The sequence below is a fragment of the Periplaneta americana genome, chromosome 5, assembly GCF_040183065.1.
Source record: "Periplaneta americana isolate PAMFEO1 chromosome 5, P.americana_PAMFEO1_priV1, whole genome shotgun sequence".
In the NCBI taxonomy this organism is placed as follows: domain Eukaryota; kingdom Metazoa; phylum Arthropoda; class Insecta; order Blattodea; family Blattidae; genus Periplaneta; species Periplaneta americana.
The window spans coordinates 92,892,210-92,951,017 of NC_091121.1; the positions used below are offsets into that span (position 1 = coordinate 92,892,210).

A 58,808-nucleotide genomic window follows, 5' to 3' on the forward strand; every position below is an offset into this window, starting at 1 on the left:
CAAAATTTGAGTTCAATACCCGTAGTGAAATGTACAGCGTGTCTGCCGTGAACCTGCTATATTTAGAAGTTAATTTTTAATTATTTAATGTCAGGGTGTAGGCTATGCTGTGATTCCTGTCGAAAATAATCGAAGACTCAAAAAGTTTATGTAGCAATTTCGTAGTACACGCCAGCACCATAGTAACGCTGCAACAATAGATCATTTATAAAATGGAGATAAGCAGAGACAAAATCGGCTATTCAAGTGCAAAGAAACTTCCCTCGCTAGAACAAAAATGCTCGCCGACATTTAAGATTTACAAGGAGTGATATAGTAAGTTTTTGGCCAAGAAAGGATAGGAGGCGGGAATCTCGGTAGCCATAATGAGGCTATTGAAAATGTGCGGAGATCGTTTGAAAGAAGTCCAAAAAAGTCAATCAGGCAAGCAGCGAGAGAAATTGGAATGAAACGGTCAACGGTACACAAAAATTCTTCACCAACGATTACATTTTCACGCCTACAAGGTACAGATTTTGCAGGAAATCAAAGAAGAACAACTGAATGTCACATAGCGTGGTAGGTCTGTTACTATGGTAACAACAGTTGAGTTGCCAAACTTACCGTTCCCACGTGACGAATGCTTAAAGCTCTCTTGGCGACATTTATTGTGCACACAATGTTAGCATTGGTACGTTTCGTGTTTGATTCTCTGTCGGTTTTTGTATTGATTTTTTACCTTATGCGCCAATTGTCAACGTTTTCTCAGCCATCTAACATCAATTGCTAGCTTCCATCAGCTGACAGCGTGGTAGTCCATATTGGCAACATAGCGCTGTAGTTAACGGTCATGTCCCATCTTTCAAAAAATCTGGTATAGTGTTCTCTACTCACTGTGTACTGTATGACTGTAGCTACTTCGTCTTTTAATTTAGTCTAAGAATAGGCCTACCGTATAAATTTTTGTTAAATGCAACAGAAGTGATCTCGAATGTCCTTTTGCAAACACAGTAACAATTTAATAGCAATAACTATAATATTTAGAAAATCGGTATCTTGTGGACGACACATTAGTCTACTTTATATTTTACACATTCACTAATAAAATGGTTATTTTAAGTTATCTTGCGTCAAAATAATTGTGGTCAATCTCTGTCTGACATGTTTCTTCACAAATCCACAAACCTCCCGTCATTTTAATGTTTAAGACAAAATTTTAACTTCAGTCCATAGTACGCATGCGTTTTACATATCTCAAAAATCACCTTTCTTTATTTTGTTGTGAGTGATATGTTATATATAATTAGTTTATTAAAACAAAGACATAAATGCTACATTTATTATGTACCCAGATCAAACGAAATTCTGTTTCGTAAATTTAAAAGTAATAGAATTTATTTCAATGTAGTATTGCTATAGTCTACACAGCGAGCCTAAAATCACTACCATTGCTTTTCACTGCTTTTCGAATTGTTTTCCTTCTGCGTTGATGCATTCTGCTGAAGACTATCTGAGACACAAACATACTTTTCTGCACAGTCTCTGATATGAATTAGTTTCTTCTAAAATCTCATCAATGCTTGTTTTCAATTACCCAGCTGTTGTTGAAATGGGTACTAACTTTTGGCACAGCTTGTATTTTACCGGAGACTCGACATTATATACCAAAGAACTTAGGCAGGAGTACAAAAAATAATTTCAATTTACCCAACAATTAGAGATATTATAAAAATGAGATGTAACAAAACGATTTCACCGAGCATACAAATAGCTTTCCTCGATATGCGTCTATTCTCTGTAATTCGCCACACACATCACGAGTGCACAAACAAAGAGAAACGCTTGCGACATATTGTCTCTCTAGGAAGAGTTTCTCTGGAAAAGTAACCAGTGGGAGCCCCTGAATTTGGCGTCATCTCCTGAATCAGATGATTATTTTATAGGAAATTATAAATATTATTGTCAACAGAGATTCAGAAGCGGTAGAGAAAGTGGGTGCAATAAACAATGAAGAAGATACAAAAAGAGATCAGAACTAGCATAAAACAAATAAGTGCATAAGAAAGGCGTACGCAACCGAACTCCGCTGCAGAAAGCTGCAGTACCGACCGGCTGAGCGGTCAGCGGCTATATAAGCCGGGAGATCCTCGATCATGCCTAAACAACGCGCAACTTCACATCATGACGGTCCGGTGTGCAGCGGTGGTGCTCATTGTTGTGGCCCTCAGCCTCTCAGAGGTGTACTCGAGGAAGATACGTGAGTCGCATCTTGCTTGCTATAGTTTACTTCCTAGCAACTAACATGGAATTTCTGAGCTTTTAATTGATTCCGCTTCTTTTTAGAAAGGTGCTTAATTTAGGTAATGTTCTAAGTGATATTATGGCTCAAATCCTAGCAAGTTCGGCTACAAATCTAGCATAGATCCGGGTTCAAATCCCGATAGCAAAGTGTAGATTTATCCGCCTTCCATAGGGACTAAACGGGTCCCATGTTTTTATCTCTTTTCCAAAGGAAGTGGAAGCACAGTCTAGTATATACAGTCACGAAGCTTGAGTTGTGAGGGTGCTGGGAACAATAGACTGTGCCGGTACTATTTCACATTGTCTGTAATGAGGCAATATTAGCGATCCTAGTGGTTAGAAACTATCTATGAATGCATATTTACTACGTATTGAGCTTCGTGACTATATATACTAGACTGTGGTGGAAGTATTTTCCCTGTCTTCATTTCATCGTGTTTTCTTTTACGTGATGGAGTCACACCATGCTGACCACATGACCAACCAATACATCAATTGTGAATTCCTGTTGGTTTGCAATTCTCACAAAAGTAGAGGCAGACGATTAAAAATAATCTTCTTCTACTTCTTCTTCTTCTCCTTACTATTACATATTAAGCTTGGTGGTTGTTACGGTCTCACTCCATCGTTTCAGCGGACGGCCCAAAGATCTTGTTCCTAAACGGCGGTAATTTAATGCTTGGCGTGTTATCCTTGTTCTAGGCATCCTGAGTATATGATATTTCCATTTATATCTATAATTTTGAATTTTCTCTCAAATTGGGTCACTATTTAATTCTTTCAAAATATCTAAATTTTTCTTCTTACCTAATCTAGTACAGCTAGCAGTTTTTCTTAAAAACATCATTTCATTGGCAGTGATTCTGTATTAATCACATTTACGTATGGTCCAAGCTTCACTTTCATACATAACAACAGGCCACGCCAATGATTTATAGGCTTTAATTCTAGTATGTTTTTGGACAAGAGAAGGTTTGAAAATGTTATTAATGTTATTCATTGCATAGTTAAAGTAATTCAGTTCTGTAGAAATATCTTTTTCTTGTCCATAGCTCAAATGATAGCTCAAATATTTCAAATATGAGACCTGTTCTACAGGTTTATTATAAAGGCAAATTTTGCTGCGAAGATGATATTTTCCGGTTAATCAAAAATAACCTTTTTCTTAAAAAATAAGAGAGAACTTCCAAAGCTTCATTTTCTTAGTTTTATATATTGTAGATCTAATAAAATAAATAATTTATTATTATTATTACTACTATTGAGGCCTTAAGACCTTCCCTTCCGCTCAATCGGGTCCACAAATAATGGAAATACGTAAGTTATAATAGTAATAATAATATATAGTACTGTAAAAGATTATTATTAAAATTTATCTAAGGTACTAGTTAATCTGAATACTTCAGAAATATGATGTAATTACTTTAAATTTTATTATTTATAACATAAAATTATTTAGACATTTATAATATAAGGTGTTTCAAAAGTAATGCATAACTACAATCAAATTGAATGAGGAAATTTGGGACAAAATGCTCAGACACGTCAAATCATATATTTAGGAAGGATTTTTTTTCTTCGAAGTTCAAAATATTTCAACGATTATTGTTATCAAAGTTATGACGTCATAGAGAATCCTTTCAAATGGCACCTCATAGTTCTTTGTAATATCATCTGAAAAATAAATGTATTATTTTTTATGGAATACAAAATTTTATTTGTTATATATGTTATGGTTATGTTCATTATGGTAAAAATTTTATTGTTCATACATGTTGTCAGTCCTTGTGTTATGAAATCAACATAAAACACATTGTCTGTGATGAGGCGATAGTAGCGATCCTTGTGGTTAACAACTATCTATGGATGCATATTCTCTACATATTGAGCTCTGTGACTGTGATAATAGTGAAATAGTAATTTATGTATCAAGAACGAAATGAATATGTTTATAGCGAGGGCTATAGAATTGCATTCGAAGGCCTCTGGCCCGAGGGTGCAAGTGGCCCGAGGTTTAAACATGAAATTTCGCCAAAGGTTCATACATTATTTTGTGTCGCACTAGTCCGTAACTGAATAAATTAAAACTTTTTTATAAGAGTTTTATGTTCGAAATTCGCTTTGTGTTTGTATGTCTTGTTTAGCGAGTTCTGTTTTGGTATCTGTGTACCATGTATACCAGAAAAAGACAAAAGAATACGTAGAATAAAAACTATTCGTTGAGGGAGGCCATGCATGATGCTATTATTTCTTTGTTGTTAAGTTACCAGTCTCTTACCCCCTCCCCGTTGTTGGTAACTCTATAGCATCTATTAGTGCTTTATGGTTGTGCTTACTGATGGAATTAGTTGTCAGCAATGTGACGCTGAAACTTGTGTTCAGGTTACTGACCAGCGACAGTCGTGATATATTGTATTTTATATAAATATTTTTTTGAAGATTGGCTGATAAATATTAACCCGGCACTCTCACATTCATACAAATTTGCAGACTCTAGACACTCGGGTAATTTTTGTTCTTCAAGAAAAATTCACCGAGAGCCCAGCCCGGGAATCGAAACCGGGACCTCCAGATCTGGAAGCCAGCATGCAAATTAAACCGTTTAGCCATGAATTTAAATTGAATAATAGCGAAAATCGTTTAAATAAATCTTGCAACGCAGCCCACGTCGCATGTTACCGACTGAGTACAGCAGAGGGCGAGGGGAAGGTAAGAAGTGTGGTCGGCGCTTGCTTAGAGTTATTGCAGCAACCGTGATATTGCCAAATGCTTCATAGAAACTTAACAATTTCCTCTAAAACGGTGAATGTTACAGAAAAACTTTATTTAGATTTTTCAAACCTCTCCTCATGATCTATTACCAGTTTTATTTTGGCGCAGAGGTTACCATCCACCCTGTTTTAGGAATTCAATCAATGGCTTTTCCAAAAACCACTGTGAAATTTTTTAATTAAAACAATTTTTATTTCGAAAAGGAAGGAAAAACGAACAAAATTGTATTATATTTTTTTGTTTGAAATGCCTCAAATAATAACACCATTACTTACGCTTCACCATATAGGCCTATATATGACCCATATACCCAATATTTCCATGACTATGATGTGGAAAACATCCAGGTATATTAAATAGAGAATAGAGCGACATAGGCAGCGTGGAAAACCACTTACACTTCTGTTTCCATGGTACATTCTCTGACATAGAATGACAAGTAACTTAACTGTTGAAAATCAAACCCAGCCCGGCAGGTTTTTGTTCAATAATATTAGACCACAGCGGACCACATGGTCGTTTATGTAATTTATAGGTTAACTAACACTCTTTCTTATAATCCTACATTCTTAATCTAAATAATGTGTGGCACTAAAAAAATGTGAATTATTTGCGATTGCAACACGTTAGAAGTGTTATATGTGAACATAATTTAAAGGATTTCGATCAGCAGTACTGACAAATTGGGTTTCGCGCTCAGGAGTGAGAGTTATTGTGTAATTATCTTACTGCAATCTACGTAGACTGCTTTTATTTGAACCCAACACGACCATCAAGATACACAGAAGAAACACTTTCCACTGACAAGTATCTTTTTATGGGATAAAACTGTCGGGTGGCACAGTCTCTCAACTTGTTCGTTATTTATTTCCTACGTTCTTACAAGTTCTTGCTGCTGGGCTGCTTTGCTGCATTTCTACTAACGTCAACTTTCTTTGGGAATTCCAACGATTGGTAACGCCATTTTATGTCCGCATACCACGCGAACATCTAAATTTATCAATTCAGTAAAAAAATAGTATGCACATAGAGTGTATCAAGTTTCATATTTAACAGTAAAGAGAGTTTTCTTTCCTACACCAACATCGATTTAAACAACATAGCTCTCGGCTTGTTCCATATCTTAAAGTTTCAGTGGTCTCGTAAGATCTATAGAATACAATAAATGAAATAAAATAAAATGAAATAAAATATTTGTATGCTAATTACAATAATAATTTCGAGAAGAAATTAGAATTTTTTGAGTTCCTAGAGTTTTATTCCAAATACTGTACAATGCATGTCGTAACCGAAGTCCTAAACCCGGTAAAAAATACACACGAGACACTAGTGTTTTTCTTGATAAGAAGATAGTGAATTGTTTTATTTTAATCCTTAGATATTCATGACATGTTATCACGATTTCATTTTACTTCAAGTTTTATACATACATCAATGTTCCTAATATAGTGGACTCTCCTAAGTTCGACAAAACAGGATTGAAAGTTCAGTCCAATAAAGCTAGTGGGTGTGGCAAGTGAAAGGAATACATATTCTTATTGGTTATCCATCAACGAATACAGTACTGTACTTGCATTTCCTGCCTGCCCCGAGACTTGTGTATACGCTTCTAGTACCACAGTGGGTTTCGACAGTTCCGTCTCACAAACGGCACAATTCTCAAATAGAAAAAGAAAAGTTCATTAATTTAAAATCAGTGATCAATATGGATGTCCTAATCAATAAAATATTATGTTTTCCTTAACAAAAGTATCACTACAAGACACAGAACCAATTCCCATTCAAATGGCAAACCCATTTCTTAGTGCCCCTATAGGGGCGTGTCTAATTCTCCTATGTAAGCAGTTGAACTATAGGATGTCGAACTAGATTTCTGTAGAACTTAAGAGCTTCCATTGTATGTAAATAAAGAATACAGCATAATTTTAGAATGTCCTGATGTGTACTTGACAGTTTAATATCTCAATTTCAAAATTGTTGTTTAGGGCTTACTATCTAAATATCGAACTGTGAATAATGTTGTATTGAGTTAAGTAGCCGAAAGTCCCTGTTAATTAGATCAAAAACACGCTGTATTTCTAGAAGCATGTAGACGAGAAGTAGCAAATCTGGCTTTCAGGTAAAGCTCCCTATGAAACAGACTTGAATAATTTCAAGGGAAAAATTGTTCCGGGGCCGGATATTAGCGCACGAATGCCCTACCGACTGAGCTACCCAGGAACTACACCCGACACCGTCCCATTTTTCCCTTTATACCCACACAACTCAAGCGGGCTGACAAGGTACCAGACACCCAACTTTGAGTGCATACAAACTCTGTGTGACTTGAATTGGGGTTTTCTGTTAACGTACCTAGAGTGATGTATATATTATGCAAATTATTCCAGAGGTAGCAATCTCAATGTTTGAGAATTTAATGTTACAACTATCGATGTCTATGACTTCTTTACCTTGCCTATTCTCACGAAGTTATTATATAAGTTATCCTATGTAAAACAAGACTATATATTTACCAATATTGTATTGCTCACTAATGCATAATAAATTGTATTAACTTACAAAACCTGACAATTCCACATAGTAAAAGTGTTCTATGAAAATTATCATCACCACCACCACTACCACCACCACCACTATTATTATTGCAATCACTATCTTCAGCAGCAGCAGCAGCAGCAGAAGTACAACTCTTTTTTTTTTCAGAATTTAAATCAAGGTGCTAAGAATTGAGACCGTATCTTTTTTTTTTCATCTCAATGAAGATTATGAACCAACTCTAGACTTTCAAATATATCAAAACTCGAATAATTTCGAGAGCAAAATTGTTCCGGGGCCGGGCATCGAACCCGGGACCTTTGGTTAAATATACCAACGCTCTCCCAACTGAGCTACCCGGGAACTCTACCCGACACCGATCCAATTTTTCCCTCTATATCCACAGACATCAAAGTGGGCTGACAACCGTCAAGCAACCAACATTGAGTGCACACTAACTCTGTGTGACTTAAATTGTGGTTTTCTGTTACGTACAGTGACGTGTATTATGCAAATCAAGCTTTCAGGTATAACTCCCTGTAAAGTTAATTTGAATAATTTCGAGAGAAAAATTGTTCCGGGGCCGGGCATCGAACCCGGGACCTTTGATTAAACGTACCAACTCTCTTCCAACTGAGCTACCCGGGAACTCTACCCGACACCGATCCAATTTTTCCCTCTATATCCACAGACATCAAAGTGGGCTGACAACCGTCAAGCAACCAACATTGAGTGCACACTAACTCTGTGTGACTTAAATTGTGGTTTTCTGTTACGTACATTTTTTTTATTTTATTGGGTTATTTTACGACGCTGTATCAACATCTCGGTTATTTAGCGTCTGAATGATATGAAGGTGATAATGCCGGTGAAATGAGTCCGGGGTCCAGCACCGAAAGTTACCCGGGCCACCTGGTTTCGCAGCCAGACGCGCTGACCGTTACTCCACAGGTGTGGACTGTTACGTACAGTGACGTATTATGCAAATCAAGCTTTCAGGTATAACGCCCTGTAAAGTTAATTTGAATAATCAGCATGGCACAAGGTCGCTATACAGAGTGTTTTAAAAAGTCTCACATTTATAATCCAGAAACTAAGACATTGGCTTTATTTAGACATTTTAATGCTTAGGTTTACTATTGTGATTAACTTTGGACAGAATTACGTAACACAGCTGCACGCATATTGTAATCAATTCTAGTATTACCGGTATTTTTCTATTTATGGAACTCCACATTTAAAAGCGACACAAATATTAAAAGTATATTAGTAATTTATTGAGAGACTCGATAATAAATTCCTTCTTTTCTATTCTAAACCTTTAAAACCTTTCTTCAGTGGCTCACTCATTCGTAACAAATGTTCCAACAGGCGAACGATAAAAAGCAAGGGACATTCCAGCAGTTCCTTATCTGTTTACCGGTAGGACTTCCAGCAGTTTCTTTATTGGGGAGAATTCTAAAACTTAGAAAATTCGCAACTGAAACTAAAAATAATTCTATATATAAGTCGCAAAGAGCTTTTCGTCAATACTAACCTCACAAACTTTTTTGTTAGGTTATTTTGTTAACATAAAAACCATCGAGAAGACCTTTGGATTTGATTGGCACTAACTCGCAGCTGTGGTTTAGATCAAGTAAATGCTCATTAGTAATTATTATTTCACCAAAACTCACTATATTTCATATTTATCATTCACGGATAAATTTACTCGTACTATGGCAAAGGGTCGGGCAATGTGGGAAGCAGGTCTTACGTGTGTAAGCAGATGTAACCCTCCTGGATAAACAACGTAATAAAAATATCAGGACAGAACTGAGTATCTTCAATCTCAAAGATTGGATAACCCAAATGAAACAAAATTGGTATAACCATAATCAAAAGATGCACGAAGAATGAATCCCGAAGATCATACTTTAATGGAACCCTAACGGCCGTATTCATAGACTTTTTAGCGCGGGTTTCCGGTGGATGATCAGCGTTTTTCGTATTCATAAACCAGTGTTAGCGATAGGATATGATTTGAATTCTGTACAAGTAACCAGTCGATAGCAGGGGCTAGCTTAGTACGCTCGTAGCGCGTGCTGCAAATTGTCTATGAATAGCACCCATAGGGACGAACTATTGGTCCTCCATTGACAAGATAGCAACGCAAGAAAGTCTAAATACATGATTGACGATTATGATTAAAGAAGTTGGTCACTAACCTTCAGCGCTACTTCCATTTCTGAACTGTTACGTTGTTCTCAAACTATTCTAGTTTTCAATGAAATATAGTGGTTTTATGAAGGAATGGAGTAACAATATCTAACCTTAACTAAGAGTTCAGTCACAAAGAAGCTGAGTGTTGTTTCAACATAGAGTTAATATCCTACTGGATTTATCTTCTAAGATACCAACCCTGTGCAGGTGTCATTTTATTGCGCAGTGCCATGTTAGAAGATTAATAACCCATCTTAGTTGATCTCCTTAAATATAGTAGTTCCTTGAATACAGATTAAGATATCCTTCCTACGAAAGATTTAGCACGTTTCATGCTTTTGGCAGAAGTACATCGCTTCAGTATTCTTTATTCCTTCGGGTCCTTTTAAGATATTCAGATGTTCTGGTCCTACAAATAGTTTCAAAGATATTTTTCTAGCTATGTCTGCAGTTTAATTCTCTGCAATTCCTTTACGTCCAGTGATCCATACGAGTTTAATCCTTTTAGGGTTAACTAGATTAATTACCACTGCCATCAGAGATAACGTAAACTCCTGTTCTTTCACTACGAACTAGGTTCTGATATCACATCTTGTCTGGGATAATTGGTTATTATTGAGTATACACCATCTTGCAACGAAAATGGCATTTTAAATAACAATGTCATGATAGAATATTCGAAAAAAATGTAACGCATAAATAATTACTTTTTCCTGCAAATCATTACGAACAATAAACGAATCAAACATTTTAGCAAAAAAGGTTTACTAAGACGTAGATTGATATTAATAATTTATTCACATGTATTATCAAGTTTCACAAATCTCCCATATACATACAGACTTGAAGATGTGCTATGACAATCCTTTCATGGGTTGAATTTTTAACATAGTATGAACGCAAAAGTTCTCTGCCATTTTGTTCCTTTGCGCTTATATTTTCAAGAAGTGAGAGTAATTTTACCCGGTAACCTTTTAAAGACGTTTAGAAATGCACATTTTATGGGTGTCTTTTCTAGTTCTCAGTTAAATCAAATATATTTCGTAATGTTTCTGTCACGTTTACGGTTCAAGAGTATTTTAACATTTACAGTGACTGCACAAAGTGTTCGTACATCTACAAAACGTAAGTAAAAATAGTTTCTGAGGACAAATGAGACACCTGAAATGTTTACAAATAACAATATTGTGACTGAAAACTCTACATATTTTATTGAGTGTAGCAAAGAGTGAAAAAATCTAATAATTTCTGTAATATATTTAACAAAATTAAATCACTCCTATTTTCATACACACAATAAGTTATCGTACACCTGCTATCACGAAGTCTTTATAAACCTATACTGCATTTCAGTACCTTGTAGGATTGCCCCTTTTCAGCGATTATTGTCTCCAGTCTTTGTGGCATTGATTCTACTAATTTTTCTGTAGTTGTGGAATGAATGAAGTCCCATTCTTTTTGAAGAGCTCACTTAAGACATTCTTTATTTCAGAAATGGTGCTTTCTTATGTTTTTCTGTAGAATAGCCCAAAGATGCTCGATGACGTTAGTGTCAGGTGGCTGAGGGGGTGTGTGATGTTGTTTTGGAGTATTGTAGAGCAGCACAATCGAGTGTTTTCCGCAGTATGTTTGGAGTCATTAGCTTGCTGGAAAATGAAAGTAATTTCAAGACCCAACTTTTCAGGACCAGCATGGAGATTCTGCTTTAAAATGTTCACATACCTTTTGCGGTCCATCACACTATTGATAAAATCCAGTCTACCCACGCCCAAAACACTCATACACCCCCAAACTAGCACTGACCCGCCTCTATGTTTTACTGTAGGCACAAGGTGTTGAGGATCCATCTCTGTATTCTTTTGTCGCCACACCATATTTCTCCCATCCGAACCAAAAACATTAAATTTGCTTTCGTCCGAAATAATTACTTTTTTCCAATACTCCATTCCTTAATCTCGGTATTCTTTGGCGAAATTTAATCATTTATGCGATTTTTCTTACTCACTCAACACTTTTTCCGGGCTATGCGACCATGATAACCATGGCTGTGGTGGCTTAAACTTTCATACCTCGTCTTTCCAGATCTGCGACAACCTTTACTGCAATAATCTTTGGATCTTTTTTTAATTTCCCTAATAATCACGCGCTCATTTTGTTCGGTTAGAACTTTAGGTCGTCCAGTTCTTGGCTTGTTTTCCACAGTCTCTGATGCGGAGAACCTATCATAAATTGACTGGATGGTAGGCCGAGGTCTTCCAACAAGTTCTGATATTTCACGTAACGATTTGCTCTGGTTATGCAGTTTAATAATAACTTTTCTTGTCTCCTCCCTTGTTTCTCTATGGTTGCTCCCCATTTTTACGTTCCAGCTCTTCATTCACTGATGACGCAGCTCTCTCCCTGTCACTGCTGCACACACAGAGGCACACAAAGGAGTACTGGCAACACCACCCCCTCCACCTCTCCTTTTAATATTATTACTTCAGGTGTACGATCACTTTGTGCCGACTTATGTATCATTATTGAGCTTTATTTCATTTTCCAAATATTGTACTACTTTTGTTGTTTTTATAGACAGCATATCTGTGAGCGTCAGAACTCACTATTCATAATTAATGCGTTATTGTATTCTCAAATCCTGCGATTCTCCTTAAAGTGTATTATAATCTGAATTTTCTAAGAGTACGTACACTTTTTGCATTTACTGTAAATAATTAATAAATCACTTTAATGAATGGATATTTGGCGACGCCGTTACCGAAATGTAGGCGCCTTCTTCATCCTAAGCCCTGAGTTTAGCTTTAAGTAGGTCGTAGAGTGTTTTGCAGAGAGGAGGTTTAAGGAGACTGTTTGTTTACATCTTTTCCCCTCACTCTTGCAGGGATGGTGTGCAAGACCTACTGATCTACTGCTATGTTGCAATTTTTTCTAAGAACAAAGTCTATTTTCTACTAAAAAAAGAAATAACGCAAAATGGCAAAGGAAAAATTTGTTCCTTTAATCTTAAGGATTTGCTCTGTGACGTTACTATCATTGAATATCTTTCATCGTGAAGAAGTTATGTATGTCATATAGGCTATGTCGAATAATCTTCTGAATATTTGTAGCTAATACTAATTTTATTGTTCATAAGTAATGAAGAAGAGAAGATACTAAAGGATATGCTACTGGAGCTAAATAACAGCTGTGAGCAGTATGAGATGAAGATAAATGCAAATAAAACGAAGAGCATGGTCATAGGAAGAAAAATTCAGAAGATAAACTTGCGAATTCTAAATAAGGCAGTACAGCAAGTGGACAGCTTCAAATACTTGGTGTGTACCGTAAGCAGTAACATGAGCTGCTGCCAGAAAGTCAAAAGGAGGATAGCAATGGCCAAGGAAGCTTTTAATAGAAAAAGGAGCATCTGCGAACCTCTGGAAAAAGAGCTAAGGAACAGACTAGTGAAATGCTTTGTGTGGATTGTGCCATTGTATGGTGCAGAAATATGGGGCATTACGACGAAATGAAGAGAAGCGAATAGAAGCATTTGAAATGTGGATATGGAGAAGAATGGAACCTGTGAAGTGGACAGACAGAATAAGAAATGAAGCTGTGTTGAAAAGACTGGGCGAAGAAAGAATGATGCTGAAACTGATCAGGAAGAGGAAAATGAATTGGTTTGAGTCACTGGCTGAGAAGAAACTGCCTACTGAAGGATGCTCTAGAAGGAATGGTGAATGGAAGAAGAGTTCGGTGTAGAAGAGGATATCAGATGCTAGACGACATTAAGATATATAGATCATATGAGGAAACAAAGAGGAAGTCGGAAAATAAGAAAGATTGGAGAATGCTGGGTTTGCACTGAAATACTTGCCCTTGGGCAGAACACTAAATGAAATGAAAGTGAAATAAATAATAAAATCTCATCACATGACTAATAAGAAGCAAGGATACCGCTTGAGACAACAGGTAACAACATGAGAGACACTATCTTTGATTTCGATGCATTTATAATCGGAAAACATTATATAAAATACAGTAAATACAATACATTGTATGTTGCATGCTTACGTTACACGCACAGGCACACATATAAGGGGATAATTCTAGCTAATATTAGAAGGCATTAAAGTCTCCTGAGGTGAGATTTCATTCCCGGTAATTGCAGGTCCCATTGCGTTGACTACCTATAGTTCACGCTCCATGACGGGGGATGACGTGTCTAGAATTATAACGACTTCATGGAAACCACTTTCACTCTCGTTGTCCCTGACTGGAACGAGAGGCTTCTTGCTGGGTCTGCATGAAATCGAGAGTTCTTGCGATACGGTGTCTACAAACACAATACGTGCCTAGAGTTATCCGTCCGCCGATAACTGACACAATAAAGATTAATCGCGAAGATTATATCCAGTTTTAGTGTATCTTTTTCCAAGTGAATTATAATTTTTTGTCTTTCCACTTTGCCTTTTTGAAGTAAACGAGAAAAAAGTGGAGGTGAAATGTTTGAAATAATCCATGGATGCGAAAAAACATAATTTCTTCTTTCTTTCATGTTTACTCAGCTCTTACACCTGCATTCAAAGATAAGGATTCGTATTATAGTTGAATCACTCGCTGTAGCACGACTGATAGTTTCAATCTAATGAATTATTAAGAGCATAAATCCTTGGGAACAAAGGATTATCTTCGCTCTGCGGGAACTTGCGTGGCCAGACTCAAGCGCTGACCTTGTGTCACGTAGTTACAATAGTCTAGTAGTTCCGCTTTGTGTATAGAATTTCTGTTGTTCAGACACATGAAAGATTTGGTTAATAGCAATAAAACTTAACGTCTTATAAAATTTAGTGATTATGATGATAATGTTAACAGTATAAACATAAATAATAATAATAATAATAATAATAATAATAATCAGAAGTAGTAGAAGAAGAAAATCTGCTTGTTTGAGTTATTCACTGAAAAAGAATTATTTTAAATTAAATTTTAGGGACAACTATTCTCTTATGTGTATCTCACTGAAAATGTTTTGGCTTCATCAAATCTATATAAGGTATTTAAAAAAAGTATCCAATATTTTAGGAGATGATAGTATCCATCAAAACAAGAAAAAAATGTCTAATAAACATGGATCCTACACGACACATACTTTCTGAGATCTGAACACTTGTTTATAGGAGGTGCTCAATGTGATGTTCATTTATGGCAATGCATTCTTCTACCCTAAAATACAGCAGGCTACCAGATAATCATACCGTAGTTGACACCCCTGGCATGGAATACCGATACGTCGCAAGGAATACTAGAAAGAAAAATTTGGTTGCGGATATGAGCAGGGTTCAGCAGAGATGGTGTTGTGAATTTTCGTAATCAGCATGTGTGGAATGATGAAAATCCCCATGCAGTTGAAGAAACAAGGCATCAGCACCGATTCTCAATCAACGTATGGGCAGACTTTCTTGGCGATAGATTAAGGGTCATACGTGCTACCATAGAGATTAACTGGGGCTCGTTATCAGGACTTTCTTGTTAACGTATTGCCTATCTTGCTGGAGTATGTGCCATGTCAGCAAGGACTACAGATGTGGTTCATGCATGATGGCACACCAGCACATTTTTTCCGCAATGAGCGTAAACACCTGACGCCGACATTTCAGGACCCCTGGGTTGATTGGGTGGGAGGAGGCCCCACACCTGGAACTGCTCCCAACAGTACGTGGTAGCGAAGCATGTAAATTAAAATAATCGAGTCCATTGAAAACCGGTAAGAGTCCTTATGTTCGGTTCATGTTTGCCGAGTCTCTGTAGAATCGAAGCTTCCTTTGCTTTTGCTCAATTTCTCCCTTTCTTTACACACGTTCTATGCCTTTCTCCTTAGTTCCTCCTCTCCCTGCGCCTTTATGCTTTAGCTGCATAAGGATGCCAGACACATATCTTGCAAAGTTACGCAAAGTAACGAGTATTGGTAATTTTTCTTGTTATTAATATCATGAACATTAACAAAAATATATGTATAAATAAACCAAACAAAATATATTAAAAAACGCATAAGTTCAAAGTACCGAGTAGTATGTGCAATGTTAAAACATGACAGAGAAAACCAAGACATTACAAACTTCATCTTATTCCATAAGAAAAACTAATCGCAAGATATAGGCTCAAATCTTTAAACGGTTTAAAATAGTGTCCTGCAATGTTCTAACATGACAGAGGCAACCAAGCCATTACAGACTTTGTCTTACCCTATATGAAAATCTAAACGCAAGGTCTATGCTAAAATATGAAGGGTTAGGAGTGGAGGACAGCGAATATTTTTATTACACGGTAGAAAAAACTCGACAGGCCTTCTTCTGCAGAGCGAACATTGACGAATGTCGAACTTTGCCATACTCGACTAACTTGAATCGAACATAGTGTCTGTAATGCACGTCGCTAATACTTTCATCATCCGTATAATCACACAAATATTGTTACCGAGAAACTTGAGTTATTTGAATATTATGTGAAAAATGTAATTATAGCTACTTTCTATCGGGAATTGGTATAGTGAAAACTGGCATGTATTTTTAAAGCAATATGATGTACCTATATGTACGTGTATTTCTGTGAATTTCGCCAAAATAAAAATATTATTATTATTATTATTATTATTATTATTATTATTAATCATATTTTTATAATAAAAATGATCTGTCCTTATATCTAAATATAACTTCACAAGATTCATTCTAAAATCCTTCCTTACTCAGCCAAAAGCATGAAGGGTTGGTTGGGGAGGATAGGAGAAGCCAGCGAACTTCAAGGCACAGATAATACAAGAGGCAAGTCTGAGCGAGCTGGACAGATCCGCTTCTTCAAAGCAGACTTCGGTTCTTGTCACGCTCGCCAAACTTGAACCGACCATTGAGCTTGAAATGCACGACACTAGTTTCCTCTGTACCTCAAGTAATATCGTTAAAGGTTTTTAATCTGTTGGATGGCCTAAGATTTCGCATAGGGCATAGGGAGGTGTTCCTCGTCTTGTGGTTGCCTTGTGTTTGTTATTTTAAGCAATATTCATTACCAGTAATGTCCATAAGTCCGCTGCTTGTCAAAATCTCACAACGGCCACAATCCGGTATGCTTCATTATCATGTTTATTTTCGAGATCATATCACCGTGATTTCGTTCACACTCCTCGTCTCTTTTGTTCCCGACCTTCACGCATTTCCAGCGTCAAATTAACCTTCTGCAATTGATCTATTTCCTGTAACCGATTTGCAGGTTTCCTGCATTGAACAATATGGGAAATCCATAGCTACATACATGTACATTGTTTTCGTCAGGATAAACACGCTATAAATTATTTCTACAAAGGATGCCCACTTATTCAGCAATCTCCACCCTGGGTTTGTCAACACATAGTGTGTTAACGACCTATTGTACTTCCGTAGGCACTACGTCACCTTGAAGCGATGAGGACATTCCCACGCATTTCGTGAACCAGCAACTCTGAAGACCGCTGTCTGCATAGATTGCAAATTGAAAGAGATGTTGATCAGTGATGAATCATAGACAGATATAAGATTGTAGGATTGTTGGACCACACTGATAGACAGACTGTATCTGAGTACTGCAGTATTTGTAAGTTTCAATAGCATATATGGATGTCAGATATTTTCACTTCCAATATAACAGGCAGAAACACAATGATACAGAAACTCAATAAAAAACAAAGTTCAATTTTTCGATTATAACACAGCTCGAAAGAGTTATTGAACCAAAAGTTTGTCTGTGAACTACCCAGATGAATTCGTTTTACTAATAGCATTTTTTTAGGAGTTTCTGCTTTCCTGCTGTTGTCTTTTCTCGATACAAGGGACCACACTTAGTCAGTTAGTCCACCGCTGTGGAGAAACGGCATGTCTGGCCGCCGTGAAAGAGAAGGACTGGGTTCAAATCTTGGTTAGGACAAATTACTGGTTGAGGTTTTATCCGGAGTTTTCTCTCAGTTCATTAAGAGCTGAGTAATTTTCGGCACTGGATCCTGGACTCATTCCCCTGGCATTATCACCTCCATCTCACTCAGGCGCTAGATAACCAGAGCAGTTGATAAACTGTCGTAAAATAAACCAATAAAACACAAGTCAGTTACGATATTTCTCTGAAAGATGGCAGGTCTATCGCGAAATTGAGAAGATGACAACGAAATTATGTTAGGAAGGATACTACGCTTGAGAAGAAAGTGGGTATTATCGTAGCATCCGTTGAGAGAGACTTGGAAAACCACGAGAAACTCAAGTCAAAATGGCCGGTCCCTCTGACCGAACCCAGAAATCCTGAATACAAGGCGTACGTGTTAAACACTACAGAAAGGTCTGAAAGTCTTGTCACCTCCTCCCCCTTGTTTATATGTTGATGTGCATCCATTTTTAACATGTCATAGCAGATGTGTGACAATGGTTGATACTTTATGTTCCAGCTTGTTTAAAGATCCAGAACATCAGTATGGGCACTATCGTTGTCGCGGGAATAATTAAGCAGCATGTCTCGAAACATCGATACCAGACAATTGAAGATTTGAAGCAAGTTGTTAGGGAGGCATTCAGGGAAATCACACCGCCTTTGCTGCGGAAATTTCACACAGGACATGGCGCCGCATCATTTTGCGCCGCGACAATGATGGTTCCATACTGATGTTCTGGATCACTAAACAAGATGGAACGTGAAGTATCAACCATTGTCACACATCTGCTATGACATATTCAAAATGGATGCACATCAACTTACAAAGAAGGGGGAGGGGGACAAAAGACTTTCGGACCTCACTGTACATCACCGTGTTCAGTATAAATATAATTTCTGAAACAAAATGAGATTAAAATAAACACAGTCTTTACTTTTGTGCATAACCTTTACTCTTTTATGAGAGAAAGTATCGGTAATATAATGCTGAAAAAAATCTAGTTAGAGATGTTCGCAAAAATGCGAGTTTTTTTATCATTCATACTTACTGGAAAAGCGGTTTAGGCTTAATATTAATTAAGTACTAACTTAGTAGTTTTTTGTCCACACTCAGTACTTACAAGTCAAATTATCCGGCAGTGGTAACTATGAAATATAGCAAGTTCAGTTAGATATTAAATGGACTTCACGTGTAAACAAAAGTACGCAACGACACTTAACCTCAAGAATCATTACACGAATCGTTTCGTTTTTTTTTTTTAATTAAGCATAATAAACTGAAAAGTGAGACGGGTATTGCGAGAAAACGTTTAGTTTAAAGAAATAAAGTACGGTAATGTAATGCTGATATTTGTCATCAACATTTATATTAGTTGTGGTGTACCACAACTCATGCATACGGGTTTCACCATAACTTTCTATTACATACACCTACAATTAGCATGCAATCCCGACAGCCTGTTAAACTAATAACACTTCTACTCTCGCTATTAACTTAACTCCAAACAGTCAATTTCTTCTTATTGATCTTAAATGTCCACCATCTGTTCGTTCCACACTTATGTTCCTTTCAGCATTCTAATCTTGCTAACTACATTTATATATAATTTCGTATTTCATAATTATTACGTCTTTGTGCTAATAAAGTTATACAAGGATATTTTTTGCCCATTTTCAGATGACAAATGTCTTTGGGCGAGGAAAACCAAAGTGCTTTTGTTTCTGAATAATAATTATGAATTCATTTTTAGTCTATAGTTACAATGCGGCCCAAAACTTAGAAGAATCTACTTAAATACGTTCGTAAAGCGACTTGGAAATTATCACTCTGAGACGTTTATGATTAGCTTTTAAGGATTTAGAGATCTAAGCACATAATTTTCTCATATTCAGATCATAATGTACTATACCAAAGGCACATTTGTAGGAAACTTTCGAAGTGTATGATATATTTCTAACAAGGAAACATTCTGATGGGAGCAGAGAAAAAAGTTAATTTTTTTTTCACAATGTTATAATGTCAAAAGAAGTGCTTATACAAATTTTGACCACTCGACCGCAATTACGAGGACCGTAAAAATAACTTCGTCTGGGACCGTTAACAGAAAGAAAACACAATTTCTTTGGAAAAAATTATTGAAACAGACAAAGCAATTGTTGAGCTATTTTTTTAACATATTCCTCACCGGAATTGAGACATTTGTCGTATCAAGAGATCGACAGAGAAGTGCAGACGGCTGTCAAATGTTAGTTCCGATCCTAGGCGGCGGACTTCTACGACACAAAGATACAAAAATTGTTCCCATGGTATGACAAATGTCTCTATTCCAGTGGGGGATATGTTGACAAATAGCGCAGCAATTGTTATATCTGTTTCAATAAATCTTTCTATGCAATTCTGCTTTTTTCTGTAAACGGCCTTAGGGAAATTCACTTTCTGGACGGCCTCGTAATTGTGATAGAGTGGCCAAAATTTGTATAAACATTTCTTTTGTCATTATTAACATGGTGGAAGGAAAAAAAATTAACTTTTTTATCTGCCCCCAACAGAATGTTTGCTTTCAAGTCCAATTCGTCGATATTCCAAAAATCATATCATGCATGACATCGATATTTTCTGGAATACCCAGAGAAACACGTCTTTCAACAACACTATGTTCACCATCGATCTCCGTTTGTCTCTTAATTCCGTAACCCAATATTTCATAGTGGCGTACGAAGGACAATGATCTCTCATTGTACCTGCGATTCGCATTTACTTCCTTGTTGGACAACCATTTCAAAAATAAGATTTATTTCACATGCTTATACACAACTTTATCGAAATTGAATTCCTTACCTGATAATTTATTTAAATATTCGCATTAAGGAAACTAAATTTTTTACCACCGATTATGGAGTAACTATTTACCAAACATTATTATACTCTTTTCTAAGGTATAACCGCTTCCATTTTTATTTATGAGTATAACGAAGGTGAACTATATATCTATACCCCTTGATATAAGAATTATTTCTACTTTTCTTTCCGAATTCACTCTTCATTACTGGAGGTCACAAAGCATCAAAGCTCAGTTGTGAAAAGTTTACCATCAAATTTAAATCCACTTATTATAAATTTCTGTGTATTTCAGTACACAATTTATATTGAATCCGATATACGCATATTGTTTAATTGAGAAGCAAACTTTCAAGAGACTTTATCCACAGAATAAAAAAATTTGAATATAACTTTGTTCTCGCATTAGAAGGATCATTGTGCAATCTGGTAATTGAAAGACTAAATAGTAGATGGTGAAACGTGCAGATGTAAGATTGCAGGACTGTTCGATCACACTGATAGTCGGACAGTACTTCTGCAATATTATTTCTAAGTTTCGGTAGAGTAAATGCCAAGGACTTTCAGACCATATTCCAAGTGAAAGTCTTCGTAACTGTGGGGAAATAGAAATATTCAGGAGAAAATACACACATCCACTATGTTCGCTATCTTCAGAACGTGAACAAATCCTTTAACAGTGACGACATAGCTTAAATAAGAATGTCACAAAATCCTGTGAGTGATCCAGCCATGGAAAGTAAGTTAAAAAAGATTAAGCCTTCTTCTTCTATTAAAGTATTAGGCCATATGGCATGTTACGATCTTACAGTCGAATTTTCAATCCAGGCTTCTTCGGACGACCGAGAGATCTTTTCCCGTTTGGACGATAGTGGAGCATGACTTTCGGAATTCTATCTCTACGCTTGAGATGCAGATGATTTGTCCAGTTGTTCCAATAATATTTTACGTGATTAATTACAGGTTCTAGCTGTAATTCTTCCATTACATCTTCATTCCGTTTGTAATTTCATTTCGTATATACTGCTGTATATCGCATAAATTTCATTTCATTAGCTGTTATTCTGCTTTTGTCTTTCTTCCTCACTGTGTATGCCTCACTGCCGTAACAAAGTACAGGTCTCGCCATGGTCTTGTATAGGCGAATTCTAGTATGCCTTTGTACTATGGAAGGTTTTATAATGTTGTTAATTATTCCCATTGTTTTGGTGTACTTTGAAATTTTCTGTGAAATGTCTACTTCATCGAAAAAAGATAATGTGTATCCGAGATATCTAAAATAATTTACTCTTTCTAATATTTTTTAATCTGAACATATTTTGCTAGGCACAGGGTATTTTCCGCAGAAGGCCATAATTTTAGTTTTTTCTTTATTGAGTTCCATATCATAGGCTATTTAATTCTAATTTTGTTAAAATTAGAAACTGAACGATTGAGTTGTATATATCCATGACGTAAAAAAGATTAAATCAAATTATGGATTCCTACCTTCTTGAATTGAATGCTTAAAAAATTAGGGGAAAAATTAGTCAGTCAAATTGCACGTATGGAAAATATTGCACATAAACTTAATAGTGTGCAGGATGAAGCAAGAAAACGTGTACAAAACAAAATTATAACAATATTGAACAAAAACTATTAATACAGTGCTCTGTGTAACATTAATAATGTTATTCCTGATCAGGAATATACACTACCGTACTTGAACTCGATTTACATATATATATATATATATATATATATATATATATATATATTGATGATGCAAAAAGCTTCAGCCGAAGTGGTTCGAAGTTTTTCAGCATTCGAAAATGTATCTGATGATCAGCAATCATTTTTGTTTTAAAATATAAATGTGTGGCTTGTGTACTGCAAAAACTCTAAATTCAAACTGACAAGAATAAAGTGTGTCAAAATGAAATTGTTACTTCCGGTTGTCATAAGTGTCTCTTTTTAATGTCATTCCAAAGGATATCGTATGTAATTTCTCTTATACAGAAGATATGGATGTCTTTGTGAACAACGTACTCAGTTATGTCTAAGGTACAGGTCACTCTGTTTTGTTTACAAACGCGAGTTGAAGTTAAAACCGAACGATAATACCTGGCATATTTGTCACGGCCATATTCACAAGGATACGTACACGTTGGAGCGACGATAAATGTTAAAAGAAGCAGCGATGCTATATCAGAGAGAATTGAAGCATGCATTGTCATTATGGTATGCATACTGGAGTAACGATAAAAGCGAAGATACAAGATAAACGCGACGAAGAAGAAAAATTCAATTTTCTTCGCTCTTGTCGATCATGTGATCTCTGTTTAAAATAATATTCATCTGTATAATGACCGGTGGTTATCAATGTATCCGAGTATTAATAGACTTATGATTATTTCGCCATATTAAATTAATTACTATGGATATTATAAATTGATCAGTTGTGTATTTATTCGTGATACTTTATGTGATCACAAGAACCAATCGCATCAAAATGAATTTATATTAGCTTTGGGATGAGAAACGGGTTCAATTTTGTACATATTTAAGCTATATTAACCTTGAACCTACCAGCTGATATTTTCTATATATCTTCTTTCATTAAGTGGATGTATAGAATCTCTTCTACTGGTAAATCAAGATGTTCGGTTCCCGCGTCCTCGTTGTTCCTATATGAACACTTGATTCTTTGATAATACCAAAGCGTCGCTAGATCGTTTCTTCTATTTATCGTTGCTCAAACGTGTACGTACCCTAAGACAATATTACCTGTAAATACAGCAAAACGGCACTGACACGAGAACCGTTGCACATGACAGGACAATTATCACTTTTGTAATGGTAATGGTGTGTCAATTTCCATGCATTGTCTACATTGCCTTGAGTATAATTCCTATTAATAGTTTGTCATAGTCTTACAATTTTGTGATTTTATTTCTCACTTCGGTTTAAAAAGATACTGAAATGATATCAATTTTTTTTTCTTACAGCAAGCTATGTGAAACTTTGTAAGAAGAATGATCCCGAATTCGACCAGTGCGTCATCAACTCTGTGGAATCCTTGAGGCCGAGGCTTAACAAAGGTAAAGTATCAGGCTTAAGCCACATAGCATTAATATTCATGTGCAGACAGTGACATTCAGAAAATCATAGTCAGGCCACCCGCGCTTTCAGTTGTGGTATTTGGGTGGTCTGGAATTGAGTCATTGGCGCAAGATACACTGAACGAGCAGTGGCATATCGGAATATTGCCTTTGTACTTAGTTTTTTTAGACCTTTTGAATTGAAGAACTTAGAAAATTTAGAGATCTTTCAAATACAGAATGTAAGTGAGCCAATTACATTAATTCACAGAGGTAATAGATCAAGTCAATGCGAACAAGTTATGTCAAATATGTTTTTTGATACGTTTAGTAGTTTTGAGAATATGAAATTCAACGTGTTGCTACCTGCAAAGAGTATCAGTGCTCCTTGAGGTCATTTCTAAGCTGTGGGGGTGAGTGTAATTGCAATCATTCACTCCGCAAATCTAGCAAAGAGGAATGAAAACAAAAACGTCTCATCAGATACGTTTCAATAAAATTACTGTACATATGTGACATTAACACATTACTTAAGGGTTTCAAAAATAACCGATTCAGATATTTCTCTGACTATTACACTTTTACTACGTCATACTACTTTTGACCAATAAAACGGTACGAAAGAACGTCTTTCAACCAATCATGGCTGCTTATCGCACAATTTTATCGCGTCCCTAGCATTTGTTTATTTTTATCACTACCCTAGCATTTGTTTCTTTGTTTGCCAACATTTCAAACTGCACTGGTCTGGACGCAAAAAAAAAAAAACAGAAAATTACAAACCACTCCAGTCGATGCACAGCACAGCAGTTTCAAATATGAGTCGCATTGGCATTCAAGAACAAGAATTAATAAAGATCACTGGTCATAGCTATGCATCTTCCCTGAAACCCTATTTACAAATAAATGAAGAGCACCACTCGGAAATCCTGAATAAGTTGAGGAATACACCACGTACACCAACGAGTTCCACTTCTTTTACCCTCACGTCCAATATAACATCAAATGAACCACCAACCACTAAAACATTCAAATTTGAAAATTGTACTTTCAATAATTGTTCCTTTTAAAATTATTCATGTTTATTTTTTATTTCATCATCGTTAATTAAAACTTTTCTTGTTTATTTCATCATCCCTAATTAAAACTTTTCTAACACTTGTTTATATTATTTAGGTTGTGTTATAACTTCTGCTATATGATATTATGAATAGTCACGTGTCAGAGATTGTTTAATACTAAGATTTATTGAAAATCATTTGCCAAGTGTCGTTGATTACTGGGATCGGGATAATTGAAGTGGAATGAAACTCTTTTAATAAAAATGAAACTGAATCAACAAAGCCTTCTTGACCAGTAACCGTCCACAGAGTTTAATGAAGATTCCATAGCTGGCACAACTGATAACAAGAAAACAGCTAATCATAACACACTACTGCCATCTACTAACGTAATATTTGTAATGTTGAGATGGTACAAATTTGAAGACAGTTTTGTATTTTCGTAAGTCAATATTTTATTGTATTGGAGTACTTCGTTACTTCTAATCTTTATATACTTTCTTCAAATAGTAAATTAAATCCCACTCGAGTTTTGATTTTCTCTAGATAAATCAAAACCTCTAGTGAGATTACTGTTGATAAAAATCTGTGTCTTCGCATCTCAATACTCAACAAAACCTTGAATACATTTTAAATGGAAAATCTGACAAGTTTTAATAAATAATAGATACACTATTACTAGAGAATCACACTTTGTGTTAATGTTGTAGGCATTCCAAAGCTGCAGGTCCCTCCAATTGATCCGTTTGTGTTGCCGGCTTTGGAGGTGAACCGTGACCGAGAAGCCATCAAGGTGCGCGCCCTGCTCCAGAACATTGTGGCTTACGGCGGTAGCGGCTTCATTATCAACAAACTGAAGTGAGTGACAAGCAAAAACGCACACTTACATTTACTAAATAAATTGATCTCGCCTTTACAGAATGCCAGACAGTAAAACTGTCTTCAGACATGTTATTGTTGCTGGATACTTTTTTCTTGGTCCCGGAAGATTTGCATATGACGAGATGCAAGTAAGTAATCTTCGATGAAGTAAATGCTGTTTCAAACAATTGGTTTACTGAGAGATTTTACTCTTTCACGAAAGACAATATACAGTACGAAGAAAAATTGCAGCAATTTCAGAAGAACTAATGCGTTGTAATGCAAATGTTATTAAAAGATGTGAGAGACGTATGACAACACAAGGACATCATTTCAAACTAGGAATGGAGGAAATAATTTAAATACCGATATAATGTTATTGCAATATATTGCAACCCAAACTTCGATAATCGATATATATTGAAGAAAATATATCGATATTCTATATCGAAACGACTATCGATATATCGCTATTCCATAAGCAAATTAATATACCAATGGAATTGCATTTTCAGGTGTACATTAATTACAGTAAACTTACTTATATTTTAATATTTCTTACTAGAATTGAAATTAATATCATAATAGTCAAAAGCATAAATGTAAAATTGTAACGATAAACAATACATTTTCAATACCATATTATGTAATGTCCTAACCTAAATCGAAATTATGGTGGATCTAAGGTGAACGTAAATTATACAATGGGAACGAGTTAAGTGAACTCTACATGGTCAGAATTTGATACTGGAACAAGATTCAATTACTCTAATTTTATCTAGGATTCAATCGAGGATACAAATATAATGCTCTTTTCTACCTAACAACGTAATCATTTTTAAATATATGTAAACAGTATTTCTATTCATTTTTAAATGTAAGTAACCGGTACTTAGAATGTTTCAAGTTTTAACAGACTTCACAATATTGATTTGATATAATCATTCCATAGTAAGTTCCAATTGCAAGTCATTGTTACACTCCAACATTCCACACATCAATGGTGACGATAGGGATAGAATTTTTACGCACTAAAGTATATAATAAGAAAGCAGAATGTCAGTACTAAGTTGTGCATAGAAATTCTAGCCGTAAACAAAATGTCATACCGGTTATAATCCTAGTTTCTCTTTCCATTTTAGAACATAGAAATAAAAGTTTTGATAGCCGTTTTGAGGTCAGACTGTTCCTTTTCAGAGTGGTAGTTGTTCCGGCCTTGGAAAACATTAATACTAAAACAGTAGCAGATAAACCTCCCGTCTCAGTCCCACGTTGGCACACGTTGCATTTTGAATTTGGTACTAGATATTAAACAGTTTGAATTCGAATTCTGGTCGAGCCAATGAGAGCAAGGTATTGATTGGATTGGATTGGATTGGATTGGATATTTCAAGGTTGTACAATTATCCAATTATCCGTCCACCTTCATTAGCGCCATTTCTCAGGGAATTATCGGAGTTGTCTAGTGTGGATTTTGTTGTTCATGATAATAATAATTCCACAAAATAAAAAAAACGATAAATTTATAATAAAACCGATATATTATACGATATACTGAATCAACATTTCGATAACGATATATCGATATGTCGAAAGGAAAATATCGATATTTCTTAAAACCGGTATATCGTTCTCATCTCTATTTCCAACATCTCCAATGACAAAGGTAGGTGGTTATTGTAATTGTAATTCGCATGAATGATTTATGAGCTCCACTCAAGCCTTGGTTTTTCTGAACTGACGCATGCGACGTGCGAGGTGCGATGCCCGCCTCGCACAGATCCGGACTACACGAGAGATAGTGAGTGATTTCTATGGCTGCGAAGTGCGCAGACCTCGCATCTCGCAGTTATAGAAACCACTCACTGTCTCTCGTGTAGTCCGGATTTGTGTGACGCAGACCTCGCGCCTCGCACGTTGGATGCGTCAGTTCAGAAAAACCAAGGCTTTAAGGGGCTATGAATATCCGACTCTGCCGGCAAACAGCGTGCTTCCTTCCAGTCGCCGCGCGCGCCCGCACATTCACGGATTAACGTTTATTTGAAGGCTCTGTACTTGAGAGTGGGAGTTACGTGTGGAACTTTTTGTTATTAGTGTTTCTTGTAGAAATCTCGAGTACAGATAGAACAGCTAGAGAATTCGGAAGTAAAAGTGTGTGGAGTTAGAAAAGTTATCTGAAAACAATTTGGTAAATGCTTACTTAATGCAACGATTACTTGTATTATTTCGAAAATACACGCTTCAGCAGCCTTCATTATGTGATTTATTTGGTTTCTAGAGTATGTCATTTCAATGTGATATCTGTCATTGAGCGATGACTTGCACCTTACGTACTCCCAGCTAACAGGCTTCGTACCTAGGACTGCTAGGAAACTACTATTTTTTCAATGCGATGCTAAAGATATGCTTCATTATCTCCAGGAAGAGATTATAGCTTCAAGCAGCAACTGAAAAACTGGTCACGATTACAAGTACAATGCAAATTATACATGCTACGCAGTTCATCGCCTTCACCTTGCTTCAATACATCAACATGCTACAAGGACAATAATTGTCATTAATTATTAAGGATGACAAATGAATGTCAGATCTATAGTCTACGCATCCGTTTACACAACTCGCTATAATTAATATCATGAATAATAGGAAGGAGATTGTATGTACCCCAAAGTAACAAAAGTCTTGGTAACTAAAGGCTAATTCCGCAATAGGCGCAGGACATAATAGGAATAGAGGTAGGCTAACTTGAGAAACTGACAAAAATCGTGAAAACCTTAGCTTGTGGACAACTCTCACTAAACATTCTTCGAAATGAACTGAAAATCCCCTTTTGATGATGTAGGTCTATTCTTGTTGTGAGATTTTACCTTCTTCGCATGAATTAAAATAGTTAAGCAGAATATCTTCAGAGCCACCGGCGTAACTCGGTCACGCTAAAGCCTTGATTTTTCTGAACCGACGCATGCGAGGTGCGAGGCCCGTCTCGCACAAATTCGGACTACACGAGAGATAGTACGTGGTTTCTATAACTGCGAGATGCGGACTCCACCATAGGCCGAATAGAGGTCAAATATAAGTACCGCGAAATGTATACAATCTCCATCAGATCGAAAAAGTATAGTGGGCGCCATCGATTTAGGCAGATGGATTTTGTTAATCAGAACTTGAGAGCGAGTTACTCATAGCAGCAAGCTCGGTTGTTATCTTCGTCACAAGCAAACTGCATCTGAGATGGGTGAGACATAAGAGTAAACATACATTCCCGATTATCCTAGTGGACTCGGATGGACAATCACCTACAAAAACAATGCACATATAATTACTTTTATGGAACTGTGTGCATGCGTAAGAAAAGGGACCAATTCCCGGCACACAGTTTTCGAGATAATTCCAGTTGCCGCTGCATAATCTTTTCCTCGTTACTATAAAGTAATAAAGACAATCTCTCTCTCTATATATATATATATATATATATATATATATATATATATATATATATATAAACTGTTCTATAATCAACGGACTGACTAATCATCTTAAATCTCTTTAAACCCTGTGTGTAGATTTATGTTAATCCTTAGTCAAAAGATAAGACGGAGTTTTACGAAATACGAACATTAAGGGATGTAAAATGGGAGGTAATACAGACTTAATTTTAAAAGCAAGTAAGTCGCAGGTTATCTTAATATAGTGCTAGAAACTAGATTATAACAGTATACTTCATTTTCCAATCGATTACTTAATACACTAGCAACAGTCTCACACACGTTCCAGTACAATACTCAGAAGCAACTAACTACCGGGATGTTTCGTAGAGCTGGCTTCCCACGCTACGGTCGGCCGACGGCGGAATGATGCGAAGTTTCCTCGTAAAATGAGAGCACTGTAGAACACCAAAGATCGAAGTGTGGCGGACAAAATTCGTCACCGATAATTATAAATAATACCACTATTCCATATAGCTCGACTATTAATAAACTTGGAATTTATATGGATTGTCACCTGGAATGGTATGAGCAAGTGAATCGCACTTATAAAAAATATTTTCGATTATTCACTCATTAAAGCGACTGAAGTACTTTCTCCCTGATAAACTGAGCATGCGCAGTATGTCATAACTGGAACTTGGAAAATTCAGGTGTCCCAAATTTTGTTTCTGGGTCTGTACAAACACTCGCGAGGCCACACTTCGACTACAGCGATGTTCTATTAAGTAGCCTAAATGCAAATCTGAGCACCAAGCTACAACGTGTGCATAATGCGTGCGTCCGTTACAATTGCAATGTTCGTAAGTATGATCACGTTTCTCCGTCTTTCCAAACTCTGTCTTGGTTAAAACTAAGCGATCGACGAGCCCTGCATTCTCTTATTCCAAATTTTACGAACCGCTACCCCAATCTATTTGGCTTCTCGTTTTAAAAATTTATCCGCTTATCATAAGCTAAGTACCAAGTCTCATCACAACAATTTGCTCATTATACCCCGCCACAAGACATCCTATATAGTTTCAGTTGCTAAAAATTGGAATTCTCTTTCGATTGAAGTAAGGGGTTGTTGCCCAATAACTTCATTTAGGTCAAAATTATATAAATTATTTCTTAACATATTAATTACTCATTAATCTTTGTTACTTATAATGAAACTAACATCTGTCCACTCCTAATATTACCATTAATTTTTTTTCAAATAGAATACAAAACCTCTAATGGCAAAATCCCATTACATTAATATTATTTTTGTTTTATGTTTTTGTTATATTTGTGCTGAACTGTAATTGGCCACTGGCTGTTGTACAGCACATTAAATATAAATAAATAAATAAATAAATAAATAAATAAATAAATTATATCAATATATTTTAGATTCATATTTCGCTATCTATAATATAGTTCCAGTAAACTACTACTAAATTAATTTTCATCATTTAAGAAACTAATTAACTCAAAATAATTACAATTCTATATTACTCATAAATTATTACTTTTTCGTAAAGGTTTTATCTGAAATTAAGTAAACACACACTAGTTAAAATTTAACTCAAGGTTACTGCTGTAGAATCTCTAGTGTATTGTAAATATTCATAATTTAAATATGTATGTCACTATTGTCTTGATTAAGGCTGGTTGAGTGGTAGAGAATCTTTTATGGCCTTAACTCTGCCATCAAAAAAAAATAAAACATCCTATTAAACATTCTATAACAATCATCAATATATTATCTTTGTGTCTGACAAAATGTATTGAAAAATACGAGTAGTATAATCAATTGCATTTATAATTTGTAATACGTTATATGTAATGAATCTTTGTTTAACAACATATCGGGACAAACTTTATTTCTGTCCACAAATGGATGCATAATAACCAGGCACTAGCGCAGAATTACAATACTGGATGATTACTAGTTTCTTTCGTACTGTTCATGGACGAACGCTTTTTCCCTCCATTTCAAATATAACGTATGAGAAGTTACATAAGCTATAAATCTATATAGCTGTTATTACATTAGACGAATGGGAATGTTAATAACATGCAGATTCGGTACGGAAAAAATACACGTTAGCCTATAAACTTGGTTGCGTAAGAGGGAATCCCGTGAACATGTTCGCAACGGGTCTCAAGCAGTGCTTAAGACTTCTGGAGATAATTCTGTATTACTATGTTTACATCACGATAATCATAATCACCATCAAATCATCTTCAATAAGCCTTGATATCCTTCTGCTTCACATTACTATCAAGACATCTATTTTTTCATTGAACGTCATATGTCCCACCTTTTGGATTGTGTTTGTGTTTGAACTCTGAGCCAACCTATTTTAGATGTGCTTCAGGTACCGTCAACGGGGATAACATTGGCCCATTAAGGATAACTTTGGCCCAATAGAAATTACATATTTGAATTGTTATTTCTCTCACAAAATACTGACAGGAGCTGCCATCTACACAGTATAGTTGAAGCTGCTAAGATATATCACATTTTGTGGAGATATAACAATTAAAAATATATATATTTGTTGGGCCAAAGTTACCCTTAATGGGCCAATGTTACCCCCGTAGACGGTAATTCATGTTTTCTGTATTTGCCTGAAGTCAAAATTACGAAAGTAGTAGGCTACTTAAGTTTTGTCTTCTATCTTCGTTGCATTGTTGGTCAGTCGGACTTCATGCATCTGCTAAATATGTGAAAACCTAATTATTAATCGTTAATAAATTGCCTCAGATCCCAATATTGACATTGGCCAAATATACAGGATAGAAGAGGCATAAGTGGCATTATTTTAATTCATGATTATTCATGTCATAAGGAAGAAAACTGACCTCACAATTTTTTTCTAATTTCGATCTTTAACTAATTATTACAGTTTACAATATTAGGCGTTTGGCAAAGTTGCTGGATGGGGAGGAGGGGCTTTACAAGTATACAGTACAGCTCAAGCGGATACAGACATACCGGTACAAAATAGATGCTCTGTTATAATGCACGGGCGGACCAAAACTATTGTTTACATAAAACGAACAGCAAATACAAACTTTCAGTCTCATTAATAGAACATTACGGTAAATTTCCATTTTACTTAACAATATTGGCAATGTTGGTCCATTTTTTATTGTACGTCTAAAAAATAAAGAATAAAGGTTTACTGCACAAAATCACACGAACTTTTTTTTTAATGCAACATTTTAATCCCTCACGCTTCCATAAAGCAGTACCAATTTTAAAGAAATTTCTGGTTGTGCGATTTATGAAACGAGGTAAGAGACTCCTAGTTTCCAATAATCGTTGAGAAACCGCTACAAAAGTCTTTCTCCATAAATTAATAACATATGATGTTCCTAAACTGTGAATGAGATTGTAAGTTGTTTATCGAATACCTGTAGTGTAGCCTACTGAACTGTCATCCGCTCGGCAGTAGACCTATGGACAGGGAGCTTGAACTCAGCTGACATGTACGAATGTACGTCTGTGCAGAGTACTGTCTGCTGAACACGTTGCCACGTCTCTCACGCCAGAATATTAACAAATTTAAGCATGCATTATTATTTAATTTCACGAAAACGTAATAGAAGACACAAATATTTATTTAAACTAATATTAACTCTGCTAGAGTTATCTACTGATGTAATTGTTTTCGTAATTTTACTAACGATATAAGCAGTATAACGCAAATAAAATAGGAAAAGAAATATTTTTCTGGGAAAACTATTAAGTTTTGACCCTATGTTGTATGGACATTTTTTGATCCTATGGTCCGTCCCAGACGACTGTAAAAGGACGGCACTTCTACCCCTTACACCCTGTAGAACTGGAGTTACTAAAATTAACATTTTATGTGTCTGTTTAACAATAAATGCATATGACCTAGTTTTGTTATTTATTTGGATATTATTTTGATACGAGAAGAAGTTAATTTCTCTTTATTTCTATTTCTTTTGAAACTGAAAACTTGCTCCTCAGAAAATATATAGACGAATAAACCAAGGAAGAACTGACATTAATTTCGACATATACATCAAGAAAATATAATTAGTGTCTGAGTGTCTTCTATGAAGAAAATGTGCAAAATATTCGTAACAGTCACTAGTAAAATGTCGCATCTCAACTAACGATAACTTTATGTAGCGAATGTCGTCACGAACTATGGCGCTGTAATTAGGCAATAACAAAATATCGGAAAGTTTAAATCAAGAAAGAATATAATTATATGAGCAATATTACATTACAGTTTTGTAAATAATTATCTTTCTTTTTTTTTTCAGGACTGACCTGGACAACCTGGGTATCGAAGTGAGTGTCACGCTGCCACGGATCGAAGCCACGGCGGACTATGACGTGGATGGCCGAATTCTCGTCGCTCCCTTCAAGGGCAAGGGCGTCTTCATGGGCAACTTCAGTAAGTACACAACTCTGCAATACGAAAATATGTCGTGTAATTTAATATGAAATTATGTAAAATAATTATAAAAAGTATATCGTCGTCGTTACTGCAATAACTACAATGTGCAAAATATAAAATTTTTCAGTAAGAAGAAAAAACACATTTATTCATCCTATGGTAGCCGTACATAGGAGACTGTGGGTTCTTACATTTTCGAAAGAAAGAAATATAATTGCATATAGGAGATTTTATTATTTGCTGTATCACTATTTAAGTTATTTAATAGAGCAAAAATCTGAAAATCGACAAATATGTCACATAGGAGTTATTGCAAGAACAACGACGATATGTCTTACAGTTTGAGATGGATTAATTAAAATCCTAATAAAATTATAACCATTAGCAAATTGCGTAATAGTAGTGAAATTAACTATTGCTAATTAATATCACCATATCATCACCACCACCACCACCAACAACAACAATAACAGTCGAAAAGATTGAACACCTTAGAAACCGAATTATTCGATCAGCCCATTCATTCTTGAGTTTTTCCAATTCTCTTCTATTTTTGGGCTAGGATAGCTAAAATTCAATTTCCACAATATGGCTGCTTTCTCAATAGTGTTCAACTCTACCTGGTAATTTATATATAGGCTTATGCAATTATTTTACTCTTTTATAGTATATTTGGCAAATTTTATATTTAAAAGGTATAACTCTGTTTCCTCCTCAAGATTTTATTTTCCGTAACTTGAATTCATCATTTCTGGAATAAGTATTATATGTCTTTCTCGTGTTAAATTTTACCGTAGCTGGTTAACATGTTTCAGCCTGTTTTGGGCCATCTTCAGAACTGGTTGGTGCTGGTCTTGGCACCTTTTGTTTGTGTTTCCTGTGGGAGTGTGTTTGTGTAGTGTAATATGGAGTCAAAGAGTGTGTGTTCTGAAATTGAGTTGTGTGTTGAGAATTTCATTTGGGTGTGTTTTTGTGTGTCTATATATTTCGTATTGTTCTAGTGTGTTTAATTTCTGGCTTTTTCGTTGAATATGTAGAATCAAAAACAAAAAGACACACAAGATTGCACATACAACACTAAATTACAACATCACATACTGAACAAATAATACTTCACAAAAGCATCTCAACACACAAACAACACAAACAAATACAACCACACAGGCGTATACAAATTCAAATGCAACACCTGCAACAATTTCTACATAGGACAGACAGGCAGATCATTTGAAACACGTTACAAAGAAAACATCACAGCCATATCAGAACTACAAAACACTTCCACATATGCAGAACACATCACAAATGATAACTACACCTACAGAAACATAAACAGACAGATTCAACCAAAAAGCCATGCGTAGATCAACGGAATTTTCTAAGTTGTTTCCCTACAGCAACATTTCGATTCTCTTTTGTTTGACATGACTCGGTACGGGCCGGTGACTAGTGGCGAGCGTAATCGGCGCTGCTGTACTTCTCAATTCTCCACTTGTTCCAAAAATCTTTGAGACAAGGCGAGGAAAGACAATTAAAATCTTATGAAGCAATAACCCTGTCAGTTTTGATGTACGGCTCTGAATAACATTAAGACAAGATACGACAAAGAAAGGAGAATACATTCAATACCTGTGGAACGAGAAAAAAGCTCTATTTTTCCTGTTTAATGCTCTGGCTTGTCAAACACAAGCAGCAAGTTTTACAACATGTTTAGATACTTTTGTTGCTGACCATAACTGTTCAGAAATTAGACAATCTTAAGTAGAGAGTCCTATCAGTTATGCGATACAATGAGCAAGTTCATCGATTAAGACAATACAGAATATATGGAATACAATGAACACTCATGTCATATAGTCCCCAAAAGAAGTAAAATACACAATTTCTTGCTTGTAAACAATCCCAGTTCTCTTGAGTTAATGTCCACAAATGTTATCTAAAGATTTCAACTGTAAATATAAATGTTTTTTATTACAGCGGACGTTAAGGTTGACGTAAAGGGGAGCGGAAAGACGATTAAGAAAAACGGTGAAGAATACATTCAAGTGAAGACAATCAAGACCAAGATAAGAGTCGGGGACTCTAGCGTGAAGATCAATGTAAAGGATGACAGAAGCGGAGTGCTGAGTGAGTATTCGAAGTCGGCACTGTAGTTGATACCACTGCTCACAGGTGGCGAGAAACTACCTATCTTCTGACAACGATAAACTGTACAGGGACATCATTTTATTTTTACTTCAATTTTTATTGTACCTGAGTTTTTGAATGTACTTCACTCCCATCCCTTCTACTAATGAAGTTCCAACTCCACACAGAGCCAAGACAGCAGATAGTAAGCAGTACTGAGTTACTGAGTATAGTACGTTCCAGAAATATGTTCGCGTTTTCCAGTGACGAAAGAGCTTTCAATATTGAATCATATTTTCGCACAGGTACTGTCCGTTTGCCTACGTCGCATCCCGATTTCCCCCACCTGCTTCTGCTTGCCCCTCTGTAAAAGCTGGGCTGTCTTAGCTCTTTTCTGAAAACATTAATTTCTCTTAGGAATTGGGCGTTTACGTTATATTATACAGCTGTTTAATTTAACTTAAATAAAAGGGCCTCGTTAAGTAATTAACTGTCACGTGATTTCCTCCCTTTCTACAATCCTTGGACGGACAGTAGATAGCATGTCTGAGTAATTTTATATTTTCGGGTCGGGCAGAAGTGAAGATTGAATTAACAGTACGTAGAGTAGGTATAGAATTATTTCAACATGAGTTACTAGTACGAAGGACAAAACTGGCAATTGGAATTAGATGCAATAGTCTATAGTGCGATAATATGCACAAAAGAACTGAAGCCTGTATCGAAATGAACGGCCATCATTTTCAAAATTGTGTTTAAATATTCATATTATGATTATTTTTCAATTTAACTTCTTTCTCTATATTGTACGCTAATGTGCTGTAGACAGTATAATATACACCGCATAATGAATACGTTCGCATGGATAACTCACTTCGTGAGTAAAAACACTTATTCTTAATACAGTACTGTACTTTCATTAAAGAAAAACCTAATGAAAATTATCAAACTCAAAATCGCAATATTTCCTAGTTTACGTAAATGGATGAACTACTTTTCTTCCTTCCTATACCTAGTAGAGTGATGTGTGTTTTACGCCAGTATCATCGAACTCCAGTCTTGGAGGGGGGGAGCAAGCGGTGTTTCCGGTTCTCTAAAGGTATAGACAGGTTAATATTAAAAATGTTAGTAAAAATAAAATGATGTCCCTGTATAAAATACAAATAGCAGAACATAATTACACGCATACACATGCACATACGTACGCCCACGCATACGCATACTACACACAAATGCACATGTGTGTGTGTTTTTAGTCAGCAGTTATCAGTCCGAAGACTGATTGGAACATCATAATTGACACCAAGAAGAGGCCATTCATGAGACAACTAAGACAGGAGATAATGGAGTAGGCTGGCCAGTTTCCTTCTCCCCTCCATTTCATATATAGCTTACTAATCAGACTTGAGATGTATGCAACAATTGTATATTGTTGGACCCACTATCGTTCTGGACTCCTGAACGCAAATTGCCCCAAATATTGTACCTTACACTTTCTCATAAATACCAAGTAGGCTTCGGTAAACACTTGACTTACTGAATAAAATGCGAAACTTCTTTAAAGAACTACCAGTAATAGGCTATTACTCGTTAAACCCACTTGCGAATAAGGGGAAGAAGAAAGTGGAATGGGAAGTTTCCTTTCCTCGCTATGCTTCTACTTGCAGTTAGCTAGCTAGCTCATTTACCTTCACCATAAGGTTCTTACTATGTGCTACGACGAACGCATTAATTTGGTTTCACGAGATAACAAATGACCTATACCGTATTGAATACCGTGAGAAATGGTAAAGTTTCATATTTAAAGCCATCCCAAAAACTTGGCTCATAAAAAGAGGAGCGTAAAAAGACTAGCGATGGAGGAAGTAGTAACAGCTTTGTACACATCCTTGGAGTTCCTTACACGATCGCAGGTCTATTTGACTCACCGACAGACAGACTAACAAACTAAAAACTAACTCTTATTCAAAGTTGCTTATTCTAAGGAATATAACTCATTATCATACCAATCTTACTACAGATAATGATCAAAAAAATTCTAAAGAAATGGAAATATACGTGGGGCACGGCTTTGTGGCTAGTATACAATGTCAGGATCCTATTTTGTAGTTGGTGTATTTAATTCTAAAGTGTAGTTTCGATTCATAGCCAAGTAGATATGGAAGATATGCCACAACACGGTGCTTAAAAAGAAATACAAGACTGACAGAGATGAAATAATTTATGAACAGGAAACTAGAGAAGTATGCATAGCTTGAATATAAGGAGAAAGAGTGGTAAAAAAACCTAATTGGTTACAGATAACCAGGGAGCGAAACTTGCTGCCCAATTGGAGAGAGGCAAGTGGTGTCAGGTTAACTGTGTTCTGTGGGCCGTGTCCCGTTGAACTACTGTGCCTTATTTGTTCGTTGTTTACTTGCTTTGTATTGCAATCGACAAGTAATTCTTTTAAATTGGTTATTTTACGACGCTTTATCAAATGTGACGAGTAACTGACATCACGGTCTAGAGACCACGAATTCCGTATTAACTTCGAAAAAAGTCGATATAAAAATGTTGTATCTCACATTTTATCGCTAATTAGTTGTAAGATAATCTCAATAATTTCGTATAAATTGGAAAAATATTTTCACGTGAAAAAAATAACCCTATATTACGCATTAGGCGTCAAAGTAATGATAAAAAGTTTCATACATCAATTTATTCAACAAACCTAGACACATTCAACACAGCAAGTGCAAATTCAGGATAATTCAATATGAGAGCTCGTAATGTCTCACTCTCGTATACTTCAACATTGAAAGTGTTGAATGATTGTTTCAAAGCTACTATTTCTTTCAATGTAAGAAATGCTACACTGCAATCAGTACTTTTTATATCCTTGAAGCAACTCTTTCCTTTAATACTTTCTGTGAGTGAATTAACATTATTAACATTTATTTGTACAATATTTGCTGGATTGAATAATTCGTTTAAATTTACAAACAATGAATATGAATCATGTAATTCATATTTTTCAATTCTCTGAATCACTAGTTTACAGACATGCTTAAATAATTTTTATATTTCAGTCTTTAAGTCCAAACTGAAATGGTTAATTCATTTGCCTACAGATTCCACTACATTATTATAAATTACTATATTCATTCTACGCTTCATGCCATTATGCGAAAATCTGTGGTCTCTGCCTATCCCTCGCCACCTACTCACGCGCAAGTAAACAAACCCGTACCTACAATCAGGGAACAGCAAATCTGTTTCATCGGGCAACAAGTTTCGCTCCCTGCAGATAACATTGAAAAACATGTTGTCTATCTTAAATTTAATTGCCACTTTTCGGAGTATCATGCTATGATAACAGTTTATATATTGTTTAAATATACAGGATGTAAGGGGTATAAGTGGCGTTCTTTTCACAGTCGTCGGGGACGGTCGACAGGATCAAAAAATGTCAATACAATATAGGGTCAAGTTTTATAGTTTTCCTAGAAAAAAAATGTTTCTTTTGTTATTTTATTAGCGTTATACTGCTTATATCGTTAGGAAAATTACGAAAATAATTACATCAGTAGGTATATCACATATTCATTTTGTATGAGGTCTCGCCCTCCTCATTGAATATTACACGACTACTATGAAGTAGCCAATATGTATTATTACTATTAAATACGAGAAAAATTCGTACCGGCACCGGGAATCGAGCCCAGGACCTCTCAGCTCTGCGCGCTGAGCGCTCTTTCCAACTGAGCTATGTCCCGGCATAGTTTAAATACATATTTGTTTTCTATTACGTTTTCGAGAAATTAAATAAAATTGCATGCTTAAATTTGTTAATATTCTGATGTGAGAGACGTGGCAACGTGTTCAGCAGGCAGTACTCTGCACAGAAGTACGGATACATGTCAACTGAGTTCAAGCTCCCTGTCCATGTGTGTACTGTAGAGCGGATGAAAGTTCGGTACCAGGTATTCGATAAACAACTTACAATGTCATTCACAGTTTAGGAATATCATATGTTATTAATTTATGGAGAAAGTCGTCGTAATTCAAGTGAGGCAAGAAGATGTACCGTCAACGTTTTCCGCAAAGAAGGTTACCTAATCGGCGAACTTTTGTAGCGGTTTCTCAACAATTATTAGAAACTACGACTCTCTTACCTCGTTTTGAAAATCACACAACAGAAATTTCTTTAAAAATGGTACTGCTTTATGGAAGCGGGAGAGTTTAAAATATTGCATTAAAAAAAGTTCGGGTAATTTTGTGTAGTAAACCATTGTTTCTTTTTTAGACATACAATTAAAAAACGGACCAATGTTCCCAATATTGTTAAATGAAATTGAAATTTACCAAAAAGTTCTATTAATGAGATTGAAAGTTTGTATTTACTGTTCCTTTTATGTAAACAACGGTCCGCCCCTACATTAAAACAGAGAATCTATTTTGCACCGGTATGTCTGTATCCGCTTGAGCTGTACTGTATACTTGTTAACTCCCTCCTCCCCATCCAGCAACGTTAGCAAACGCGTAATATTATAAACTTTAATAATTAGTTAAATATTGCAATTAGAAAAAATTGTAAGAACATTTTTTCTTCCTTATGACATGAACAATCATCAGTTAAAGTAATGGCACTATACCCGTTTAACCCTGCGAGCGCGCGCGCGTGTGTGTGTATGTGTGTGTAAGATAGCCTATATATATTTTTTTTTCTCTTTTGAGACACGTGAGATATTCAGTAAGGATGAAAAATATGCCAACAGAAAAGCAGGTGAAACTGAAGTAGAGTGTAAAAACCTTCCGATGTTGATTTTATACGTCAAGTCTCATAGAATCCGATCAGAATTTTAAAACATGACAGTTTTAGACAAATAGATCTTATAAGCAAAATTGTGAGAGACTGACTGTCTGCACAAAAATAAACTTTTAGTACTATAATATAATAATTATTATTAGTAGCAGCGCCGGTTAACCAGATTTACCTCATTTCTTCTAATGCATCTACTCCATTTTATCATCTTTCTAATAGAGATGAAAGAATCGGAAACAATTTCTAATAACACAACTGTTTCCCATTGCTTTGTTAACACCCGAAGTTGGATCTGTATAGTACAAGCAGAAAATGTTCCATTTCATCCTGTTCAACTCAACTGTCTCGAAACAACTCTATTTTTACACTGTAAATTTATACCGCAGTTCGCAGTTTAGAAGCAAAGTTATGCGAATTTCGAAAAAGTCTCACATATTTTCCCACAATATTATTTTTTTCCTCTTACTTTTCTTGAATATGAGAATGAGATGATGATTTTTATTATTATTGACCATTCAAAGCAGTTTTTAATAATAAAAATAAATAATCTGAAAATAAGATGCATGTTAAAACCTTAAAAATTGATTATAAAGAGGAAACGGGTCTGGACACCAAAACATTGCCTAGAGGCGGCTACAGGTTTAAGGAACGCTGGCTATAGGATGACGTCAGCTGTTTACTTCACTGATGTATCTTCAGGTTCTTATGCGAAATGAAAGACTTCGTGTGAAAGGAACTCTATTCATCCGAAGTTTAATGGGTATGGATTTTCTGCTGTTTACTAGATTCTAGTAGGTTATTTCGACACAGCAAGCCTGTTTTCTGTTTAAAAAGTAAACCTCTCGCAACTAGTTCAATAATGCAGTAGATCTAGAGAAAGTGCTGTGAAGGTGTACCTATTAAAATGCCACCAATAAAATCTGCGACTTTGCTTCTGCTTGTAAAAGACTTTAGAGGCTTTTCAGTCAAAGACGAAAATATATTATGGTGTAAAGTTTGTAAGTTACTTAAAAAGCGTCGTGATTTAAAAAAACATCGAACATCTGAAATTGTTTAATGATTCATTTTCAGCGTAGTCCACTTTTTATTATGATTTGTGTCTGATGCTGATATGTGCGAATACTCCGTTCCAAAGGCTTGAAAATCAGCATTTTAAACACTTCATTGAAAAGTATACGTATAGAAAACAACCGACTGTAACAACCATGCATACACAATTAATACTTATCCTTCTGTTGTGAAAAAAAAATTAATTCTATACCATCAGCTGTTGGCAACAATAAAAAGTTAAACTAAAACTGAAGAAGTGTTCTTGAAAAAAATCCTGCATTTTCGAAACTTTGTGAAGTACAATATGAATTGAATAGTGAATAGACACAAGATAATATACAACAACATTACAATGAATATAAACTTTTTAAAATTCTCACCAATAACATCGTGTGATGTTGAAAGAATATTTTCTCCACCGAAACAGATTTATATTTGACAATTTTCGAATGCACACCGTTGTACATTGCAACGAAATTGGCGACATTTAAAATACACCTTCACTTTTATTTAAAATGCATCACCATTTTCTACAAAGAAGAGAATGAGGTAAATTGCTTTCGTAATTGTGTGCTATACTCCATTTGTTTTATTCACCTGTCTTACTTAAAAATGGCGTTTAAGGAACTCGCAGGTTCATTGCCGCCTCACATAAGCCCGCCATCGGTCCCTATCCTGTGCAAGATTAATCCAGTCTCTATCATCATATCGCACCTCCCTCAAATCTATTTTAGTATTATCCTCCCATCTACGTCTCGGCCTCCCCAAAGGTCTTTTTCCCTCCGGCCTCCCAACTAACACACTATATGCATTTCTGGGGTCGCCCATACGTGCTACATGCCCTGCCCATCTCAAACGTCTGGATTTAATGTTCCTAATTATGACAGGTGAAGAATACAATGCGTGCAATTCTGCGTTGTGTAACTTTCTCCATTCTCCTGTAACTTCATCCCTTTTAGCCCCAAATATTTTCATAAGAACCTTATTCTCAGACACCTTTAATCTCTGTTCCTCTCTCAAAGTGAGCGTCCAAGTTTTACAACCATACAGAACAACCGGTAATATAACTGTTTTATAAATTCTAACTTTCAGATTTTTTGACAGCACACTAGATGACGAAAGCTTCTCAACCGAATATAACACGCTTTTCCCATATTTATTCTGCGTTTAATTTCCTTCCGAGTGTCACTTACATTTGCTACTGTTGCTCCAAGATATTTGAATTTTTCCACCTTTTCGAAGGATAAATCTCTAATTTTTATATTTCCATTTCGTATAATATTCTGCTCACGAGACATAATCATATACTTTGTCTTTTCGTGAGTTAATGTAAACAACACAACTTGCATAACATGCGACGTAGTTAACGTCATAGGTTCGGGGTCCGAACTTCCATCTCTAATTATAAACAACAAAAGAATACTAAATTGTTATATCAGAAAGTAAATCATTTCTGAAATGTCTAATAGTGCGAGCTTAATATTCGTATGACATTATTTTAAAATGTAAATAAAACTGAATTCATGCTTGCAAGGATTAAACATGTAAAATGTGGTTTTAAAATTATGCAGTATATTTTATTACAACTTTTCCTTTGCGCTTTTGGTCGATATCTTCTATTCTTTCCTGTAAAGCAGAGGTCGTCAGCACAGAGCACGATGGGGCTAGCCGCGGAAAACGCAGTGCACTATAGTGCTCTTGTAGCTGCTAGCGGGTATGCTCTCTATCTCTCCCTGTTGCACGACAGTGCACACGGGACGGCACCATGTACCCATTGCACATTTCAGCGAGTGCTGACGACCACTGCTGTAAAGAGTAATTCTTTCTATGTGACCTAACCAGTCCTCTTAAAAAATGCAATATCGTACAACTACCAAATTAGACTAAATTATTCAACTTACAGAAAATAAATCTGATATTTTTACCTCTTTCTACAGCCCAGTCTGCGCTTCAGTTCTACAAGCAAAACAAGAAGCAGGTTCTGGAAATCGTCATGCCCATCGTACAGGAAACGGCTGAAGAAGTTATAACCCAAATAAGTAATACAGTTTTGAACACAATACCGAAGGATGAGTTACTGCCAGCCTGAGCTGCCACCTGTGAACACATCATGTAACTATGATCTGATTCATTGTCATGCCATCTGTTGGAGATGTCCCCTACTTCTTCATTCAACTGAGCTAATGAACATTTCAAACTGTACCCGCCAATTGTAATAAAAAATGTCAAACTTCGCTACACATTACATCGAGATACTCGACTCTTCATAATGTCCTAACTGTTCATTATGAGAGTTAAGTGATGTTACTGTATGTAAAAGTGTTAAAGTTTTGAAGAATACCACTATTTTTTCAATGCTTATTGTGGAAAGTGATTTCTAGTAGTATTGTACTGAAGTTGTGGTGTAATATTGTGATAACTGAAAGTAATTGCAGTATAAATTTCGTTGCTATCATCACTGAATTTTATATTACAATCCCAAACATAATAATAATTATTGTTGTATAATCTACAGTATTATATTTTTCATTTTTATTTAGTGTATTTCTCAGAATGATGAGTGATTGAAATGAAAATATTATATGAAACACCTGTACACATAAGAACCTCGAATTTTATGTTTTTTTTTTTTTTACTGGTGTATTTAAGCGTTTCTTATTGCTTAAAAAATTGGTGCAATTATAAATGTGCTACGAGATGAGTGAATTAATTACAGAAATCGTTCACACTGTCATTCTGTTTTTGTGTGGTTTTGTCATTTTATTACCTCATTGTATCAACAAATGAAAATAAATAAATGAGTTAAAGACTAAAATACAGATTAACACCATGTTAACACGATGTTGATTTACAATTTGTAATATAATTTCATCACTGTTAATTTATTTATGAACCTTCTTCTCAATCCTCTGCTCATTGTAGTAGTTATATTCTCAAGTCTATTAAATAATGCATGTTTAAGCATTCTGGTGTATTCAAAAGAATAATTAAAGCGATCATTTTCCTCTATCGAGGTCGCTGTCAAGTAGGGTGACAGGCGTAATTTGAACACAGAAAGCTTAAAATAAAATATGAGAAGAGTTCATATATCTTCCCAAAAATAGTACAAAATAAAATATATAAAATTCTAACATAACGTATGTATTTCAAGCAAAACTTAATTTAACATATCTGTCAGCATAGACCAGTCATGTCAACTGATGCCCATATGAGCAAGCGCGCGCTTTAGAGCCCAAGAGAGCCTGAGCGCTTTACAGCGGAAAGAAAAGAGACAGACGAAAGAGGTGGTATATGCCGCTTGGTCGAGCTATATTCAGGGATGGCCAGCACTGATTCAATAGATAAAGGGAAAAGAACTTATTGAAACTGTATCCATGGTAATTTTTAGATTTGCCTGAGATGTATAAGTGCATTATAAGAATATAAGTTTTAATTTTAATGCTCATTTTTCACAAGTTTGACTTTTTTATTCAAAAGAAATATTTTCTCAACTTTTCGTATAGAAAAGTGAAATTTTCAGGTATAGGCCTATTTATTTAGTAGCCTTACAGAATGTTTTCGTACATCTAATATACCGTATATACGTATTACTGAAGATAGTGTAAGCTTATTGAAAATTTTGAAAATATTCGCATGGAAATTGTTTGTAAGGAAATGAATTAACAAAGCAACTACTGTTACATCATAAGCAAAAGATACGTGCCCATGTGTTGTAAAAATGTCACCTCTATAGCTTCAGCAGATTTCGAGAAAATAATTTAATATTTTGATGATAGGAAGTTGCTCACAAATATCACCTTAAAAGCATAATGCGATAAGAGTTTTGTTATGTAATATTAGTTACACTTAAAACAGATACAGTACCTAGGTAACTTTGCTTTGTACTGTAATATTGTTTTGATTAGTTTATTGATTACTTTTGTAAGGCTAAAGATACCATCAATATAAATTCCAACTTATCATGTCGTACTCAATCTCTTTCTTTGGAATATCACTTTCTTTATGAATGATATTGTGTTTCATCCACTTAATACAGTATAATATTATACTACTATGGAATTTAAGTGAATATTCCTTATGAACTCTCTATTATGTTATTAAGATTTAAAACCCAAGTGCAATATTAAGAAATCAGTATTAGTACTTTTGTTTTACAGACAATATAGATAATATTAAACAGAAAGACGCCATATAAAAATAACGACGTAAAATTTCACGTTCCGTTTGAAGTTTGTGCACCACTGTTTTCTTAATCCAACAGGTTGCTTATTCATATATACAACCCTTCCTCTTTCCATACTTAGCGCTTGCTGCCCGCGGACGACGTCAAGGTCAGAAAAATGCACTTGCTTTGACATCACTGCGTTGGTACTTCACATTTCTCTTGGTGACTTTTCTGGCAACTTTTATTTTTAACAAGGTTATGTATACTTGGCACAAATGATGACGTACAAAGTCTTAGAATATATACTAAGTGATGGATTTTTAGTAGGTTATTTTACGACGCTTTATCAACAGCTTAGGTTATTTAGCGTCTGAATGTGATGAAAGTGATAATGCCAGTGAAATGAATCCGGGGTCCAACACCATAAGTTACCCAGCATTTGCTTATATTGAGTTGAGATAAAACCCCGGAGAAAAACCTCAACCAGGTAACTTGCCCCAACCTGGTTTCGCGAACAGACACGCTAGCCGTTACTCCACAGGTGTGGGCACAATAAAATTACTTCCTCTATTGTGGACGTTGCTGCGCTCATCAGCCGTGCCGAGCAACAAAATGCTACGTGCGCGATTCACAGCCATGCGACCAAGTGAGTTGAAGTGTAATCAGTATGTGCATTTTTAATTTGTTCCCTTTAATTCTGCTCATAGTCGCTTCTTTTACTAGGATTCGAACAGCTGTAGCTCCTTAAATATTGATCACCAGATCTATGTTTATGCGACGTTTTTTAATCAAAATTACCTATAGAAATCATTCCTAAAGCGTGGGTCACACTTCATTAATCACCTTGTAGACAATACATGTGCGTAAAAATACTGAAGAAAGTATGAGTGATCAAAAAAAAAAAATGTCTGAATCTTCAAAAAGACAACATTTTTTTTTTTTAAATTGGCAACATTTGACCCAACAAGAACAAGAAATTCAGCCTCACTGCAATTTGTTTAGTTAAATAAGTCCAGACAACTTCTAAGTGAGAAGTGACATTCCAATGTCTTGATCAAACGGATGACTCATTATTCCACAAGTGTAACCTGTTAACAAAATGAAAACTACATAATAAATAGTGCGTAGGCGGGCGAGTGAATATATAATGATCTACTTAACTATAGTGATACATTTCCAGAAAATATTCAGTGCCAATAAAATTAATGATATTATAAGGTAATAGTATCGTGCTCGGTCTGTAATTATCGTACCAGCCAATAAACTCCAAGTGGCGCATTCAAAGCCGGCCAATAGCAATAAAATGTTAACGGAATAATTATAAAAATCCTCAGCATGGCTTTCTTCTGAACGGATATGAAGTCAGATGTTTCATGTTGTACAGACTATCTGAGGCATGTGAAACAATCCTATCTCTAATTTGTAAGATCTCAGTTAAAACTTTACAAGCTCTTCCTTTGGAAACAGAAATCTATGAGCAACATGTTGATTACTGCAGACGTTTCATGAAGCCGCAGAAGCTTTTGACTGATTGTTACACTTTTACTCCGTCACACTACTTTTGACCAATAAAACGGTACGAAAGGACGTCTTTTAACCAATCATGGCTGCTTATCGCACAATTTTATCGCTTTCCTAGTATTTGTTTAATTTTATCGCTTCCCTAGCATTTGTTTCTTTTTATCACTATCCTAGCATTTGTTTCTTTGTTTGCAACATTTCAAACTGCAAATTCTTTACGGTACTATAAAATATGTTTTGCGATCGTCATTTGTTTACAGCATAAACAGTCAACTGAAAATGGCGGCTCCGTTCAAACGTTTTGGTGAAGCTAACATTAGTGAAATAGAATTTCAGTAAGTCAATTAATATTTTATTGTATTAGAGTACTTTATTTCTTCTAATCTTTATATACTTTCTTCTAATCGTGTAATAGTCAATTAACTCCCACTCGAGTTTTGATTTTCTCTAAATAAATCAAAACCTCTACTGAGATTACTGTTGATAAAAAGAAGAAAAAAGTTCGTCTATAGTTGATTTAGGAAGACGTGCGGATCGGATGTGGTACTGTACAATTTTGCAATCATTACTTACTTACAAATGGCTTTTAAGGAACCCGAAGGTTCATTGCCGCCCTCACATAAGCCCGCTATTTTGTGTTTCATCACATTCCGTTTTCATTCAATATACAGCATATTAAAAGATATTACAACTAAATGAATCACTAATGCAGTATTAAAATGCTTATAAGGAGTATAAATACGTACCGTTCGATTCAATGCACAGTATATTCAATGATAATACAGCTAAACAATTCACTAATGCAGTATTAAAATGCTTCAACGGATTGTAGACACGTCCCTCACGCTGCTCTAGTCTAGACTGATAGACTAATATTCTCTCGCGACTGTACAGTGTATGACGTAACGGATGGTTCACGAAGGCGCCGCGGGTAACGTGAGCTGAAACGGGTTGTACTTACGATTATTAAATGATAAGGACATTTTCACCGAGTTCTAAAGTCAGCTGTTTACAGATTTCCTCAGAGTCAGAATGATTCTAATTATTATTTTCAATGTGCTATCCTTTGTCGAATAGCATAATTGTGAATGTTGTTTCAGATTCAACTCTTTAAAAGTAGTCTATTTTATGAGTTTAGCGAAGGGTAGAACATAGCGATGGCTGAGAACCAGACTGTTCTATGTCCAACTTTTTATAAGGAAGAAATCTGTGTTTCATTGTGTTCCAGGTCTTGTCTGCATAGATGAATCGAACAAAATTGTAAATATTTATATCCATAAAGTTGCTGTGAAGCAATTCCAAATTGTTTCATGAAGCTTCGAATGTCAGGAGCTTAAAATAGCTCTCCTGAAAACAAAAATAGTAAAATGGATTTGGAACAGTCTGGTTCTGAGCCATCGATAGGTTGGAGCAGCGTAGGAAGAGTGCGGACACAACAAGCCAACAAGCTCAGCTGGTTAGTTGATTGACCCTCGAGAAAAATTACATCTCCGTAAAACTACTTCGTTCATCACAAATAACAGATAATATCAAACTATGATACAAAGTGCGATGAAAAGTTTCGAAGGAAAGGATGTTTTTCTATGTTGCATAATTTCTAAATTTATGTACAAACTAAAATTATGCATGCTAGTGGTAATAAAGAAGAAGTAATTATTATCTGGCTTGGTTTGGCTACCCATGTTTTCATATTTGAAAATCTTGCGAAAAATAAATTTTCATAATTTCATTTCTTTGCATCGAACCTCGAAACCTATGATAGATACTGGTGTAGACACACGAATTTACCACTTTCTGAAAGAATTAGCACAATCGGTTAGAATTTATAGATTTTATTAACGTTTATACAAATCGCATTTCCGTCGCCTGAAACGATCGTATTTCCCATTTCGTAGTTATACACTAGCAAACTTACGTTTCTCTGCATGGGATCATGAAACTTTTAGTAGATATGCTCGAAGACACATGAATTTAACATTTTTTAAAGGAATTAGAAGATTCAGTTGGGATTTGTGATTTTTATTCATGTTTTCATATTTGAAAATCTCGCGAAAAATAAATCTTCATAATTTCTTTTATTTGCATCGAACCTCGAAACCTATGATAGATACTGGTGTAGATACACGAATTTAACACTTTCTGAAAGAATTAGTACAATCGGTTGGAATTTATAGATTTTATTAACGTTCATACAAATCGCATTTTCATCGCCTGAAATGATCGTATTTCCCATTTCGTAGTTATACACTAACAAACTTATGTTTCCCTGCAAGGGACAGCTAGACTAAGACAGGGTCCTTCCACTTGGACTTGCTTTGGCCCATTGTGCGCCATTATGCTATGATTATCCAAATCCAAAAAGTGGCCTGGGTGGCATTTGTGAACCCGAAGTTGACAGACGACAAATCTTGCGTCCATCCTCAGACATGTAGCCTGATGATAACTGGCCAGGAGTTTTCTGTAATTCGTACTACACCCAAGATTTCACCTCAGTCTATTTTTAATTATTCCAGATTACAGATGAAGTGAGGGGAAGGTAGAGAGTGTTGGTGAAATGATACAGGGAAACAGGAGTACCCCGAAAAAAATCCCTCTACAACGCCTGCTTTGTCCACCACAAATTCCATCATGACTGGCTGGGGATTGAACTCGGGCCGCGTGCATGGAAAACCAGCGCGCTAGCGATTGAACAGACGCGGCAAGAAGCAGTACCATATACTGGTTTAAATGAAGCAGTGTAACAATTGCTACTTCCAGACCACTTTATCCTTATTAACAAATTCTCAATCACATTTTATACCTATAGGTGTCTTCATGAGGCTCAAGTCATTCTGCAGTTGGCGGTGAAATAAAAATCTCTTCCTTGGAGCAATGACTTTCAGATCTAATAATTAATTAAATGAATAAACAAGAAGCTACAAGTGAGCAGAAGTAGCCACAGATTATCCATAATGCTACAAAATATGATTAGGCCTACGTCCATCTAAAAAAAATAGGATTAAATACGAAAAAGTAACCCCGAATGTGACGAAACAGTGTAAGATCCAGTTACTCGAACAGTCTAGCATATAAAACTGAGTTAGAGAAATATATAAAAGGAATAATAGAAAAAATAAATGAAGATTGAATATCACTTAAATTAATAATAGCAGAAATAACGAAGAAACCATTAAGAATGCAAAATCAAAGAAACCCCAACTGTAAGGCAAATATCAAGTAAACCCATGGGACATCCTCTGCCTCATCTCGGTAAATACATATAATCTCACTATCGTAAATTCCATCGACGCTAAATAACCTAGTAGTTAAAACAGTGTACCGCAGTTAAAAAAACCCAACTAAAAACATTAGTAGTTGAGTTCGGTCACCGTATGCGTCATTGTACAGTAGTGGCAAGGAAAACCGGACCAACCCTTGTGGCTGATTTCAGAGTCACAGATTCAAATTTTGCTAGTCACAAAACAAATCCATCTAGTATAATTAATTGTAACAATGAAATTTATTGCATTTGTTCGATTCTTACCGTCTTTCGTTTCCTTCAGTGCCTCAAACTTATAGACAAAAAAAATTTTGAGAGTTTTATTTTCATCTGACATCAATATTACATTTCTACCTCTATTTGGCAAAGATAACTGCGTATTTTTTAAATTAAATAGCAGTACATACCTCTGGCTTCACTATCCATATTGAAATTACCACAGTTTGACACAATACTCAGCACAGGATTCTTTTGTATCAGCTACAAGGATCGGTCCGGTTTTTTTGCCACTGCTGTACTTGAGACTTACAGGATTAATACCTTTCTGAATTTTTGGATTTTCAAGAGTGATAAGAACGTTAGCATGGCTTCTTTCAGACCGAAATAAAAACACTTCAAAACCTATGTCATATAATTACGGCACTTAAAAACCTTGTTCTTGAATGCAATTAATGAATTATAAACCGAAGGAATTAATGAGTGAATGAATGAATGAATGAATGAATGAATGAATGAATGAATGAATGAATGAATGAATGAATGGCTGGGTGGATGGATAGACGGATGGATGGATGGATGGATGGATGGATGGATGGATGGATGGATGGATGGATGGATGGCTGGCTGGCTGGCTGGCTGGATGGATGGATGGATGGATGGATGGATGGATGGATGAATCATGAACCAAGACAATTAATGAATAATTAAATAAACGTAAGGAAAGAATGAATAAACAGACAAATGAATAAATGAGTGAATGAATAAATAAACGAAAGGAATAAATTAATAAATGAATAAACAAATGGAATTCATGAATAATTAAATAAAAGAAAGGATTGCATGCATGAATGAATGAATGAACCAACAAGAGAAATGAACGAATAAGTAAACAAAAGGAATTAATAAACCTAAATTAGTGCATAAATGAACAAAAGGAATGAACGAACAAATAACCGAAAGGAGTACATGAATAATTAAATATACGAAAGGAGTACATGAATAATTAAATAAACGAAAGAAATTAATGAATAAACAAACAACAGGGAATGACCGAATAAATAAACAAAAGTAACTGGAGAAGTAACCAGCAAAAGGTGCTAACTAACAAAATCTAAATATGGTGCACAGGTTCACTTCTGCTTCCATATCAGCTATAATTTTCATTCCATTTTCACGTCTTGTGTGCAGAATTCTTCGGAAAGGATTAATCCAAATAACATGCTAATCTGCTGTTGAAATTGAATTAGATATTTATAACAGGATCGGAAGTGGACGTTCACCTTGGCACAAATTCAGATTTTGTTAGATAGCACTTTATGCTGGTGACCCCCTTTTAATGAATAATTAAGTAAACGAAAAAAATCAGTGAATAAACAAACACAGTAAATGACGAAATAAGTAAACAAAACTAATTAATGAATAATTAAGTAAACGAAAGGAATTAATGAATGAAATACAAAAGGAATGAACGAATAAATAACCAACAGGAGTTTATGAATAATTAAAGAAACGAAAGGAATTAATGAGTAAAATACAAAAGGAATGAACGAATAAATAACCAATAGGAGTTCATGAATAATTAAATAAGCGAAAGGAATTAATGAGTAAAATACAAAAGGAATGAACGAATAAATAACCAATAGGAGTTCATGAATAATTAAATAAACGAAAGGAATTAATGAATAAAATACAAAAGGAATGAACGAGTAAATAACCAATAGGAGTTCATGAATAATTAAAAAAACGAAAGGAATTAATGAATAAAATACAAAAGGAATGAACGAATAAATAACCAATAGGAGTTCATGAATAATTAAATAAGCGAAAGGAATTAATGAGTAAAATACAAAAGGAATGAACGAATAAATAACCAATAGGAGTTCATGAATAATTAAATAAACGAAAGGAATTAATGAATAAAATACAAAAGGAATGAACGAATAAATAACCAATAGGAGTTCATGAATAATTAAAAAAACGAAAGGAATTAATGAATAAAATACAAAAGGAATGAACGAATAAATAACCAATAGGAGTTCATGAATATTTAAATAAACGAAAGAAATTAATTAATAAAATACAAAAGGAATGAACGAATAAAAAACCAATAGGAGTTCATGAAAATTTAAATAAACGAAAGGAATTATTTAATAAAATACAAAAGGAATGAACGAATAAATAACCAATAGGAGTTCATGAATATTTAAATAAACGAAAGGAATAAATTAATAAAATACAAAAGGAATGAACGAATGAATAACCAATAGGAGTTCGTGAATAATAAATAAACGAAAGGAGTGAATGAATAAAATACAAAAGGAATGAACGAATAAATAACCAATAGGAGTTCATGAATAATTAAATAAACGAAAGGAATTAATGAGTAAAATACAAAAGGAATGAACGAATAAATAACCAATAGGAAGGAGTTCATGAATAATGAAATAAATGAAAGGAATTAATGAATAAAATACAAAAAGAATGAACGAATAAATAACCCATAGTTCATGAATAATTAAATAAACGAAAGGAGTGAATGAATGAAATACAAAAGGAATGAACGAATAAATAACCAATTAACCAATAGGAAGGAGTTCATGAATAATTAAATAAAAAAGAGGAATTAATGAATAAAATACAAAAAGAACGAACGAATAAATAATCAATAGGAAGGAGTTCATGAATAATTAAATAAATGAAAGGAATTAATGAATAAAATACAAAAAGAATAAACGAATAAATAACCAATAGGAGTTCATGAATAATTAAATAAGCGAAAGGAATTAATGAGTAAAATACAAAAGGAATGAACGAATAAATAACCAATAGGAGTTCATGAATAATTAAATAAACGAAAGGAATTAATGAATAAAATACAAAAGGAATGAACGAATAAATAACCAATAGGAGTTCATGAATAATTAAAAAAACGAAAGGAATTAATGAATAAAATACAAAAGGAACGAACGAATAAATAACCAATAGGAATGAGTTAATGAATAATTAAATAAACAAAATGAATTAATGAATAAAATACAAAAGGAATGAACGAATAAATAACCAATAGGAGTTCATGAAGATTTAAATAAACGAAAGGAATTAATTAATAAAATACAAAAGGAATGAACGAATAAATATCCAATAGGAGTTCATGAATATTTAAATAAACGAAAGGAATTAATTAATAAAATACAAAAGGAATGAACGAATAAATAACCAACAGGAGTTCATGAATATTTAAATAAACGAAAGGAATAAATTAATAAAATACAAAAGGAACGAACGAATAAATAACCAATATGAATGAGTTCATGAATAATTGAATTAACGAAATGAATTAATGAATAAAATACAAAAGGAATGAACGAATAAATAACCAATAGGAGTTCATGAATATTTAAATAAACGAAAGGAATAAATTAATAAAATACAAAAGGAACGAACGAATAAATAATCAATATGAATGAGTTCATGAATAGTTAAATTAACGAAGTGAATTAATGAATAAAATACGAAAGGCATGAACGAATAAATAACCCATAGGAGTTCATGAATAATTAAATAAACGAAAGGAATTAATGAATAAAATACAAAAGGTACGAACGAATAAATAACCAATAGGAATGAGTTCATGAATATTTAAATAAACGAAAGGAATTAATTAATAAAATACAAAAGGAACGAACGAATAAATAACCAATTTGAATGAGTTCATGAATAATTAAATTAACTAAATGAATTAATGAATAAAATACAAAAGGAATGAACGAATAAATAACCAATAGGAATGAGTTCATGAATATTTAAATAAACGAAAGGAATTAATTAATAAAATACAAAAGGAATGATCGAATAAATAACCAATAGGAGTTCATGAATAATTAAATAAACGAAAGGAATTAATTAATAAACTACAAACGGAATGAACGAAAAGCGTTCATAAATAATTAAATAAAAGTAGGGAATTAATGAATAAACAAAAGGAATAAATGAGTATATGAATAAATGAATGCACAAATAAATAACAAAAAGGAATTAAAGAATTAATCAATTAATGAACGAAAGGATGGGAACGAATGATGTTAGATGGGTATGTGAATATATTGATGATTGAATTAATAGAGAATACATTTGTGTAAGAGTGATAGTTGTGATACATTATTGTGTAAGTTGGTGGATAAATGAGTGGATGGATATGTGGATATGCAGATAAATAGCTAGAAAATTAAAACAAATAAATAAGGAGCTTAAGAACAAAACAGATCAAAAAGACGTACCTTTGACATAAGACAAATGAAAACAAGACAGGATACATGAGAATATCCCCTATACAGGTAGCAGAAGTAAATTTTGTTGATATGTCCTTGTGCATCTAAAATCGGAAGTAGGTCGGCTGACCATTTGTCATATGATGGAGGTCAGACAAATGGACCACACACACACACACACACACACACACACACACACACACACACATACACACACACATTGTATGTTTGGTGACTATATGGATGAGGATGGAGGGTGGATGTATGGATGGATGGATAGATGGACGTATACGTGAATGTATGGATAATTGAATTAAATGCGAATATATCAATCAGCCCTCTGATATGTACATCTATTATCAAGCAGTACATCTCTCTTGACGTTATGTGTCGGAGGAAGAACAATTATTGTTTGTATGCATCTGAAGTCTGACTAATAGCTAGTCGGCGATGTATGCAACGAAAGGGGAAAGGAACTAGCCACCCTACCTCTTTATCTCCTGGCCTAATTGCCTTATAAGTGGTGCCTTGTTGGTGTCACTTGTCCAGACCTATCTTCGGACAGTTGACTAAACAACAACAACAACAATATCGATCTGTGAGTGATAGTTCTGATGAATTGATGGATAAATTGCTGGACGAATGAGTGAATGGATAGATTGGGCCTGCAGAACTCGTAAGTAGGGGAAATATTCCTTACTCCACTTCCATTGGTGACGATCGACTTCTGCGTAGAGTTTTTGACTTTCTTTGCGTGTGGAAGATCCATCAGTGGCGGCATTGTAATTTTCGAAAAGGATTGTAATAAAGTAATTTTATTTATAATGCGTTATGTCGTTTCAAGGTTTACGATTATGCTAGATTTTCTGTCGGTAGTTTCTTTGCGCTTTCTTTGCACCTAGCCTGCTTTAGATTTTCCAAAACTTTCCTCCTATCATCACCTACGGAACATAAAATTGTAGCATTTAAGTAATGAACCTTCAAAGTTAAGATAAATGTCACTACTCATTTCAATACAAAATGAACACTACGAGTGATGTCCTTAATTTAACAGTATACAAACAAATAGACTAACTAATATACAAAAAGTTTGGAAGTAAATCCCGAAAAAAAAACAAAGTAACTTATATGATGATGTCCCGCGACCAGAATATTGCACGAAACGGAAATATAAAAATTTGACATTTATCCTTTAAAATGGTGGTAAAATTCAAATATCTTAAAGCAACAGTAACAAATAAAAATGATACTTGGGAGGAAATTAAACGCAAAATAAATATGAGAAATGCGTGTTATTATTCGGTTGAGAAGCTTCTGTCAACCAGTCTCCTCTCAAAAAAGCTAAAAGTTGGAATTTATAAAACAGTTATATTACCATTTGTTCTGTTGTGAAACTTGGACTCTCACTTTGAGACAGGAACAGAGGTTAAAGATGTTTGAGAATAAGATCTTTAGAAAAATATTTGCGGCTATGAGGGCTGATGTTACAGGAGAATTGAGAAACTCCCACAACGCAGAACTGAACGCATTGTATTCTTCACCTGACATAATTAGGAACATTAAATCCAGACGTTTGAGATGGGCAGGCATGTAGCACGTATGGGCGAATCCAGAAATGCATATAGAGTGTTAATTGGGATGCCGGAGGGAAAAAGACCTCTGATGAGGCCGAGACATAGATGGGAGTATAATACTAAAATGGATTAGAGGGCGGTGGGATATGATGGTAGAGACTGGATTACTCTTGCTCAAGATAGGGACCGATGGCGGACTTATGTGAGGGCGGGCAATGAACCTCCGGGTTTCTTCAAAGCCATAAGTAAGTAAGTAATCAATATAAAGTTCGTAATAATGAACTTACCGGAAAGTTTGTTTATTCCATAATTCTTAATATGGGCTTTGTTGAAATGTCGTTTAATATTGAAATGACGAGTAGAAATAAATTGGATGGGACACAGTAAACAAACAATTATTTCGTATTCTTCAACAACAAAATAATAATATTTCCATTTCCTTTAGAAGTACAGTAGAACCTCTATTATCCGTGTTAATGAAGGGGGTGGGCTGAACGGTTAATCGAAAAAAATCGGATAGTCCGTACCATGAAATATTTTCGTAAATTTAGTGAATAATACACTTTCGTAAATTCCTCTATAGCATTGTATTTAACAGATTAAGTAGTGGATCACAAGTTCACCAATTTAAGTCTCATTGTCAACGACGGGTTTTTAAGGGCAAGAAAACTCCTTGTAATGGCTGCCTGTGGAAAGTAAAGGTCTCGTGTTGTAGATTTACATACTTTATACTCTCCAAACTCGTATTCTGTTACGAGATGAGCCACAGTTTCTCTTTTTCCAAACTACTCAATTATTTACACTTTTTTTCTCTCGATACTTAACACAACAAAATTTCTTTTGACACACGTAGAATACATTTTATACAGAAGTTATACAGTATGACAATTCGAACAGTAGACCATACTGTGTAAGGAAAAATCTTGTAATAACACTGTCTACAAAAAAAAAATTACGTGCTAATACAATGTACAGTACTTTATATATTTCTGCAGAAAAAAAAGCGAGAGAAAGACAGACGGATAATACACCAATCGGTTAGTAGGGTGACGGATAATCGGGGTTCTACTGTAATATTTCTTCTCGGGTTTAGCTTTTGCCATGTCCCAGTTCTCTTAGTCCGCGTATTGTTACTTGCCGCCGCGAAGTTGAATGTTGATATAGCCGAACGCAAATAGAACGTATGACCACACTACTGTAGTAGAAAAGGTACGAAGGGGTACGAAGGCAGTCGCTCTGAGGAACTACAGTTCTGCAGGTCTGGGATAGATGGATATTATAAGCCTACAAACAGACAGGCAAATAATGTCCTCAAATTCATGATTAACAGCATGAATATAAATGAATTAATTGATTGTTTTATTTCCTTAATATCAACCCTCTTCAATCTGTTTAATGAACTGACTCTACTACCTCCCTGCTTACTTGCCTCACGAGTGATGCCTTATTGGCGTCATTTATGAAGTTCCAACCTGTCTTCGGAAGTTGACTGAATAACATCAACCCACAAAAAACAGGGTTTTAAAAAAAATCCAATATTTTAGGAGGTGATAGTATGCATCAAAACAAGAAAAAAATGTCTAATAAACATGGGACCTACAACACATACTTTCTGAGATCTGAACACTTGTTCATAGGAGGTGCTCAATGTGATGTTCATTTATGGCAATGCATTTTTCTGCCCTACAATACAGCAGGCTACCAAATAATCATACCGTAGTTGACACCCCTGGTATGGAATATTGATACATCGCAAGGAATACTGAAAAGAAAAGTTTTGTTGTGGATATGAGCGGGGTTCAGCAGAGATGGTGTTGTGAATTTTCGTAATCAGCATGTGTGGGCTGAAGAAAATTCCCATGCACTTGAAGAAGCAAGGCATCAGCACCGATTCTCAATCAACGTATGGCAGGTGTTCTTGGCGATAGATTAAGGGTCATACGTGCTACCACAGAGATTAACTGGGGATCGTTATCAGGATTTTCTAATTAACGTATTGCCTACGTTGCTGGAGTATGTGCCATGTCAGCAAAGACTACAGATGTGGTTCATGCACGATGCACACCAGCACATTTTTCCGCAATGAGCGTGAACACCTGACGCTGACATTTCAGGAACACTGGATTGATTGGGGAGGCCTCACACCTTGACCTGCTCGTTCCCAAAACCTAAATCCCCTAGACTTTTGGTTATCAAGGACAACCAGGTCAATTCCAAAGAGTGCGTGATTCCTTATGCCGAAGGGCAGAGGAATATATTGCCATGAATGGACGTCACATTGAGCACCTCCTATGAACTAGTGTTCAGATCTCAGAAAGTATGTGTTGTAGGACCCATATTTATTAGACATTTTTTTCTTGTTTTA

The 58,808-nt window shown here is 35.1% G+C and overlaps 1 protein-coding gene and 1 non-coding gene across 2 annotated transcripts; one reads left to right on the forward strand and one right to left on the reverse strand.

Moving 5' to 3' along the window:
• Positions 1-2,097: 2,097 nt before the first annotated feature.
• LOC138699999 (circadian clock-controlled protein daywake-like) lies at positions 2,098-44,262 on the forward strand. Its single transcript, XM_069826267.1, has 6 exons — positions 2,098-2,236; positions 23,542-23,634; positions 25,406-25,553; positions 33,317-33,450; positions 35,431-35,580; positions 43,375-44,262. The coding sequence occupies exons 1-6, from the start codon at positions 2,161-2,163 to the stop codon at positions 43,524-43,526; spliced, it is 753 nt and encodes a 250-aa protein (XP_069682368.1). The 5' UTR covers positions 2,098-2,160; the 3' UTR covers positions 43,527-44,262.
• On the reverse strand, positions 7,878-7,950 carry TRNAN-AUU (transfer RNA asparagine (anticodon AUU)). Its single transcript has one exon. It is a non-coding gene; the product is annotated as a tRNA-Asn (tRNA).
• Positions 44,263-58,808: the final 14,546 nt, after the last annotated feature.

What these genes read in the sequence shown, in the direction of transcription:
- LOC138699999 (XM_069826267.1), top strand. Translation starts at nt 2,161, where the DNA reads ATGACGGTCCGGTGTGCAGCGGTGGTGCTCATTGTTGTGGCCCTCAGC. An exon ending in GGTGTACTCGAGGAAGATAC is followed by an intron (nt 2,237 to 23,541) that starts GTGAGTCGCATC and finishes TTTTTCTTACAG; the next exon opens with CAAGCTATGTGAAACTTTGT. An exon ending in TGACAGAAGCGGAGTGCTGA is followed by an intron (nt 35,581 to 43,374) that starts GTGAGTATTCGA and finishes CTCTTTCTACAG; the next exon opens with CCCAGTCTGCGCTTCAGTTC.